Here is a 61,665-nt window from a genome sequence, read left to right on the forward strand (position 1 = left end):
GCTTGACATTCCTTAGAAAGCGGAAAAGAGAGAATTTGCAAGAAAAAGTCGAGAGACTGGCGAGAGTGGCGAGCGAGAAACCTAGGGAGAGAGGCGAATGACAACAATTTGCTACGGGTTACAATTAAATCAAACTGTGGTTATAACATTTAATTTGAATTAATAATTTGCTATTATATACAATTTTCCCATATTAATATTAATATTAATATTGCATGTGCTATAATTTTGTTACAATAATAGTATTCTAACCTATCAGAAAATTCCACGTTTGTCAGTTGTGATCTTGGCAAATATTATCAGGTGTTATTATTGAATTTATTAAAAGTAGATAGTCATGGGGCATAACATGGACAAATATTCAGTGATACTATAAAATACTCTGTTTATTTCAAAACAATTAATTTTAGTCAATCATTGATGAAAATATAATGCTTAGATCTAAATAAACAAGAGGGACAGTAACCCATTCCCTATTCTTTAATAGTTGAAGTAATTGTGAGTTGGTAAGATCTTAAAAATAAACTTTGCATTCAATCAAATTCCCACTAATCATTCATTATATTTTAGTATTTTCTTAATTATTTTAAAGGGTAGGCAGGAAATAGTATAATTTTATGGGCAGCATATTTTGACATCATCATTTATTATGTATTTTTTTTAAAAAAAAAAAAAAAACATTTGTCTATTTTAGATATGTGGTGTCTGAAGTTAGGGTTGATAAATTAAAATTTTGTTTAAAGTTATATATGAGTAAAGTTCATGCATTTCTGTCTGAATGTTAGATGAAATGGTTGAACTTCAATCGTATGAGATACTGTATATATGTGTAGTGACGAGCATATATATACGAAAAATACCAGTGTTATACATGGTATAGGGGTGTTGTATACATACATGATTTATGTATTCCTTTGTGTCATGACTATTTTGAGCACCCTACCATATATATTATAGTATAATACAAGCCACAAAATGGCTACTAAGTCAATCAACATTAGTCTTAAAGGAAATAACTGGAGAAAGAATGACATATCTGAATTGAACATAAGCTTTTGGACCAGTACAAGTATAACATTTTCCAGAAGTAAGATATGAGGTTGAAATTTTATGGTTCACAAAACTGAATGGATTTTCATTAATACGCCTTTCTGGATTTGGCGTCTATTTAGCTAAAACCAACTAAATATGAGAAGTACAAAAGGGCATGTATATGGCGAGCTAAATTTCTCTACTCAGTAATGCCGAGGGAAACCTTGAATTTACCAACCAGATGTGGTAATGTCTTGATGTTATCTTGAACTGACTGGTCTACGCAAGATTCCATATCCTTTATGGCGTCACTTTTGTTCTTCTGGAGTTTAGCGGCCTCAAACTTGTCCTGGCAGACCATTAGAGACCTGTTCATCTTTTCCTGCAGTTGATAAATTACATTAAGAAACAATAATGAAATGCTAGATCAAATGATGAATTAATAAACCCATTATTCGTTTGATCAAATGGCTGCAGAATATCACACCAATAAATCTGCTGAATCTTTTCAGCAAAAGATTTTAGATAATAGACACCAATGTCAATTAAACACAAGATGGCATCCTCCTCCCGTGGAAATAAGTGGAGGATACATGCGGGGGGGAGTAATATCTAGGCCAAGGAAGGGTTAATTTGAACAAGCCAAAAGAAGGATGGGATCAACCAGCCACTTTTACAAGGCTAGCCACCCCACATTTTGCAATGTTGACTTCGGGAACGAGTCGTAAGTTCAACCAGAACAATCATGCTAATGCAAGTGGATATTACCCTAAATATCCCAAAGGACATGAAAATCATCAAAATGAGAAATGAGTTGATGTTTTTTTTTTCAGAGGCAATATGCTATTGCGATCTGGTTTATATTTCATTTTATTGCAGCAACTTTCTCTTACAAAAATCAATTAAGATAAAGCAAAATTTCTTGTGAAGGTAGAGAGGTTGTTTCCGATAGATCCTTAGCGAATAGAAAGCCCCAACTAGAGATGGAATTTCAGAACCTAAACAACTCAGTTGAGAGCTCCGTGACTGGTTCAAGAGAAGGTCAACCAATCATAAGTGAAGCATAAAGAAAATAATGGAGAAAAGAACAATAGTGACGACAAATAGTACGATAAACATATTCTAATCTATACTGATTGAAAATGAAAGTCAAAGCTATTAAATGACTCCAAAAGTTTAATAAGAAATTGATGGGTAAATACGAGTATATAAAAATTATTATGGCAGTAGAGGACAAGGAAACCTTCACTTTGTGCTCCAAAAGATATTACTTCTAAGCAACCCAATTCTTTTCAAATGACAAGAGCGGATGGAGGAATCCAATCTTACTAAAAGAAGTAATAAAGGACCGTATGTGTGCATTGTAGAACAAGCACACCTCAAAAAGTTTCAGTTATAAGAAGGAATAAAAACAACCCTCAAATTGATGACTACATTCTTACACGGTAATGCAGAACCCTGAATCAACGAGCTACATCCCTAAATACTAAATTCACCCAAATTATTCAAGCTTCTCTGACAACGGCTCCCAGCCTCCCACCCTCTTCTTGAAAAAAATTCAAAAGCTTTCAACTAGCTATTTTTTTTCTTCCATCTTTTGTTTTCTTTTCCTCCTTTTTTTTCCCGATCAACTGTTTTCTTTTGCTTTGGAATAAGCAGAGAGAGGACAAACTTATATCGGACACAACCTAATATGACTTGATCACTCCTCACATACATTAAAGGAATACGGGCTTAAACACAAATTACTATCCACCCCCAAAAGAAAAAGGGAACAATCAAACACATAGTACCACATTCTGAACTTACTCCAATCTATCTGGTACAATGGAAAATATTGCCCAACAAGATGAACAAAAAGAGAAGTCGTTTTCCCAACTCTTACTTGATATCACATTGACATTGTTGTTAACCTTGATTACTCAAAAATGTCAGTAAAGTAATATTCCTATACCCTATCATTCACTTTGTTGATTTATCATATGAAACTACTTTTACAACTAGTTGACCAAGAGAAAGTGATCCACAAAAGATATTTACCCCATGGAAAACGCTCCTGAATCCATCTCTTTCCCATCATATAAATGGATCTTTATTTCATAAACCATGTTCATTACCCATTTTTCCAAACTTCTTCTACAACAAGTACGTACTTTCCCTAACTTCTTCTACGTTCATCCAAACACTTTCTCCATATTGTTGTCGACCTTGAATACTAAAAAGTATCTCCAAAACACTATCCTTATAGCCTAAACTACTACATCAATCATGTTCACCTATTTTTACACCTAACTATACACAGGAAAACAATAAACAGACTGATTTTCCCCTGTAAACATTTTTTTTCTCAAATTTATCACAAACATTTTTCATGATAAATATATATTTTCATTCATTCCAAATCTTTAATATATTTAAAATCATGGAATATAAGCATGATCCAATGAAGCTTGACCTCAACTGGCAAGTAAGCACAATAACTTTGACACTGCACATCTAGACACCTCAAACTTAGTCTCAACAGGCAACTAAACACTCCAACTCATGGTGTGGCACAAATTTTAAAATTTAAAAAAAAAATCAATTTTTTACCTGAAAATCGGCCATTTCACTCTCAATAAAATTCTGAGCTTTAAGAACAGGAACACTGCAATACTCAACACAATTGTCTATATCCTCTTGTTTTTTCCTTCTATCAAAGCACTCATAGGCACATTTGAAATAGGCTTGCTGCAAATTTCCCCATGAAACAAAAAATAAGCATAAAACCCAGTTGTGGTTAGTCATAATTTAGAAGAAATTGTTGAAAAACCTGAAGAGTAAAATGGACATGATCTTGAACACCGGAGAGTTGTGTTTGTGCGGCTGTATTTACTTCGTTGATTTTCTGCCTTATTCTTTCTGTAACAATTCTCTCTTCAGCTGCAGCTATGTCATCCATATTTTAATCGGAATGATTTTGAAGCTGATTTTCTCTGTGTGAATTTTTAGGGTTTATGATAACTATTATTGGGGTTTATCAAGGATTGTTTGGGGAAAGGGAAACAAAATTGTTTAAAGGCATAATACATCACATGAGCCTTGATTTCGCTTTAGCGGACAATTATGTCCTCTAATTTTGAGTGTGTAGACACTTAAACTCATGGGCGGAGCTAGCATTCTGTTAGGGGTTCATCCGAACCTCTTCGGCGAAAAATATTATTATTTATACATGATTAAAATTATTATTTATGTATATATAGTGAATGTTGAACCCCCTTTGGTTAGTTCGTGTGTTTAGATCTTCAGATTTTAAATCCTCTTATTAAAAATCCTAGCTCTGCCACTGCTTAAACTTGTATAAAATTAAACAAATAGACACATATGTTCTACATGACATAATATATGTAGGACGTCATGTAGGACATAAAATTATCATGTAGGAAGAATGTGTCAATTTGCTCAAGTTTATACAAGTTTAACACACTCAAAATTAAAGGTCATAGTTATCAGTTGACGCTAAGTTAAATGTCATGTTTATGTATTATGCCTTGATAAAAATAATATGTGTACTTCTAATTAATTATAAAAATAAAAAAAAATTGGGAGAAAAAAATTATGGAAACAAATTAACTTTAAGATCCATTATGTTTTTATCCTCAAAATTATTCAACAACAATAACATATTAGTGTATTACTACTTCTGCAAAATGACATCCGGAAAGGATAAAGTAGGTCATGATTCAACACAAAAACAATTTAAACATAAGAATATAATGAAAGTATAAGAGACAATAGATAATAGCAAAAAGTAGTAGACAATATTAGAACAACACTGTTATAAAATAATTACTACAGTATAACTATACGAAACAATAAATGATAATAGAAATTAAAAAATAAAAAAGCTATAAAAAAAATAGTCTCACGATGAGGATTAGTGGTAAGAACGACAAGATAAAACACCTCTACCTACTAAAATGAACACACTCCAACCTGTTAGTATCCTCAAATTATTCAAATGCCTCAATTGCTATGATATTAGAAAAAAAAACGAATTAATTTTATCTTTGAATTATCTAAATAGCACAATTTTATCCCATTTAAAGTTTAAAACAAATGCTTTTAATTGTATAAACTTGAACAATAGCCATTAGTTTGATTTGAATAATAAAAATCATTAGAAAAAAAAAACATATTTTTTTCAAGAACATCAAAATTAAACAATTGTAATTTGTCAAAATGACCAAAAATAATTTTTACATGATGGATTTTCATTTTATTTTATTTTTGGGAAAAAGAGAAGTGCAAACCTCAAATAGGAAAGAAAAAACTTAGTACCCATTTGAATAGACTTTTAAGTTGGTCAAATTGACTTAAAAGTCAATTTTTTATTTGTGAGAGTGTTTGACAATTATAAAAACAACTTAAAATAAATCAAAAGTTAAAAGTATGGTGATTCCTATTTATTTTTTTCAACTTAAAAGTCATTCTACTTTGACCAAGTATATTACTTTTTTACCCTTAATTCTTTTAAACAATTCCCAAATTCTTTCATATGATCTATTCAAATTATATATTTTTGAAATTTAAAATAAGTTGCACATTTAAAATTAACTTAAATATTAAATTATTGAAACTGAATTAAAATATAGATTAATTTTGTTTAATTTTTTTTAGAAATAAAAACCTTAGATTAATCAACTTTTTATTATGTTAACAGTTTTAAGGGTATTTCAGACATTTTGATAAAAAAAAAGTGTTGTTATTTGTCAATCACATCAACAACTTTTTTTCAACTGCAACACTGTTATTCAAACACATAACTACTATTTTTTAAGATAACTTTCAGCACTTTAAAAAGTTATTTTTTTTAAATCAATCCAAACGGGCTTTTAATCTATTCATTTCTACTTCTATGTTATTTCAAAATAAATTTTTACTTTTATTTATCACTTTTAATATATTCAGGCGGCTTACTTCTTTACTGTTCCTCCTTAAGGTTGAAGATTGCAACCTTCTTTTAAGACTATTTATGGAGTTTCAAGAAAAGAGGTATAGAAACCAAACTTTATTTCATATGATTATTTTTACAAGCAAACCATAATATTTCTATTATATAGAAGCATGAAGAGGGTGACGACCAATGGCAAAGTTGTAAATATGCACATTTTCAAGGGTAATGTATAATCGTCATACTTAGTTTTTTTACCAAACCACACACTCTATCTTTCTTTTTCCCTCTAGAGCTTTCTCTCTCTTTCAACTCACTTCTATATTAAAATATATTAAATAAATATAAAAGTAGAATAAGATGAGTCAAGCAAAGAAATAGGCACATTGCTCTTCTTCTCCAATCTCCATGAAGCTCGAGTTGGGTAATTACTGGTATTTACTATCAAGATGAGCTCGGAAACCTATGAACCAACTAGATTAGGATAAATCTTTTGCTGAGGTGTTTGACAAAAATTCAAAGAGAAAATATAGATTCCATCACCAGCAATCTTCATGTTTGGTAAGCTTTTAATCATCTTTCACTATATTTATTTATTTATTTCAATTTTATCATTTACATTCCCTTTTGTATGAACTGAAATTCAGTCTCTGAAATATGTGTATCTATCTTCTTCCATTTCAATACTCTAAAATAATATTTCAATCCTTTTGGGTATATGTATGTGTTCGTTAATAAAAGTTAGTACTTCCTTTCATTTTTCTCCAAAATCGAAAAAATACCTTTTTGAAGGTTCAAATTCCAGTGGAGTTACAAAAAACACTATAGGTAAAAAAAATTATTTGCTTAAGGTTGGTGGGTAGAATTATCAGATACTTGTGTTGGTGCATTGTCGAGGGTAGTGCAAGGTGGGCTCGAACACTGGAAATTGGAGAACACTCTGGAGAGTTTTGTCATATCTTAACTAGTGGCAGAGCTATGATTTTTAATAAGGTAGTTCAAAATCTAAAGAACTAAACACACAAACTAATCGAAGGGGTTCAATATCTACTATATATACATAAAAAAAAAATTAACCATGTATAAATAGTAATATTTTTCGCCAAAGGGGGTTTGGATGAACCCCTAAAAGAAGGCTAGCTCCGCCCCTGCTTCTAACTTCGCAAGCATTTATATTTCTCATAAGAATAATATTATGTGAGGTATTGCTTGTGTTCTAAGCTGCATTCATATCCCTACCTATTAAAGAATGAGAAAATGATCCGACCAATAAAGTGTCTAACAACTGGATATGTAGGATAACGCTCTGGATCCTCCCTACTTGCAGAATGAATGGATCAGAAATGGGATTAAATCTCTAATTACGGGCAGGGGTGAAAGCCATAAGAGAAGATTACTCTATCGGTAAGAAAGAGGGGGAGAAAAGTGTTGTCATCTATCTTTATCAATTATTCTAGCTATTCAGCCCATTGTTCTGTTTACAAAGATCATCTTTGACAATTTTCCATTCCTTCCCTGTCGAGCCGCCTCTCTTCGCCGTACAATTTTTCCGCCTTTTGAACAAGTGATTGCGCCCGGAGTGTATTTTCTTTTTTGTAACAACTTCATTGACCTATCGCACTAGGAGACTATGCGTGCAATCACTTGTTCGAACATATTCAGTTGCTATACATTTAAGTGGTTTGTTCATTCTTCTCCTCTTCATTTTTTATTTGTAGTGAGATGTAATAAAGTATGCATATGTGGTTTTTCTATTGAAGGATATTTGATGTTCACCACTTGTTTGAAAAATTGTCTTAGCTAGAAAAAGTATATTTTGTTTACAATGTCACATTGCCTCATTGATGAATGGTAGCACTTCTCATGTTAACATGTATTGAGCTTTTTGCTACTCCTCGTGTATTTTTTTTTATTTTTTCGTGTTTTAGTTTCGCTTATGATTTTAAAGATCTCATTTTTCCCAACTTTTGCATAAATAACTAACTCCATTGTCTTAATGTCAAACTCTCTTTGTTTTACACCTCTAGCTTTTAACCGCAAGTGACAGAAAGGGATATCGACCAGTTTAGACTCAATGAGCACAGAGGCTGATCAAGGTAAGGTATCTCAAATTTTCCTCCTCCTAACGGTCCTTATTGGAAAAAAAAACTAATCATGACTACTTACTGCTAAAATAGAACTTGCGAATTTTGTTCAAAATTTGTGTATACTCTCTGATTGCTGAACTTCTTTTGACAATCTCCTTAATTTTTCGCCATCTGTGTATCTCCAGTGAGTGTTGCATGCATTCTTTTATACTAACTCATTTTTTATCAGTTAAGCATGATAATTGAAACATTTAGCTTTAGCCGATAATAGTTTGTTGGTTTTAATTTGAAAATTCCTAGAGAAGTAGGTACTGCCAGAATAATAGAGAAATTGATAGTTAGAAGCAGCTAGGTTCTATTGTTTATTTGTTATAACACATGAAATTGAAAAAAGATTTGAATGTTGGTTAATATATGAAGTGTCAGAGGACCCGTCGTTTGCAATAGCAAGAAGCCAATGACGTCTACAATGGGTTAGAGTCTGGCAATTTTGTGATGATATTTTTTCTTGTGAAAATCTTCTCTGATTTTTTATTTTATTTTATTTTGAAAAAATTCAACTTAATGAAATAGTTTAGGAATAGTTATATTGGCTGTATTTTTTTAGAAGATAACTATATTGTTTTCTTTGTCTTATATTGCATTTGGTATCATGTCTTTATGAGTCACTTTCAAGTTCAGGAACTTACATAATTGTTCAAGACTTATAAAAAGTGTTAACTTGCTTATTACCATGTCAAATCACAATCAACAACTAGGATCAACCTTAAAACAGACATATTTTGGCTTGGGTTGTTGTAGTGTTTGTAAATTTTAAACAATTCAAAGTTTGTTTTTTATGAGGCTTAAGTTTCAAGTTTTTTTTTTCTTTTTCAGTACAAGGAATGACAACTCCATTTTGGGCATCATATAATTACGAGATTCCTTTATGATCAAGTGAATCGATAACTTACAATCCGCATATGTGTCTAGCATTTCATGGTTACTTTAAGTTTATCCTTTACTTTTGACTTCTTATTTTTATTTTCTGAATAAACATTTCATCTTTGCATAATTTTAAAAGATCTTCCTCTTATTATCAGTATTTTAATTTTGATGATTTAGCATCGACAAAATGAGTTCTAAATATGAATTTTGTCATACTATGGATATTCTCCTTCCTCATAGAATTCATCACTTTTTCCCTACCCTTGTAGAAAACTGTTAGGGTTGTGTTGGAAGTCATTAATTTAAGTATTTAATTATATTTTTAGTTGCTTTATTTATTATTCTAGAATAGGGTTTAGTTTTAGAGTTTCATAAGGATTAGGTTAAGTTATAGTTATTAGTTTGGAATAGGATTTAGGTCTCCTACTTTCATAAGAATTAGACTTCATATTGATGTAATAAGACTCCTATTTAAAGGGGCTTTTGATGAATAAATTAGTAAGTCATAATTAAGCAAAAAACAAGAGATCGGAGTTCTATTTTCCATTGAACTCTAAGGTTTCTATCTCCCTTTAAAGAGCTGAAGAGATCAGAGTTCTCTTTTTTAATGAACTCTAAGGTTTCAACCTCCCTTTAACGAGCTGATTTATATATCGCCCTGTAACTTGATCCTTCCCTAAAGATTCATAACAATTTGGTATCAGAGCCTAACACAATGGGCAATGAAATCAATTCCAGATTTCGAAAAGAACATGCCGTTACAGAAACCCTAATAGACTCTAAAATTGCAGCAATGGAACAACGCCTCAGTAAAAAAATTATTCAAGTCATCCAAGAACAATTGTCTAGATTAGGAGTTGGCTCCACAAAACCAGCAACCCATAGACCTGAGTCATATAACGCCCAGACAACTGGTAGATCAACAATTCCTGCTACTAAAGGCAATATACCACATATTCAACTAGCCGATAAGAATCATCCAACAAGTGGTAATTCACCTTTGATAAGTTATGCAAAGATGAATTTTCCTACTTCTAACAACATCAACAACCCACTAATTTGGGTATATCATTGTGAGCTATATTTTGAGCGATTTAGACCTCATGAAAATAGCAACCTGATGGGCAAATTAGTCATGCTTCAGCAAACTAATAGAGTCGATCCAAATTAGGGATGCATTGGAAGTCATTAATTTAAGTATTTAATTATATTTTTAATTGCTTTATTTATTATTCTAGAATAGGGTTTAGTTTTAGAGTTTCATAAGGATTAGGTTAAGTTATAATTATAAGTTTGGAATAGGATTTAGGTCTCCTACTTTCATAAGAATTAGACTTCCTATTGATGTAATAAGACTCCTATTTAAAGGGACTTTTGATGAATAAATCAGTAAGTCATAATTAAGCAAAAATCAAGAGATCGGAGTTCTCTCTTCCATTGAACTCTAAGGTTTCTGTCACCCTTTAAAGAGCTGAAGAGATCGGAGTTCTCTCTTTTAATGAACTCTAAGGTTTCAGCCTCCCTTTAACGAGCTGATTTATATACCGCCCTATGACTCGATCCTTCCCTAAAGATTCATAACAAAAACACTTTTAAGAATTGGAACAGTAACACTTAAAAAAATAGAATTCTCCCACATAGCATAGGCTTTTGTCTTGATGCTTTAGGATTTATTTCAATTTTGAAGTCTAATTTTCCATTCAAGTAACTTACGTGCACACCTTTTTTAAATCGTTGATGTGAGGTCAAAATACATATTTTTAATCATTATTTGCCTCACATTTAGTATTTATATTTATCCTTTATGAGCATAAATTTTATGAATTGTGCTAAATTGTGTATTTTATTTGTAGGATTAAATTGATGAAAAAAAATGAAGAAGTTTGGAGCTAAAACGAATTAAAGATGAAAAGTTGAAGAAGGAAATCAAGCAGACAGCTTAATGGATTAAAGTGAATAAAATAATATATTTTTATATATGGAAAAAGACGGCTGCAATTGAGGAAATTCAAATTTGCTGCTTGCTGCTGCCACGTGGCAGTAAGTGAATGGTACAAAAATATATTGAGGCGGCAACACTGTTCACGCGGCGAAAAAAAAGGGAATCCAATTCCTTTTGGTTTTGGATTCCTAATTTAATTTGGACTCAATTATTTTATTTAGGGTTTCCTATATCTATAAATAGGGGATGAAAAGTTATTTTTGAAAGGAAGCCAAGAACCAAGATACAAGACATAATATAAATTTTCTTCTAGCTTAGGAACTTTGGAAGAGTCGCCGTGGAGGCCGGAGAATTGTGGTTTATTCTTTCTTCTCCTTTATTATTTGTATTCGTGATTAATAAAAGATAGTTTAGCTATTGTTCTTAACTTTTTATGATTAACACAAGCATATTTATTTTAATAAATTTTGATTGTGTTTTTTGAGATAATGAGTAGCTAACTTTCATAACTAGGGTTGTGGGAACCATGAGCGATTAACAAAGTATGAATAGTAAATAAGCAATTCTTGACTAGTATTTTGCATGCATTGATAATTCTTTCGTTTAGAAGTCTTTTTAACGGTGGCCAACGTTAGAACTCGCCTTGTTACTACTTGCCGGACCAAGGAGGTAACTAACAAGAAAAGAATTATCAACATAGATTTAGTGTGATACTATCTAATAGGCTAGTGTCGATTGGTGCGAAGTAATAACTAAGCCAAACATCGATTATGATGTCTAATATGAGGTAAAGGTAAGGGTTAGTAAATTATACACACGTAGCCGGACCAAGGTGCGGGGTGAAATTCTCTAGATGCCGGACCAAGGATTTAGAGATACCTAACTTATCACTTTGCATGTAATACACTAGAAAATGATTACTATTATTAGAATTACTGCGTTATGAGCTTATGGGGAACACATTCCTAGTTACTTTTCATAATCTGAATATAAATAAATACTTAGTTCAAAGCTATCTTTTTATTATTTTTATTTTATTTTATTTCAATTTAAATCCCCCATTTTTATAACGACTATCGAGTTAAATATTTACTATTGACAATATTCTTCCATATTCTCTGTGGGATCGACCCCGACTCATAGTTGGGTAAATATATTGCATACGATCGTTTATATTTCTTTTCAAGAAGTATATTTGAACGTTATCAATCATAGAGCCATACTTTTATTTATTTTTAAAAAGCTAAGCTTATGTATGTATAGACAAGAAACTTTAGAAACATGAGGAGTTGAAAATGTAACTAAAATTTTGTAACCATTTTCTCCTCGCGTGAAGAAGTAAACAAACCTCTGGTGTTTGTATGTTTTAATCTCTTGGTTCTAACACATGGTTGGTGACTCATTTTATCCACTTTTTTTTAATTCATTTTTCATGATTTTCACTCTTAATTTTTCATTTTCAGATATAAAGTTTCTCATGTTATCGTACTCTCTTGATTAAATAAGGAATAGCAGGTGTAGAAGGATGAAGAGAATTGATTATGATACAATGTGGTTGATAAGAAAGATTGATGCGCTAGCTTTCTGGAGAAAGAAGTGACAGTTGATTCAACCAAGATGCGTAAGTGGAGACGAAAGATCTCTAGAGATTCTTATCTCATTATATTTCATTGGCTCAATCAGTAACCAACAGTGAAAACTTTATGTGCATAGCTTAAATATTGACGTAGTCCGAAAATTACAAAACATGCAACATGTATCCTTAATAGCTGTTGATTTTTTATTTCTTAATTATTATTTTTTTGATAAAACTGAAACTTGTGTAAAGACCAAATAATTGTACTTTATGTAAGTGATATTCGATTATTATACTTATATGTGATCTTTGATAACTTTGTGTTAAGCTTTTTTTGGAAAGTTTTGTCTCTCATGGGGCTAAGTTACCAATTTTACTTACTCGTGTTGGTCCATTCAATGTGATCCATTTCTATGTAATAAATTAGTGCGAAAAGGGGCAATATTTTATGCTATGCATTCCCAAGTGTAAAAGTGATGAGGTTATAAATTTAGTTTTGTCAAAATAGACAAATAAAACATACAAGAATGAATAGGAGTTGGAAAGAGGGCTAAGGTATACTATGATTCTCTTTTGTAATATTGAGAAGAATAAGGAACAGAGCGTTAAATAACTGCAGTATGAAGTATTTTTGTTTCTCATAACTTTTAAATTTTTAATTAATTGAGATGTAATTATGAAGCCAACAGAAATGTCTTCCATATTGCGCTCATGTTGTGCACAGGCAATTTCGAGCAATCAATTCTTTTTGTGTTTTGATAATTTGTCAAATACCATCAAAACAGAAAATTAGAGAAACTAAAGCCAAAGTGATGAATGAAAAAACTTTAAAGTTCAAAATATAAGTGTTGGGCCTGTGCTCATACCTATCTAGTATATATATAAATATGACAAATAAAATTTCACTAAAGAGAGTATTTAGGTCAACCAAAAGTCAAGTGACCTTACAAAACCTCTATTTCTCAACAAAACAAAAAAACCTTCACTTTGTTCACATCAAATGCAAAAATGGAGTCACAAGCGAATCTAACATGCCAAAATCTCCCTACAATCTTCTCCTCTTTCGTTGACACATTTGTCGATTTCTCTGTCAGTGGTGGCCTTTTCTTACCGCCGCCAATAACCCCAAAACCCCAAAATCCATTACAAACAATCTTCCCTTCTCCTACTCGTTTAATTGCTATAGGTGATATCCATGGTGATTTTCAAAAATCCAAAGAATCCTTCAAACTTGCTGGCTTAATTGATGATCATGATAAATGGTGTGGTGGGTCAACAACAGTTGTACAAATAGGTGATGTGCTAGACCGTGGTGGAGAAGAGTTGAAAATTCTTTATTTTCTTGAAAAACTGAAAAGGGAAGCTGCAAAGGTAAATGGTAATTTAATTACTATGAATGGTAATCATGAAATTATGAATGTTGATGGTGATTTTAGGTATGTTACTAAAGAGGGTCTTAAAGAATTTCAAGATTGGGCTATGTGGTATTCTGTAGGGATTGATATGAAAAAAATTTGTACTGAGTTGGGTGAAAAAGGGTGTGTTAAGGATCTTTTTGAAGGGATTCCTTTAGAATTTCGCGGTGTTAGACCGGAGTATTTTGAGGGGATTAGAATCCGTATTGCAGCATTAAGGCCAAAGGGGCCTATTTCAGAAAGGTTTTTATCGAAAAATCAAACAGTTGTTGTGGTTGGTGATTCCGTGTTTGTACATGGTGGGCTTTTGCCTAAACATGTGGATTATGGATTTGAGAATGTGAATGAGGAAGTGAGGGATTGGATTTGTGGATTGAAGGGAAGAGTTTCAAGGGATTTGGTGAGGGGGAAAGATTCTATTGTTTGGTTGAGGAGGTTTTCAAATGAGTTAGCAAAGGATTGTGATTGTTCTACTCTTGAACATGTGCTTGCTACTATTCCTGGAGCGAAGAGGATGATAATGGGACATACAATTCAAGAAAGTGGGATAAATGGAGTTTGTGGTAACCAAGCCATAAGGATTGATGTAGGTATGTCAAAGGGATGTGCTAATGGATTGCCGGAGGTTTTAGAGATTGATAGGTATAAAGGGTTGAGAATTTTGACATCGAATCCGTTGTATCAAAATGGAAAGGAAGCTTCTTTGGATGCTAAACCTAAGGATGGTCTTGGTTTCCTGCTCCCTGAACTTGGACCAAAGCAAGTCGAGGTGAAGGCATAATTGGATGATTGAACTCACGAGGATCTAATCTTTCTTTTGGAATTCTTGGGGATCGTATTTCTCCGTTGTTGGTATGATTCTTCTATCACTCATATACTAGACCATTGTGGAGTGATAAGAAAAGCATTGTTTTAAACTCATGTATGGTTCGATTATTGTGAATTAGATATAAGCTCAATTGAAGAATTGGTTATGAAATATTAGTGATTACTCAATTTGCTCTTTTTTTTTCTTTGTTCTGTGTTTTAGTATTATCACCGTTTCATTTCTATTAGATATGGTCATTTGCTGCATAGGGTCCCATGTGCGCCTATGAAGTCCTTCTAACCACTCATAAGGCTCAAATGCATTGTTGTTGTTACAATCCTTGAGGGCCCAAAATGCCAAATGACAATTTTCATTCTTTTGCTGAGTTGTTGAATCCAAAGTAGAGGACTGGTACCTTTAATGATACTCTTTTTTACTAAAAGGTGGAAGAGTTAACGGATTACTGGCAGGAGTTTTGATATACACACAGAAAAGCCTGCTTCATCTATCTTGAAAGTCGAGATGATGCATTGGCTCCCACTTTGTAGCAATTGACGTCATTTTGGAGTTGATCAGAATTGGGATTGAACACTCTTTTAAAAGAAGATGAATACAACATTATAACTTTTGTACACCAGAACGATATCTGCATGTGCAAAGTATATAATCTTCACTGTGACTTTCTAAGTCTGAACTTTATTTTTTAGCAGGCTCTCAATTGTTCACTGTTTGTACTTGATTGAGAATGACAAAGTAATCCATTTATGTTGAAAACTAGCTGAAAGCATTTACCTAATTTCTCCACCGTTAGAAAGATGAGAAATTTTTATGTCGATCAAACATTAATTGGTTCTGCTCTTTAAGGAAATAAAAGTACATGAAGTCCACATGACAATGGAAGGGAAAGTCAACAGAGGGATGATTTTGGTTAGGTTTGGGAAACTTAAAGGATGTTGCCAGTTAAGCGGGATAGATAGTATAAGGATGTAATGAAATTAGGGTAAACAATAGGGATGATTTTGGTTAGAAACTCCAAAGAAGTCTTAAATAACTTAAGATCTCTTCTTTTTTTCTCAAACACTTTTCTATTTCTCTCGAACCAAATGGATCAAGAAGTTAAGAGATGGACTTCCTCCATCTTTCTCCTTCCCCGCCATTTTGAAGTTAGCTGGAGCTGATCCTGACTGATCAAGATATGATGGAGAAAGCTCTCCTTTTTAACAGGCCTTAAACAAGTCACTCTTTTACCTTTGCCACGGAAATTAGGAAATTAGGGGAACGTATAAAGTGTAAGAATGATGTTACCTTTATTAAAAAAAATGAGTGTAAGAATGAATTCCTAGTGACATTCTTGAACCCACCTTCTGAAGGTAGTTTTGCCAAGCCAGATTTTGTTGGATTACCGGACATGAAGCTTGTCTAACACAGTCAGAATTGCAGAGAAGGGGGATGCTGTGCAGCAGGCGTTTCATGCGTGAAGGAAGTGAAAAGGTGGTCAGTTATATGTTTCTACGCTCAGACAGCAAGGAAGCTGTGACCTGTGGAGTATGTTTCTTACCTTATATAATAACTTCCTCATGGACCGAAGGATAATCAGAAGAGGACAGAAAGGGATTTTTGCAAATTGACTGGAGAGGTGTTTGGAGGGGACGACAAGTTTTATGCACAAACTTAGATATACATGTTTGTAGCTTCTCTCATTACTATAGTTCCGTAGCTCTTTTGAGTCTACTTCTTTCTTGACAAACTGAAGAAGCTGTTTCTGTCAGTGTTGTTCTGTTCAAACTCGGCACTCTGCAGTTGCAAAGGTGATGGTCTGAGGTTGAGGTGTTCATTGGCATCATATTAAAAGACACAACAGCAGAGTAATGAGGAACTCAAAACATCAAGTCCTACAGTGGATATGACAAAGGTAAGTTTTCTCTGTAAAATTATGCATCTTCACTCTTCATCGGTACAGTCTTAAAGTAGAGAACTGAGGAGAGGGAAGGGATGTTGGTGACACATATTTGGCTACTGGGAACTTCTTTTGAATCAACACTGCCCCGGGGTATACCTTGGATGATGCTTGCAAGATAGCACACAATCTTTAACGATGCTGAGAGTGAGGAATCGTGTATGGTTAGATGAACTTGGGAGAGCACATTTTATGTCAAATTTGTTTTAGGAATGTATAGACAGATATACATTAGAAAACCCTTTGATTCACCCTTCGGGGTGGTCCAGTGGTTTGGGCTTGAGACTTCTATGTTGAAGGTCTCAAGTTCGAAATCCCTTGTCATCGTTGGCAAGGGGTTTGCCTTCTGGGTCGAGCTCGTCGCACCGGGCTTGCCTAGTGCTGATTACTTCTCTTATGTGGTTTGCGAGTTATTGCATAGGAGCGGGAGTTTTACCTTGTGCGCACCCAAATGATAACGGCTGGGGTTTCCCTTGTCATAAAAAAAAAACCTTTGATTCTTTGTTGGTATGTATGGACTTGTTCGAATGCATTGTGTGCTATCTTGCAAGTAGCCAAGGGATGCCACCATGAAAGCTGTTGTTCCAAAGATTTAGCTCTCTGAGTGTCGAGTGAATTGAGAAATATGTTTGATTCTGAATAATTCAAAACGAAGCAATTAGATGTCTAACTCGTGCTATATCATATTCATGAACTATAGCTGCATTGGGCCTCTAAAATTTCTGCACAAACTTTATACACTGTACATTTTAGTTGGGGAAAAATTTACAGTATTATAAAAGTTTAAAAATTAAGGTAAAATTTACCTCTACAAACTATATTTCAATATTCATCAGTGGAAATGTGATTTTCACGTAAAACTTAATATCTAAAAATTAGCAGAAAATAATTTAAAAAACCACTCGCCAATGAAAACCTCATGCATGCATAACCTATATTTTTTATAGGTATAATACATAAATTGGATCCTTAACTTGACTTCAAATTATAATTTTGATATTTAATTTTGTCACTGCACAAGTAGGCATTTTAACTATCCAATATTTAAACAAAAAAACACTCAAATCCTATTTGGCAAAATGCGTGAAAGACACCCAAGGCCCAACATTGAAAAGACTATTAAATCATTAATCAATCCTTTTATATATATTTTTTAATTTTTTTTTATTAAATTTCACTTTATTCTCTTTTTTATTTTTTCAACATCCCCCCCGCCCCTTTTTTTTTTGCATTATTTGTTGTTAGTTGCAAAATGCACAAATTGCAAGTGACATTTAATTATTTTTTGTTATTGTGAAAAAAAAGCTATAATGAAGTTATTTTAGTTTTTCCTACATCTATTGTAAGCAAGATGGGGTGAGTATACACTTGTAAAAATCGAACGCAATCTAAGTCCAAAGACTCTCAATCAACGACTTTGATCTACACTTAAGGGACTCCTTACATTTTGATTAGGTATCAGATTGTTACCCAAACTTGATAAAAATCTTTGAAAAGTTCATTTAGACATTTTATCAAATAGCTTAAGTGCACCATTTTACTTAATAATTTTTAGCATTCTATGTTTATTTCTTAGCCTCCGAAAATTCGTAATTGTAATTTGCTAATCACTATGACAATCATAATACACAAAGCATCCTTTTTTTTCATCAAGTATTTGACAACTTAAAGCACAAAGACACTTCAAACTAAAGAAAAGAAGAAAAAGTTAATTGATTTTCATGTCTTCCTATATTTATGGGCTGCTCTGAAATAATTTTGCAATAAAAACATTAGTTTCCTCTAGTGATTCCCATATTGGCTTGAACATCTGACCAACAATATGCAATTCTTGTTTGTAAAGTGTTGAACTTTGATACATTGACTAAATTAAGGAAGAAGAATAGGTAATCGTTCAAGTATATGAAATTTCTCCACATATCTTGAACAATTTTTTCTTTGATTTGAATATAAGGGGCATGAATTTTAGAAATTTAGATTAGGACTTTTTTTAGAAGAAAGAGGAGAAGAGCGTAGTAATTTTTTTCCCAAAAATGAATTTGTTTTCACTTTCACCGTATTCTATATTATAATTTATTTTTATTATTTTTAAAATCTAGGTGTATTTATTTTAGTTAGTTGGCTGCAACTGAGTGGTTCACTTATTCACGTCAGAGCATTTGTATATCACGCGTTTTGTTTGAATTATTCGAGTATTTTTTTAAAAAAAAATTGGATAGTTAAAGTGTCTCTTTGTGCATTATCAAAGTTAAAGGTCAAAGTTATAATTTGAAACCAAATTAATAGTCATATTTATGTATTATGCCTTTTTTATATATAAAAAACTAAAATTGTACATGATACATAAAATAGACTTTATAACTGTTATAATTTAAACAAGTTTTTGGTTGAGTAATCATATTAGAAAAGAGACTAATTTCCACGAAGCAAATGTGACACGTTTGAAATGAACGTTTTGTAAGGTGAAAAGGTAAAGTCGTCGGCCTTCACGTATGTTATGAATGGGCCTAGACAAATATTCACAAAGCAGCCCAAAACAGGATTAAGTGGCTATGTGTGGGATGTGGGTTGATAAATAGAGACTTGAGAGAGCAAAATAGTATATGCAAATTGTTGAGAAAATATCCAAGTCCTCTCATCCCCTTTCTATGAGTTCTTCTTCCCATCCCTTTCTTGTACTTGTGTTTTTCCAATTCTATTTAGTTCTTAAATTCCTTTGTAATTTCAATTACGATTTAGTAAAATAGACTTGTTGGTTATTTGAATTTGAATTGAGTGGTCTTGTTATTGGGTTTGTTACAACGTAGTTGTTGTGCCTTTGCTTTTTGTTTTCGAGTCGGTGCTTGCTGGATAGTGAAGGTTAAATAATTAGTCAGTGGGTCGTTTGATTGGGAATAAGTTATCCCAAAAATAGTTATCCTGGGGTTAGCTATTCCGGGATAACATATCCTACCATGCATATGGTATAACTTATTCCATCACTATGATATAAATGGTGGATAAGTTATCCCAAACATGACAACCAAACAAGATACAAAATTTTTATCTCATCACTATTTATTTTTATTCCTCTCACCAAACGACTCCTGAAGGTTAAATAATTAGACAGTGAAGGTTAAACAATAAGACTAAGCAAGCATATGTCAATTATCCCACTTGTTTTTTTTGTTATTCTTTTTCTCTTGTAGACTTTATATTGTTTTTGTAATCCCACCTTGAGTCCACGGGCTTTCAGAAACAACCTTTCTACTTCCACGAGGTCGTGGTAAGATTTGCGTACACTCTATCCTCATCAAACTCCATTTAGTGGAATTTCACCAAGTATCTTGTCGTTATTGTTATTGTAAGATATATATGAATTTTGACATTTGACCATCAACGTTTATCATATATCAAAAGTTGAAGATAATTTATTTCTAAGGTCGTTAGGTAGGGCTACGTATCAGTTGGTTTGGTTTTGGAGTTCATCAGTTTGACTTATTGGTTATCGGTTTGTAGAGATGCTAAACCGTTATCGATCCACTAAAATATCGGCTTATGGTTATTGGTTTATCGATTTTTTATCGTTATTGGTTCGGTTATCAATTTAACCGTTAAGATTTGACATACAAAAAAAAGCATTGAAAATCACTTAGAAACAAGATGACAAGTCAAATGAACTATGCACATGAGTTCACAAATTATATTTTGCTCAAAAGCAAACATTTTTACATTGTAGAATAACCAAGTGTTTGAGACAACCAGAAGTAAAAGTAGGAAAACAAACTTTAAGTCAAGAACTTTATATACAAAATGGTATAAATATAATTATTTAATTTACTATCGGGTTATCGGTTAACCCGTTAAGAAAAATCCTCAAACTGTTAAGAACCGATAAAATCAAAATCGTTGTCAAAACCACTAAACCAATAGTTTTTTTTCGATTCGGGTTATCGATTTTGAACAGCCCTGTAATTTCCGAAAAGAGATTGATTAGTTTTAGAATGGGCCATATTGATCCATATTCCGGTGGGCTGTACTACACACACTTGGGCTTTTTAACTTGAGAAGTGTAGGCCCATTTCGAACTAGGGTTACGTTTTCAGTTCTTCCTGCCTATAAAATCGAACACTTCATCATCTTCTTCACTTATCAAATACTCGTATTTTGTTGTAATTTCTCTTCCTTCATATTAATTTTTTTTAAAATTGTTTGGGTTATATACGCAAAAAAGCCAATTAGCAGAGCAAGTGCGTCAATGAAACGATGACGAACACTTGCATTGAAGGTTGGCAATATCAATAAGCGATTCTCCGTGCCTTTCAAACATTACTCATTTTGTTTACGGCCTCGAACAAATCGCTAAATTTTCCCTTTCTTTTTTTTTTCTACATAATTCAATTTTTTTTATTTTATGAATTTTTTATTCCAACATCAATCACTTTTCTAGAAACAAATTAAAATTTTGTGATTTTTTCCATATCTAGATAAGAATTTATATAAATACTTGCTATATAATTGCACATTATTTGTTTACTAAATTTAATAGACTCAGTTAATTGAGTTAGATGTTAATTCACACTTTCACCTAGTGACTTATGAAGTGGATTGAACAAATACGTATTTAGGATTTTAAGATGATGAGCGTATTATGATTATATAAATTTGATACATTTAGGTTTTAAGTATTTAATATTGAAAATTCTTGAAATTTTAATATTATAGGTCTAAAATTGATTGAATTAATTAAAATGCCTAAAGTGTTACTTGCTCTGTCCAATTTATATGATTTATTTTTCTTTTTAATCGGTTTAAAAAAGAATGACGTATTTTTATATAAAGTAATAATTTAACTATAAAATATTCATTTTACCCTTAATGAAATAATTTTTAGCTACATAAATTTTTATCATTCATTTTAGATCACAAGTTTTAAAAATTTTGCTTTCTTTTTTAAATTTCGTGTCGAGCCAAAATACCTCACATAAAATGGAACAGAGGAAGTACTAATTACACTTAAAGAGAAGTGTTATCTAATTTTAGAAAGAAAAATAAAACAAGATAAATATAAAATTTAATTTTTTAACCGAGAAATTGTATATAATCTCGAGAGGGGAGGGAAGTATGGATTCATGTGAACCCGGTGATCTTCCGCCTATGGAATTGAGGGATCAAATAAAATATGATGTGAATTTTTATACTTGTGATTGATAATAGGTGAGAAATATGAATTCGATTTCGCAAGGAGGAAGCTATATGGACAACATTTAAATAAAGGAAGAAGAAAAACTGTGGAAGAACTTAAAAGATGAATAAATTAATGCACTTGGGCACTTTTCAACCAAAGTGCACCAAATAGTTACCTTTCAAGTGAAGAAATATTGCATAAGATGTAAATACTTTTGAATTAAAAAATGAATTATGGATTTGAATTGAGGCTATTATTATAAAGCAAAAGCTTGATCCTCTAGAAATTTGATATTGAAGTTTTCTTGAGAGTTTTTGGTCAAAATCATCCCTCAACTATGACTCAAATTTAATATACATCCTTATATTATCTAAGTGAGCAAAAAATATCCTTATACTATTTAAAAAATAACAAGAATCATTCTTCAGTCTATTTTTGTCAGAAACTGATTGAACCAATAAATTTTATTTTATTTTTAATTTGGTCATGTTTTAGCCACGACGAGAAGATCAAAGTTACCTAAATAAAACAAGGATATGGATAGGAAATTAATCTTTCATTCTCATAATTTAAATTTTGCGTGTTCTTAGTTTATATGTTTTTTTTGCATCATCAAGTAAATTGACTTGCAACAATACATAAGTCTTGAAATGTTTATATGGTATGTTCCAATGGTTAGAAAGATTATGTAAAAAAAATATTTTATAAAATATTACGCCCAATTATTTAGAGATTTTCTTTAAGAAAATATTGAGTACGTATGTACGTTATATACAATGCAATTCACATTTTATACAATGTACAAAAATATTGGAAAATTAGTGAAATTACGTGGGGTTTTAGTTATGAAAATTAAAAAAAGATTACTTTATTTGAAAATTTTGAAGTTGGAGTTGTATTTGGCCATATTTTTTACAAAGAATATTTAGAATTTGAATATATTTTGTCTGAATATTATTTTAAGCTCTCAATTTCTAAAAAACAGAAAAACAACTTGACTAGCTTAACCGTGTGTACATATATTCATTCGACTTGACACATTTTTTTGTTGGTGGCGTGAGTTTCTTAAAAAAAAAATAGACAGAAGGATGAATCTTGCAACATTTTGGATAGTGTAAGGATATTTTTTGTTCACTTATATAACACAATGATGTACTTTAAGTTTAAGTTATAGTTCAGGGATGATTTTAGCCAAGAACTCTTTTCTTGAAATAATGACCAAATTTGAAAGTTGATAGCCTATGTTTGAGGATTAAGTATGACTTTTTATAGTTTAGTTGTGTATTTAATAAAGTGTTAAAGTTCAAGAGAGGTTTTTAACTACTAATTTGAAAAAGTGGTTAGTGAGACACTTTTCCAAAATCAGCCAGTTGTTATTTATAGGTTATTTTGTTATTTATATGTACCCAAATTGGAAAAGGATAAAGAATGCACTTAAATTAGGTAAAACTGAACAAAAATGTTTTTAATTAATATTTTGGTCTAAAAATTCTCTATTGTCAATAATTTTGTTTAAAATGTTCCTATTGTTACTTTAAGGGACTAAAAGGTTATTAGAGTGACCTCTTCAAATACAACTTTTCTTAAAACAAGATTCGAACAAGAAGTAATGGATCAGATTGAACATACAAAATAGAATTCAAATCTCTTGTCTACTTATAAAGGGAATTTATCGGTAAAAATTTAAATAATTGACCCTCAAGTAAAAAGAAAATATATGTATACATATTTAAGACTTGATATTACGAACTCATTCTTTTCAAGATATTAAGACAAGATGCCACTTTTATAAAAATGATACTTTTAAAACTAATTTGTGTGTGAACTATAAAAACCAATTCTTTGATATCTCACTCACAAATTTCAATTTCTTCCATTTTCTCAAACCAAATAGTTGGGACCTAAGTATTGAATCATAGTAAAATGTTCTTATGGTTTCTTCATTATTATACATCAATTCTATGTAACACAATACAACACTTCATGCACTCATATAACAACAAATAGAATAACATAAAAAAAACAAACAAAATGAACTCCACAAGTTAATAGGGTAACATACAAAGAACAATCACACAAATCTGTTAAATGGTCTCCTCCCACCAACAACCGCGGGCATCGAAACAGTTGAATCCACACTTATATGATCAGCCATGGACTCGTGTTTATCGACTTCTTTACGAGAAGTTGAATCCTTTCCAGAGCCTTTACTCCATTTGGATGACCATATATTTGGAGTTAAAGGAAATGAAAATCTTTTCTTTGTGTCATTGGATTGTTTTTCTGGATTTCTCTCCTTAGGATTGCTATTTGCTCTGGCTTTAGCTGATGCTGTTTGTGACATGTAATGTGGTACTGAAAATGGAGGACAACTTGTGAGGCTATCATCGTCTTTTAATGGAAGATCAAAAGGGTAGTTAGAAGCACTAGCTCGAGCTCTCGAGTGCTTCTTTAGACTTGAGTTGTTCATTGGTGGTGTTCTAATTGGAGTATGCATCTGTTTTCCCCTCGTTGGAATTGCTGACTTGGTTGACATTGGTGTGACTGATGATTCATTGTTATCGTAATCAGAGAGTATACGTCTGAAAGTAACGTTGTTTAGAGGCGTTGGACTTGGTTTGTGCTCTGAAATTGCCCTTGGTGGTGTTAGTTTGATATCTTTCACAGCAGATGGAGTTTTGTTAGCGTTTCTTGAAGGTAGTTGACGTTCTAACCAATTCCACCACCATGGAAAACCATTAGCTCCCATGTCCAAACCCGATTTTGGATCATTTTTCCATAGCTGATAAAAGAGGTAATTTAACAAGATTAGCCTTGAAAAGGTTGTAAGAGAGCTACTTAACTGTCAAAATGTAGCGAGTCGATGGACCATACGTTGGATGAACTTATCATTTTTTCAACATGGAGCATAGATATATATAGTAAAAACTTTAAATGTTGAATCCGCCAAAGATAGAGGTGTTATTGTACCCGGTGAGAATATGCATATGCCATTGCTCTCTCCCTCTTGATGACTGCCTCCACTTTTTTCCGCAGCCTTCCTTCTACTTCTTCTTTAGTCAGCAAACTATCATCCCAATTATCATTGTTACCTGCCTCACACTATACCAACATTGTTCATCAAACATCAACAACTATTGTTTTGGAAATGACGACTTTTTATAAACCACTAAATAGGAATGTAACTTCATGAAGATGGTTCAAACATACCAGTTGAGTCCATTTACTGATGGTGCTCTCGACTTCCTTGTCGTTTCTATATGCTTGGTGTTGAAGTGCTTGGTTTTCCAACATTTGGATCCTCCTCGACTGAATTTGAGTTTGGACTCTAACAAGAAGTTGCATCTGTTTCATGGCATTTGCTGTTTGCTTTTTTACATTACTACTTCTCACAACTCCTTGAAGCCTTACTAAACCCCTCAAAGCTCTGAAACTTCTCCTTGCCTGTCAAAAACAGAAAACACTCAGATTAGAACGTAACGTCTATTAACAATTGATAAACGTCTAGTGTAATTCTGGGGTCTGAGGAGGGTGGGGTCAAGCCTTACTCCTGCCTCATGAGAGTTAGAAATGTTGTTTCTGATAAACCCTCGGCTCAAGAGAAGTGTTTTCGAAAACAGGTTTGACAAATACAAGAGTAATAGCTACAATGAAAAATACTGAATAAAGGGAAGTATCGACAACAAAATTAGTACAAATAACCCAAGTAAAATAAACGATAGTCATAATATAATGAAGAAATAGATAATAATAGAACAATATCGATGATACTGATCAGTAGAACCATGTTCTCCCTCACGAAAAGGAGGAATCACTCGACTATCTACTAATCCTCTATCTCCATGCTTTCTTATCTAGAATCATGTTCTCGTTGAGCTGTAGATGTGACAGTCACAAAACGTTACATGTCTCCGCTTTGACATAAGATGTCATTCCTAGTAGGCAATTAGAACAAACTTAGCAATATGATAGAATTCCTCAATGGATGAATGCACACTCCATACTTCCCATTGACTAAGGAGCATAATATGAAGCAGTTGTTGAAATTCCGTATAATATGCAACTAATGCAAGTTCTTGTTGATGGTAGAAACGGGGGGTTGAACGTGGGGTCAGTGCTTAGTTGGGAGAAAAATCTGCCCTGAATCGGATTTTTGAGGAACATATTGATCGAGAGAGAATTGGATTTGATTTGATTAGACAATGTGTGCTGCAGTCCACTCTATCGAATGGGTTGCTTTACTCTTTCACAGTACAACATACTAGTATAGTACCACAAGTGGGGGGGTCTGAGGAGGAAGGAGCGTGCGCAGACCTAACCCCTACCTTCGTGAGGTAGATAGGTCGTTTCCATAGACCCTCGGCTCAACAATTAACAATCATTTTCCTCTACTTGCTGCATCAAAAACTAAATCACAAGCTTCTGACAAAATAGAGTTAACCGAACATTTGCAAGGCGAAATAATATTGAAACTTACCATGTAACCTCTGTAGGCTGCTTGTATCTTTGTTGCTGAAAGATTGAGAGTTCTCAAAGTTGGTTCTGGTCTATAAGCATAGCTGATTTCTTTGCGGTTACGACTAACATTAGGAGAAGGTACCCTTGGAGGATGAGCCTTAGGAGATATAGCTCTTGGAGAAGTAACCCTTTGAGAAGGAGCCTTAGGTGAAGTAATCCGGCGAGAGGAGGCCTTAGGAGAGGCAACTCTTGGAGACGTAGCGCTAGGAGTGGCAAACCTATAAGAAGAGATCCGAGGAGAGACAACTTCCGCGGGTAAAGTGAATCTTGGAGAAAGTAGCATTTGTTCATCTACTTCTCCAAGTATTTTCTCAATACTACTTGGCTCTCTAAAGAGAGGGATAAATGATTTAGTCTCTCCATGCTTCAGTTTTCCGCGACTCTTCTTTTCCTTAGCGCCTTTCTTCTCTGATTCCTGCAACAATCGTCCGATTCAGATAAGTACTACATGATCCTTCCAGAAACATTTGAGGCATATAGATGTTGCACCACATATAACACTGAATTACTAACTAAGATGAGCTTAAATGTAGCGACATGGACAGTGAGACTTCATATAGCCAACGCCAACTTGCACATACTACAGAGCAAAACATATTATGTGAATAATGCTCCGCTTTCGAACAACTCGATTTCAAATAGTTTTGAGGATTTGAAGTTAACTTCAATAGCTACATGCACATATTTTTTCAGTCAAGAGGAAGTAAGACACTACTTGTTGAAATTGGTTCATAGATTAGTTTTGTAGATCTCTATTATCATCTGAATTCTTATTTATGTAAACTATAATAAACATCAATTACATTTTTCTGTCATTAATTTGTGGCCAAATACATAAACTACCTCTCTAACTTGCCATCAATTTTCATTTCGACACTCCATCTTAACCTTGTTCCATTTTAACCCTTCAACTCTATTTTTTAGGAGAAAGCTAATTTCGAAATAAGCAAGTGTTGGTCTATGCATACTACTAAAAAATGGCTGGAAAAACGATAGCCAAATGCTACGGACTGCGTCGTTTTCTAGTAAAAAAACAAATATAAAACGACGAACAACATCTATTTGTCGTCGCTTTTTTGGAGCAACGCACTCCGTAACTTTTTTGTCAGTCGTTTTTTTTTTGCCTTTTTTAGTAATGGTAAGCCCAAAATACTGTTAACAAGGAGTGATATTGTATGTTTTGGGCCAAACCTGCACGGTTTTCTCCAAAAGACCTCATACCATTAAGAGATTCTACGCTTTATATGTAGCCTCCCTATCAATATGAAACTTTGTTCGCATGTACGAGAAAAAATAAAGGAAGAGAGTAGCAAATAGACCTTGTGAGAGTGTAAAATAAACTTACATTAGGTAATTTCTCCTTTGAGCTAGGTGTAAACACCCTTTTGATGGCAGAAAACCAACTGCCTTTTTTCCCCATAGTTCTAGCATTACTTTTTCACCCTGAAAAAAAGAAGAAGCAGATTAATGATACTAAGGGTGTGTTTGGTAGGGAAGAAAACATTTTCTCTAATTTTCTCATATTCGATCATTAAAATAAGTAAAAAATCCACTTATTTTCCAAATAAAACATTTTTCATTCATACTGAATACAACCTAAAAGGATGAATTTTCTCCTGTGCAAAACATAGATCTCAAACCTAAATCATAATACCAAAAAGTATTTGTCAAACTTAATTATTTCGTTATTGAAAAGTATTTATGTAACATGGTACTAAAATTATTTATGGGAAAAAAAAATGAAGAGAGAGATATTGTCTTAATTGCTACTAAATGGATTCAACTTATATACATCAACATCAACGAAAACAAGACAAAATTTATAAAACCTTTTGCGGACTCATAATATTAACATGCAAACAAACCGGGGAGGCTCAAAGTAATTAGAGGCCTAAAGCGATATATATTTATTTAATTATTTTTTCAATCTTTAGATTTCAATTAGAAGCCTAAAAGCTAAATAAACTTCATATGTATTTATTTAAAAATTAATTTCCTAACTTTTTAGATGTAAATTTTTGCTTAAATTTTTTTTATAGATGATTTCTTCAAATATCTTTTTTATTATTATTAGTTTTAGGTAAGATTTTATCAATTCAACATTAGAAAACACTTTTTATTGGGGCCATTACTATATGAATCGCTAAGATAATTCTTAGTAATAAGTTGACAAGCTTTAAATAAAAACAAGAGTTAAAATCATAGAATTTGATTCAAGAAGTTGATAAGTTGGTATATCCTACTTTAATATGTTTGTTGTATTGCTTGAAAATTTAAGAAGAAATAAAAAAAGAATTTGCAATTTGCTTTTTCAACACTTTTCGACTTTTGATTCATATTTTTGACAGACTATTACTCTACCTTATCAAAGATTTGAAAAAATAGAGTTCAAACAGGTAAATAATATGAGTGTTAAGCGAAAAATAATTATTTTTTTCTATTTGAATGGAATTAAGGAGAACAAAATAATATAATTTTATGTAAAAAAAATTAACAAAAAAATTATGCTTGGTAAGAATTTGAGGCCCCCAATAAGGCATGTCTCAAATTTTGTATGCAAGAGCCGCCCCTGCACACAAAGATAAAGTGAGAAATACAAGCCACCGGATGGGAATTCAATAATCGAAATCACCAAAGGTTACGTTGAAATGTGTCGGATCTTTTCATCCTTAACGAGAATTTAATCATGGGATATGAAAAAAATTGTGATAAGAAGCGTTTTTTTCTTTAGTGGACCTTATGTGGTGCCAAATCTGAATCAAGCATGCCACTACAGACATAAGACACCGAGTGACGAACTAAAAAAATCAAACTAACAAAAAAAAAACCATAAAAATCAATTTGTGGTTCAAAAAACAACAAACAGAGGAAGAAAAAACAGTTGAATTTCCCACCAAAAATAATTTTAAAAAAGAAGAAGAAGGATCCAATTATTGTGAAAAACATACCGAACACCAGATGAGAAACCAAGAAAGGAAATCACCAAAGGTGTGGTAAAATTCATAGGATCTTTCCATCCTTAACAAGAAATCGAACCTTGAATATGTTAAAAAACATTCTAGAGAAGAGAGTATTTCTTCGTAAATCTAAGTTAATCGAGCCCAATAAAGACTCGAACACCAAATGGGAAACCAAAAAGACGAAAACAGAGACAAAACACACGAAAACAGAGGATGAATTTCCCACCAAAAATCATTTCAAATAAAGAAGAAAGATGGAATTATGTACCTCAACAGTTGTTGTGAATCTTCCATATCATAAAGCTGCTAATAAAAACCAAAAGCAAATCACAAATCAAGAACAAATAAGAACTTAGCCCTTTTTGCCTCTCTACAATTCTCTCTCTCTCTCTCTCTCTCTCTCTTACTTCACTTTCAGTTTTTTTTTTTTGCTATACCATAATATTGGTGTCCTTTTTTAGGATTTTGATTCACCAACTACTTTGAATCTTGTTTCTAGTTGCCAATTTTTTTTAAAAAAAATATTGTTATATTTTGTTTTCTCCTTTTTTACTTTTCACCTTTTTTGAATTTTTATACTTTTTCTTTTGATATTAATGATCTTTCATGATGAAAGTGAACGACCAAATTTTTATTCAAATTGTCCTTTTTTTATTTTTTTTTATTTTGGTATAAGGATAATTTTTTTCCATCTTCTTTTAGGTGGGGAAGGAAGTTGGCCACTTTATCACTCAATGCCCCTTTTTTGGCGGGCCTCAACTAACTTTACTTGAATTGGAAGACTATTTTAACCAAGAAAGGAAATCTCACTCACTCGCTCGATATTCGATATTCATATTTAGGTTGAAATTAATTTGAATTTGCGTATTGTAGGGCATGTTCAGTTCTAAAACCAAATAAGATTTAGCAACTGACAAACTTTATAGTTAAATCGCAAAATTCGTCGCTGATTCCATTTAGCAATGATTATCGACAGATTTTCGTTAGCTACGAGCAAAATATCAACAAACCAACGACGAACTTTGTAGCTAATTCTAATAGTTTTTAGTAGTGGTTTTGAGGGCAATTTTCAAATAAGATGCTTTTTTAAAGAAAAATATTTAAAATTTGAATTTGAAATTTCTGAATAAGATAGGAGAATCTTAATCATTTTATCACGACTCAGGTCGGTAACAAAGGTAATTCAACCACCTATTTACTTGTTTTAAACTAATAATGATGAGTTTGGTTTTATATCCCTATTTAAAGCCATTCAATTACTATTTTGCTTGTGGGAAAATGACACTTATTTAGATTATTAAGTAATCTAATGGCATAAACCAAATCATTCTATCTTTAATCAAATCAAATTTTGGATTTGAATTATGAAAATAGAGAAATTTCTTATAGCCAACGTCTTCTCTTTAATTAATGAACCTACACCACCCACATGAATTTGAACTAATTAGGGTAATAGCAATCATATATATATCAAATTAAATTAAACCTTAAAAACACTATTTTTTGAATATAAGAAGAGAAGTACCATCCATTAGCCTTAACTACTTAGTTATGTCTTTTAACTTGTACTTATTTCATAAAATGATGATGATATTTACAACAATTTTTGGCTAATTTTCTAATTTAATAATTACTCCCGCTTCAATTTATTTAAATTTTCTTTGATTGTTACGGATTTTGTTTTTTTAAATAATTAAATTTGTAATTTTACATATGAATTGTTTCTAAATATAGAAAAGTATTAATATTGTTTTTAAAACAAACTATAAAGAAATGATATGTCTCATTTAAATTAAAAACAAGGCTAATTTTTTATAAATTAATTTTGAAAAAAACTATACCAAAAAGAAAAAAATGACTTATTTCTTGAAGACATATATAAATAAAATGTGTCCCTTCTCTAACTGTTTAAGGTGCAAAAAAAAAAGTCATATCCCTCACGGTGGCCGGTGGGGAATGTGTTGCAGACAAATATGTCCGCTCTATAAATATTCTTATTTCTTGGCTCGCTTCATTTCAAATAAAATATACTTTTTAGTGATACTTTAATTATTATCTAAAATCATAAATTTTATAAAAAATATGTACCAAAATGTCACCATCTCCTACAACGTGCACTTGCCTAAGCAAATCATACATCACTATCTAACTTCTAAATTCTTCACATTTAAGTTTACACAAATAACTTATTTCATCAAAAAATATTAATTAATGAAAAGAAGTAACATTAGGTTCATCCACCATAAAAGTTGGTCAACATCCATCATTGTAGTGATAATCTTGGCTTTAATTCTGCTTTTTGCACTAATTTGTTTTTAATCCCAATCATTCAACTAGACCTAAATCTTCAAATCCACAATCAATTTAATAAAATCTTTCTGGTATAAAAACTGATGAAATCTTGCGTGAATTGTGTTGATTTGCTTATTTTAATTTCGGGTACTGAACATTATTTTTTTTCCGTCTATTTTTATAAATCCATTATGAGAAAAAAATTATTTATTTATTTATTTATTATTTTAAATCTATTTTACTCTTATTATTAAGTATTCATTTCTCTACGTATTTTTCAAATATTAAATTAATTTTATTTAAAGAGTGATATAGAATATAATTTGTTACATCTTTGTTAGAACAGCGCCACCACATAAAAAATGAATTTTAGTGGAAATTAATTAACGATAATAATTTAATTTGTCGCTAAATATGTTTTTAGAGGTAATTACTTGTGAATTAAATTTTAGCACTTTTTGTAAATGACACTAAAAGCCCATAATTTGATGTAATGGAAATTAACTATAGCCTATGCATATTTATTACTGTTAAAGCTATTTTAATGTTGTTGCAGCGAACTTAGACAATGATAAATTAGAGCCGGCTAAATATGTTAAAATTAGACATTTTCCATTTAACAATATGAAAAGATTACAAAATTAAATAAATGATCATATTTTTATTTTTAATTCGAGGTCTTAAGTTTGAGCGCTACTATTGAAACCGTCGCCCTAAAAAATAAACGCTTGAAATATACAAATTCAAATTTAATCACGTTTTACTCTTCATTGTCGACAATACTTGTAAGTAAGAGGTACACATGAAAAGGCATTCAAAATTATTAAATGAATTATAAGGGACTAAAATGAAAATATTCAAGAATCATATTTGATAGTAAAACTTTGAAACTATTTTGGGGGGATACTGTCTTATGTTGGGTAAACATAGTGGTCCAATTTTCTAAAAAAGCAAACTTGAAAGGACCACTGAAAAAAAGATTTCTATGTCTTGTCCCTTGAAGATTTATATATCAACATAAAAAAGATGTGCTTTTTTTTTTTAGTGGTTACATATAAATAATTGATTCTTAAGGTGAAATAATTAATTTTTAGGTATGTATTTGAGTGCAATAATCCATTTCAATTAAAGATCTCTTATTGCTTGAAAGACATGTGTAATACTGTAATTATCATATATTGGTAGTTCATCATTTCTTTGACATGTTTACTCTCCCATACTTTTTGTTGCTTTTAACTCATTTTACTCTTGTTAAGTTTGTGTTTGAATATAAGTAATAAAATTATGATTTCAAATCAGCGTGAACATGTTATGAAGCTCCAGTCTTCGATGATATGTAATTTGAAATTATTATATGTATATATATTCATTTTAAATTTTGTAAAAAAAAAAAGACTTATGCTTGGTGGAAAGATTGTTCGTGTCAACTATCACGTGAAAAGATTATGTTAAAGAATAATTAGTTATTACTATTGTTGACTAGTGAGTCTTTATAAGATTACGTATATTTGAAAGTTTGTAATCGTAAATATTTATTTATAAAATAATCATGGCAATATGTGATTTATCAACGCGGCGCGCTTTAGGATATTCTGATATCTTATTTATGAATTATGATTTGTTTATTTGGTAAGATACGCAAGAATTGATTTATTGAGCAACTTTCACATATAGCAAACACAAAAATCATATTTGTATGTTATAGCTATAGTTTGCATAATTGCGCTCCATAGCAAATTTTATGTTTGCTATGGAGCTTTTGATTTGTACAATTCGCTACAAACATCTAATTTTATACAAATTATTCAGTTTTGTATAAATTCATTTATACATTGTAATTTGTATAGTAAAATCTGTATTATTATAATTATAAGTATATAGGATGAAAATATATGTATTTGTACTTGTATATACACTTTCCTCTCGCTTTATACAAACACAAACATATTTTATACATTTTATACCGAAATGTATAAAATGGCTAATTGTATACCGAAAATGACTAATTGTATACCGAATCAAATGGCAAAAAAAAGGGTATGTTTGCTGCGAATTACAATTAAAATAAACTATGGCTATAACATTTAATTTGAATTAATAGTTTGTTATTTCATACAATTTTCCCTTGATTTATTTATATAGTTTTTACAGCTTGTGGAGGTTTTATATTTATGAAATAATATAACTTTTCAAAATTCAAATTGCATGTCTAAACAAAACTTCAACTTTATATCAGTTTGATTTCATATCATGATCCCATATCGCATATCTAAACGGACACAGAAAAATAATAAATACGAACATATATTCCCTTCATTCACTTTTACTTGTCACATTTTGCTTCAAGAGAAAATCAATTAGACTAATCATTAGAGCTAAATTGAATTATATTAGTTCAGTAGTTTAAGCTTAAAATTTAGATGTTAAAAAACTATACAAAAATATAGTATAAGTTACAACCATTCTGATACTAATATGATGAAAAATTACATCTTAAAATGTTGGTCAAAGTTCATGCAATTTGGCTCTCAAAAAAGTAATTTATGACAAATAAAAATGGACGAATTAAATAATTACTAAATCTTCCTCATTTATTATATGCTTTTTGTGAATTGCATTATATTTTTAAAAAAAACCATCTTATTTCCTTGCTGCAAAATGAGATCAGGAACCTTCTATAGGTTCTCTTTTATGTAAAAAAAAAAAAAAAACTTTTCCATTTATAATTTATTATAAGTGTAAATATTAGTATGTTACAGTGTAACCAATTAGCTTAATTAGGATTTAGGACAACTGGATAGTTTGTTAGGATTAATTATTCTAATTTCTATAAATTCGTACATTGTGTTTGTTAGAATTAATTACTTTGTGTATTTCTATAAATATGTACACTGTATAGAGATGAAATACACATAAAATATCAGTTCAATCTTTCTTATTTTTGCAATATTTTCTCAAGAGTAGAATTCAAAATAATTGTCCACTTTGATTGAATTTTCTGAAGTAGAGTACTTATTTTGGGACAATATTTTGTAATTAAAGTGACAATTAAAATGAGACGAAGTGAATATTAATTTCTTAGTTTAACACTACTTGTCGTGTGGTTATTAATTGTTAAAAAGTTTTGTCCTACGAATTAACTTGACATTCTTCCACTTCTTTGTGATATATACACTTTCTTTTATTTTAATTTATTTGTCTGATTTGATTTGATATGGAGTTTTTTTTTATTTTTAAAATCTTTAAATTTGTGAAATTAAACTAAAGATATGTTGAATGTACCAAAATACCCTTTAATCTTGTGATTTTAAATTTGTCTATGTAAAACTATTTAGAATTAATGGATTGTAAAAAAAGAAAAGCAACATGCTTTTTGAAAGGATGTTAGCAGTTTTTACTAGGACTCTATTTAACCAAGTTTATTTTACCTAGAGTAGGCAGCTTCTTAACTTGTAGGAGAGAATAAGTGGTAGTAGTTTTTAGGAATAGATACCATTATTTCTGATGTACTTTATGTGGATGCTTGAAGACTAATCTGCTTAGCATTGGACAATTACATGAAGAGGAAGTTTATAAGTTAAATATAAAGAATTGAAAGTGTAGAATTCAAGATTAACTGTTAATATATATATATATATTGAGCAATCATGTTTAACTGTTCAATTGAATGAGGCAGCTTGGCTATGACAATTTTTTATATGACCACTTGAATTAATTTAAAATCCTTCAACTAAAGAACATGCATGGTTACTGGCCTTCCAAAGTTGCTGAAATCTTCCAGCTTTTGTGAAGATTAATTATGTCATCGTAAAGCAGCATAAAGAATCTTTTTTTACAGGTAGAAATCAAAGAGGTACTAGAAATTATTCATTCTAATATTTCTGGATCGATTAGTCCAATAATTTCAAATGTGTTGCTTGAGGGATCCAGTTCACTACAAGCAAGCTTACACTACTGCGACAATAGTTCAACTATATCTATATCAAATTGAAAAAATTCTATGGTTCTCTGCATAAATAATTAAGCACATATATAGATGCAAGGTATCATTTCTCATGAGATCGACTAGCATTAATTTCTTTTATGACCAAAGTCTTGAAACACTCACGTTTGCAATTTGTTGGAAAAAGTAAAGACATTCATTTGATAAAGACACAAGTAAATGATTTTGTTTTTTTTTTTAGTTTGTCATTAAATACTTCCGTACGTACTTTTTATTTGTAGTATACAAATTTGCCAAAAAATCATTCATTTCAAATTTGCAGAGTATTTAGGAAATAGAGTATCTATATTCTATTTACAATTGCTTTAAAACTAATTTTGGGGAAAAAAGAAGAATAAATGCATGGTCTTCATTCTTTGCCTTTGCTTGTACGTAAGACTATGGTGAATAACATAGGCAAACTTAAGATTTAAAGACTTTGGGTATATTAATATTATCTTAACTTAAATATGAGCAGATAAATTTAAAATAAAAATATTAATGGAATAAAACTCTAGCTAGTTTCAAACCCAGATCTCGCACGTGGATCTTTCAGCTTGTACCAGCAACACAATGACACTCCTATGCTTTTCATAGGTGCACTTATCATAATTTCTGTCAGTTTCTCAAGATATATATATATATATATATATATATATATATGATTTTTTTCGAAGTTAACAAATGCACGTGGGTGGGTCCGTCTCTGGTGAAGAATATGATTAATTGCATGAGAAGGTTACAAGTTAAACACATCTTACTCGAATATACGTAAAATGAAATCTATTGGGCTAATTAAAGACCTCTCAATTGACATCAAAATTATTATTTTTAAAAAATATTAATTTTTTTTAAAAAAACTAAAAATTTAATGAAAGAAATAGATGCCGGAAGACTATAAGGCTTTAGCTATCGAAAATTATTCCCTTGAAAGTTACTTATTGAGAACAAAATCAATTTTCTCTAGAACTCAAATTCAAATAATTTTGCTATTATTGTTAGTGTCTTTTTTTAAGTGAAGTAAAATAATAACAAAATAATTTTTATCTACTCTAAAAAGTATTCCTGAAATTCTGTTTTTATTGGCACCCAGCCACCGATAACTTATTAAGAGCCTTTTTTTTACCATACTTTTAAAAATTGCTTATTTTTAGAAATGTAATAGCTTTTTAGAAAAGTGTTTTTGAAAATAATTATAATTTGTGTTTGACTAATTTATTTGAAAAGTGTTTTTGATAAGCATATTGTGTTGATTAATCTTTTTTTAAAAGTGTTTTTGAGAATCAAATTACGAAAAGGACAAGTATTAAATGCATTTTCAATATTAATATTATTTTATAAAAATAAATTATTTTAAATATCTATTATAAAAATTTTAATTAAATTTTTTATTTTTGATTAAATTAAAATATACATATTCAAATTTTCAATCAATATTATACACGGATAAATAAAAAATTAAATTAAATATTGATATAATATTAACATAATAATTTAAATATAATTAAAAATATCAAGCAAAATAAATTTAAAATTATTCCACAAATTAAATCACCAATATATATATATATATATATATATATATATATATATATATGGAAATGATAGTCTGATCTTGAAAAAAATATTTTTTTTGCTTCTGTTTCTACATTTTTTAAAAATAGAAATTTTTAGTTTCTTCCTAACAACAAAAAAGCTGCTTCTGCTTGTAACTAAAAGCAGTTTTACTGATTAGCCAAACACCTTAATTTTATTTTATTTTTTAAAAAACTTTTGTCTCAAAATAAATGTTTTGGCCTCCCAACAGCAAATGTCAAACAGGCTTAGAGTCTGTTTAGATCGACTTACTTTAAGTGTTTTAAGCCAAAATAGCTTTTAAGTAATTTTGTAATGTTTGAGTAAATTTTTAAAAATGCTAATAAAATATCAAAAAAAATAATAAAAAAATCAAAAGCTATAAATTTGAATTTCTAACTTATATCTTCTGACTTATAAGTCAAAAGGAGTATGAAATTTGCAAAACAGTGAGGCCGGGGGGGGGGGATGATTTCAGCCTATTCACTTGTTTTATTTTATGTATATTGTCAGTTGAAACTCTTTGAAAAATCTTTTGAACCATGTCATATCCCCCCACCCCCAAACTCACTGTTCTGCAAATTTTATTTTCAAATTATTGAGTGAACCTGTCTGGGCTGCTTAGGAGTTATGGCTTATAATTTATAAGTCAAAAGTCACAAGTTAGAAATTTTAGCTTATGACTTATTTTTAGTATTTTGACTTACAAATAAGAGCTTATAAGCACATTTTTATTTTATTCAAATACTGCAAAATTATTTAAAGCTATTTTAACTTAAAACACTTAAAATAAGTCAATTCAAACGGACACTAAATCCTCTTGAAGCACGTTGAATTCATTGTGCCAAGTGGATTCATATTTAAGAATATTTTTTTAATGTCTAATGCGACTTTCAGCAAATTACCATGTATTCAATCGAAGGAATTTTAATCTAAGGAAAATTATAATCTAGGGAGATAATTGAAACACCAAATAATTTAAATATAAAGATCTCAGAATGATAAGTAATAATTTAGGAAAATTTTAAAACTATTCACTAAAAAAAAAAAAAAGAACAAAGAGTTGGTTAGAATGGGTCATTAAATATAAAAATGGAAACTTGAAACTCCAGCCATTTATTCAGAAGAATGATTCTCTGAAAAGTTAGCACTAGATGTGAATGAAGCATAAATGTTACTAATATATATATATATAACACTTTGTCCGTTTCAATTTATTTGTTCTATTTTTTTTAATCTGTTTGAAAAAAAATAATCTTTTTTTTAATGACAATTCTTAATTTCAACTTCCCACATGACATATTGAAAGAAAAGAAAATTAAATGACATTTTGATATATTCTGCATATCTTCAAATTTAAAACTACAATTAAATTTTTTATTTACTTTCTTAAAGTTTGTTTCAAATTAAAACGGAGGAAATAATAAATAAAATAAAAAAATCATTTACATTTTTTGGCCACCTTGAATACTCAAATATTGTATAGATATATTCATTGCTTGCTAGGTTGTACCATCATCTTCACACTGTTTTTCAGCACATGAGGCATGTTTAATATTTGGTTACCTTTCCCTTTCCCTTTTTGCTCTTAATATAATATTGGTGAACATGAGATGGAAAGAAGTCCTTTTCAATTATCATGACATTTAAAATCCTTTTTTGGTGAAAAAAAAATATTAGTCTTTTTTTTTTTTTTTTATAAATTCATGATAGATTTTATGGCATCTTAAGGTTCTCTTGATCTCTAGATATTGAAGCAACAAGTCATAATAATTTGGAGGGAATATATAATTTTTTTTATTTAATATGAAAGAGTGGGGAAAAAAAGTTGGAAATATTAAAGAGGTGGGGCATGATTGCCTTGAAAGCTTGTACTTGTTAGAATGCTAGCTTATTGATTAATTAATTAAATTGTACTCAAATTAGCTTAGACACCACCAATATTTTGTTGAAAATAACCTGTTAACTTTAACTTGTCAATTATTTTAAAAATAAATTTTTATTTATTACTTTAAAAATATCAAGAAAAAATAATATTTTTTTACCATTTGTTTACCCTTAGTATTAATTACTTATTCTCCAATTTTTTTTCAAAACCTAATAATAAACATCAATTAATAGAGATAGTGTGATAATAACCATGTCAATTATCATTTTCTTCACACATTCATAATTGTCTAACTGCATTGATTGAGGTCGATTTCCAGCCTCTATATTTTAGCATGAATCAAAAGTTAAGAAAAACAAAATATATAAATTCGATGCAAGTATCAACTTATCAAGAATTTGATTAGGTGTCCAAGATTGTATGCCTTGTTGATTAAATCTAAATCTGCTCTATAGCTATCTAATCTCTTTTTCTCTTGTCTCCCTTACGATTACGAAGGAAAGTATGTGTTCCTAAATAAAAAGTGAAAATTGCAAAGCACAATAACTAAAACATTTTTAATTCTTAGACATTGATTTTTCAATTAATTGGAAAGCGCAATGACTAAAAAGAACATTATTATTTAGAGAATCTAATAGTTCTTTTTATTATTATAATTTTTTCATACTTAAAAAAACAAATCAATGGCTATGTTTAGTTATGATAATTTTCGTGTAATTTTTAAATATATAATTTTTAAAAAAATTATTCAAAGGATAAAATGAGGTGTTTAACTCTTATACTTCGAATTTTCACATAAATCATGGGATATAGAATATATGTTGTTTTTAGTTATTGCGCTGTGCAATTAATTGGAACACATGTACTTTCCTTCATAAGAGAAAAAAGAGATTAAATAATTATAGAGTAAATTCATACCTAACCAACAAGGCATACAATCTTGACACTTGATCAAATTTTTGATAAGTTGATATGTGCATTGACCTTTATATATATATATAGGAAAAACTTGGAAGTAATGTTTGATCATACAACTTGACAAATATCCCAAGTTCCCAAATACTAGAAAAACTAGTATTAGGGCCAAGTTCTAGTATTTGAGAGTTTTTAAAAATTTAAAAGTTACCCCAAACTTTTATATTTTATAAAAAACACTCATCATTTATTAATTCCAACTAATATTTATCTACTTTCTCCGGAAAAAATTGAGTTATAATTTGAGTGACAAGATTGAGAAAACAAAACAATTTGTTTTTAATGAGTTATAATTCCAACTAAATCAGTGACAAATTTGAGTATGCGATTAATGTATTGCTCTTGCCTATACTATTATTTGTTGTTGTTGATTGTTATCAATTATGTTATAAAGTCATGTTTAATAGATTATGTTCATTATAAAATGATAATACAAACTTATGAGTATTTTAAATAATTTTTAGAACTTATCAGTATAAATCATATTTTTTGAAAGAGTAAAATATTCTTGAAAAAAATTGTGGTAAAATGCATGGTGAACCTTCACCAAAACTTAACCCAAAAATAACTTGCCAAGAATATTTGTGAATTTGTGGCCAAATATTGGCTAAGAGTCTGTTTGGATTGACCGAAAAAGTAGCTTTTAATAAGTAACTTTTGAAGTGCTGAAACTTATTTTAAAAATAAGTAATTATGTATTTGAATAAAAGTTTTACAGTTGAAAAAAGTGTTTGATGTATTCGGTACATAACTGTCGTTAAACACTTATTATAATCAAAATGTCTGAAGTATCCTTGAAACTGTTAACATTATAAAAAGTTGATTACTTTAAATATTTTATTTTAAAAAATTAAAATAAAATTAATTTATATTTTAGTTAAATTTCAATATAAACTTATTATTTAAGTTAATGTTATATGCACAACTTATTTTAAAATATATAATTTGAATAGATCATATCACATGAAGGATTTAAGATGTATTTCTTGTAATAATATTTGAATGGTAGATCACATGAAGGATTTAAGATGCATCTCTTGTAATAATATTTGCCTATCATTCACATACACATGGAGGTAGCACTAGTTAAAGAGGGAGACTCTGTTCAAAGCGGTATGGTTCTAGTTTTTTGAAAAAACTATAGCTTATCGTGAATCACTTATATCCGTTCGTCCTCCATGGCTACTATGAACCTGAGCCCAAAGAAGGAAAAAAACAGACTAAAGCGAGGAATTCATTAGCCATACATAGTTAAGGAAGATGAGAGATCAGTCTCTCTCACGCACACATAAGATCTTAGGACACACACATATTTGAGGGAAAGAGAAGATCTTAGAATTTTTTATTTCAGAAGGGTAAATTTGAAATTATCTAAAAGAATTGAGGGTACAAAAGTAATATCTTTGGTCAAACTTAAATGACTTTTAAGTAAAAAAATAAAAAGTAGTAGCGTTCTACTTTTGAGTTTTAACTTTTTAAAGTCATTTTAAACTTTACCAAACACTTTCGAAAGCTAAAAATGACTTAGAAATAGGTTTGACCAACTTTTAAACCAATCTAAACATGTTCTAAATCAAGAAACATTAATTAGAATTCTCCTATGTTACCCTCACAATTAACTCTTTTTGAAAGTATTCACATTTGTTTGTAAAATTTCCAAAATGATTTTAAGTGTGAACTAATAAAATTGTCTTCTTATTTATGATTTCTTAATATGTGTGTAAATAGAAAAGTGATCAACTAATATGAGATGAAGGGAGTAACATTTTGTCTGTCTCAATCTATATGACATTCTATTTTTTAATCATGAGTCCTATAAAGTTTTACACCTTCTATATCTATAATTTATTTTAAGTCATAATTTTCAAAAATTGTCCTTCCTTTCTTAAATTCTATACTAGCCAAACACCTTTATAAATAACACAAAAAAGTGCTGTTCTCCTCCCAAAATACAACACTATTCAGGAATGTCTAAGGTGCACCTAACTAGATGAAACTCTTCAATCTCTCAACTGCTTTTGTCGGAATTAGAATGAATAAAGAATAGAGTTAAAAAGGTCAAAAACACATTTAAATTATTTATTTTATTGAGTTTTATAACTAAACAATTGAGAGTATGAGTCTTCTACCTGAACTATCACTCAATGGTTAGCGAAACATACCCTAGAAGTTGACCATGGTGATAGTTCAAGTAAGAAACTCATACCCTCAATAGTTTAATTATAAAACTCAATAAAATAAATTAATTTAAATATGTTTTTGACTTTTTTAACTCTTTTCTTTATTCATTCTAATTCTGACAAAAGCAATCAACTTCTAGGTGTGTTTGTCCATAAAATCTTTATCCACTATGTACAATGACTTTATTTGCTAGATCTCTGGCTCAATCTGCAGGAAAGGGTAAAAATCTTGGTAATGGAGCTCAAAGATCGGATGGAAAGCATGAGGCAACGAGACATGGAGGGAATCGACTCGAGGACACTCACCAGCAGATCCGATTTCAACAGTCACCATGGCAGAGGATCTGGAGATTGAAGTTGGAGTTGGGTTTTAGGATGCTTTCTCATTTTGATTTCTGATTTTTTATTTTGTCTTTACATTTTCTTGTCTTGGCAAATTGGGAACTATTGGGCTGTCTTCACGAGGCATAGGTATCTTTCTTTTTTAAGTCAATAAAGGGCACTGATGCCCAATTTCGATAAAAAAAAAAACAATGACTTTATTTGCTGACAAATTTTTATATATATAATTTCTTTAAAATCCTAAACTCTCCCCTTTCAAGTTGGAGATATGGATGCCACGACAAAGATGAGACCACGACTAAGAAGGTGGAGAAGTAGATAGTGGATGTTTATACGGTTATAGTTGTAACCTTTAACTTAGTAATAATTTATCTAGATTTGCTACGGTGAAATCATTTTTTCACATGGACTGCCACATGACATAATTTTTAAACAAAAGAGAGAGTGTACACACATCATTAGAAATTAGTGGAGGTGTGTTTCGTTAATTATTGAGTGATAGTTCAGATAGAAAACTCACACTCTCAATAGTTTAGATAAAAAACTCACACTCTCAATAGTGCAGATATAAAACTAAAAAAACTAAGATAGTTTAGATGTTATTTTGACCCTTTACTCCAAAGAAAATGAACTATTGAAAAGCGTGACAAGTATAAGAAGAATGAAATGATAGAGACATGAAAACACGAGAATTGAATTATTTGTTTGGCAGAATGGTCTGGTGGATCCTTGTACTTGTATCTGTTTGTATTGTGAACCCTTATACTTACCCTTTTGTCATCTGGACCCCTGAACCCATCCAAACCCAATATTTTAAACATTTTTTTTGATGTGGCATCCTATGTGGAAAGACTCCACATGGAGCGTGTGATATACACAAGGTAAGAGCGTGAGAAGCCTTAAAAAGGCACTAACGGTCAAATTTTGACCTTTAAAGGCCATCTTTCTTCTTTATTTTCACTCAAACACCATTGTTGGACAAATTTGAGCTTTTTTCTCCTCTTTTTCTCGATTTTGTCTCTTCAAATTTTTTTCTCTTTTATTTTTGATGCCTTTATTTTTTCCTTCGATCTACTCATCTTTTTTTGTGTGTGATTCTATTGTATTTTTTTTTTTTTTTTTTTTTTTTGTGTGTGGTTCTATTGTATTTTTGTTGGTTTGATTTTGTTGGTCTTCACAATGACGGTTCGATGTTGCTACTGTGGAATATATGCTGAACTAAAGACATCAAGAACACCAACTAATCCTGAAAGAATGTTTTGGGGTTGCCAAAAATATTCATCCGGTAATGGGTGTAGATTCTTCCGATGGGCTGATGCAAATGATTCAACATGCCAAGAACAATACAACATTGAATCCATCAACGAGTTCAGGGCAAGGAAGACAAGGAAGACAAGGAAGACATAGAAGACAAGGAAGACAAGGATCAAACACTAGTATTGATATCACTGTTATTGTGATTGTTGTTATTTGGTTTGTAGCCGTTATTTTTAAGATATATTAATTTGTACTAGGTGTTATTTGATAATGAAATGGACTGCATTTGCTTCAGAAATCTAAATAGCAACTTCATTCAAACACAAATTCATACAGAAAAACAAAGTCTTCCTAATAGCAACATAACACAAATTCACGTAGGCGCCATTCATATACAAAAACAAAGTCTTCCTAATAGCATAACCAAAAAAATTGGATCAAGTCATTAATCAAAATAAAGTTAGTTGGGATCAAGTCATTAAGCTAAACCAAGTGAAATCTAATGTGTGCCTTGAGTGCTTGGTGTGCCTTGAGTGCTTCTGTAACTCTCCTCCCGTAGCTGCCTTTGAGTAATTGCAGCTCTTCCCTTCCACCTTAGTCCATTGAGTTTGTAACCAAGATAAATATTAGTAGGAGTTGAACTTGACAATGTAGCACTATGTAATACCCTATAAGTATTTTCAGACTGAGAGAACAACAAAAATCTTAACTTAAAGATGAACTAATATCAATTAAAGCAATTTAATGTGTTTAAATGATAAAATACATACCCTCGCATTTACACTGCCGCCTGATCCAAATAAGAGACCATAACCAGCTGTCTTTGCTTTTTTGGTTTTGGTTTCTTATATGCAAGAGTTGCACCACCTCTCAAAGCTGTGCTAGTCTTCCTTTTTTGGCCACATGCACTAGAAGTTGATTGTTGAGCACTAGTTAGACCTGCACTTGGACCTGCACTTGGACATGCACTTGGACCTGCACTTGGACCTGCACTTGGACCTGCATTTACACTTGACTGGCTTCCAGCAGTTGCAACACTTGCAACACTTGTTCCAGCAGTAACATTTGAAGTTGCAGTTGTTCCAGCAGCAACATTTTTCTACAAACATATTTTAAAGTCAAAGGTATAACAAGAGTAAAATTCAGTAACAAAGAGACATCAAAGCACAACTTACCAGAGTTGGACATCCTTTCTTGTTATGTCCAAAAGTCTTACACACAGAACATTTCATTTTTCTTCCCTTCCTTGTAGCCTTTCCAAACTTCTTCTTAAGTGGCTCATCACTATCTTTTCTCCTATTTTTTCCTGGTCTTCCTGGCATAGCTGTAATTTCAGGTGGTTCAATGACTGGTCTATCACTTTTTGGCCACATCTTCATGTTTGTCATAGGTTGAAAAAACCTATTATATGCTTTCAGGTATGTTTCCTTCTTATACCAGTGATCAACAAATGTATCAACAACCCAATCCTTATAATGAATTGTTGTAAGTGCATGGCCACAAGGAATTCCCTTTAATTGCCATGACCTACAACTACACACCTTTTTTCTTAGGTCAACAACATGTTTATACGGTGGATCATGAATCTCAAAGCCAAGATCACCATTAAACTTTACCTCACAATTATCTGCAATTTCAACATTTTTTCTAAGAATATCCATAGCCATTGGTGCTACATCAGTAATCCATTTTTCTGAAAATTCTCTCATGTGATTCATTCTTTCCATAACTGTGACTCTTATTTCCTCTAGCATAGTGATTATTGATTTGAACCTAGCACCTAAAATTCAACTGTTGAAAGTCTCACACATGTTGTTCTCAACCACATCACACTTGCTATGTTCTTTAAAATATGCCATACACCATGCTTCTTTGTTATACTTTAACAAAGCTTCTACAATGCCTACTCCTAACTCACTCAAGTCATCAAGTTTGGACTATAAAAGTACCTCAAATGATGCCCTAGCAACCTGCCAGAATTTTCTTCTCCTTTCTTCACCCCTCCAGTCTTTCTTCCAGTTTGCCCATATATGCCTAGCACACCATCTAATTTCAGCATTTGACAATACATCAATAAGTGCAAGATGAAGACCCTGTCAAACAAAGAACATTTTACATACAACAATATTAAATATTAATTACTCCAAAAATGAAGAAATAAATTTAACAAATAATATAGTAATACCTTTTGCATATCAGACATCACTGTTAGTCCTTCACCTTCTGTAAGCTCCAAATCATGTTTGATGCACTTGAGAAACCAAGACCATGTGTCCTTGGTTTCTTTATTAACTACTGCCCATGCTATAGGGTACATCTGATTATTTCCATCTTTGGATATGCAAGATAACAATTTACCTTTACATACACTTTTAAGAAATGCACCATCTAAACCAATAATCCTTCTACACCCTTCTTTCCATCCAATTTTTAAGGAACCAAGACAAATATATATGCTCATAAACACCTCTTTTCTTGGAATTGTGTTCTTGGATGTTCTAATAGATACAGTAGTTCCAGGATTTGTGGTCTTTAATTGCTCAGTATAATCATACAACCTAGCAAACTCCTCTCTGAAATCTCCCATATGTTCATTCATAACTCTCAGTTTTGCCTTTCTACAACTTGTCTTACTAACATACAAACCATATTGCTTTTGTATCAAAGACTGAATCTGATGTAGTTTGATGGTAGGCTCACTCATAATCCTCTCCTTGTAATGTTTACTAATCCAAATGGAGGCACAATTTGTTTCTTGTTCTTTTAAAACACTTATGAGCAGGAAAATATGTTTTAACACTGAAATTTCCAGTGTTACCATCAATACTTCCAAGAATATGCCAAGGACAACCTTTTTTATTACACTTTGCCCTTATCCTTTCCTTCTCATTAGGTTTCAACTTAATATTAACACCCTTCTGAATAGAGTAAGTTTGTAGTGCCTCCCTGAACTCTATGTGATTCAAAAATACCATATACAGTTGAAATAAAACCTTTTTAGCAGTTGGATCAAAGTAGATCTTTGTACTTTCCTTCCTAGGTGCTGGATCTACCACTTCATCATTCTCAACAGGATCTCCTTCATCTTCACTAATGTCACTACTAGGATCTGAGCTATCAAAATAAGGGTCATCACCACCCAAATTGCCTCCAAATCTCCCCCTCTTCTCCTTATAAATGTCTTCAAAACCAGCATCTATACCTATAGGACCAGATGGTATCTCATCTAGATTTACTCTAGCAGTCTTTTCTTTAACTTGTTCTTGAATATTAGACTGCCTAGCTTGAAGCAACTCCTCATCCAAATCACTCAAATCATCAATATTTTCATCAATATCATAGAGTGAATCAGAATCAGAATGTTCTTCAACTCTAGGGGCAGGGGCTTGTTCTTCAACTAAAGGGGGCTGATTTTGGTTTAAATTCCTATTTTCATTTTCATCAAATGGTTGAGATGAAGACACATCAGCCCTATCTATTTGTGGGGAGGAGGACACATCAACATTATCTTGTTGTGGAGATGAGGACACATCAGCATTTGTGCTAGGCAATACAAGTATCTCCTCTACAACTAAATGTATACTAATGGGATGTACAACATATATATCAACAAAATCAGCACCATTCAAACCATTCAGAAAGTTTAAAACATCAGAATCAGTATTTAACATGTAAAAAGTACCCTTTTTGTTGACTCTACATCCAAATGTCTCAACATTTTCAACACCCAATTCCATTGCTATTTTATGAAACAACATAATATGCAACTCATCTACATCTATATTAATCTTTTCAACACTACCGATTCCATTGACATACCTTAAAGTAGGATTAGATACAAAACAGCCCCCATAGTGAAATTGAAGTGTCACTATAGTAAAAACCATTACCTTACGATGCCTGTAAAGTAAAAAAAAAATAACTACAGTTAAACCATAAACTTACCATGACTGTAACACAAAAATCCCTAATTTTTTTTAAGGAAATAATGAATTGTTGTAACAGTTAAAGCCATTAACTTACCATGACTGTAATTGCTGTAATAATGTTCCACTAACACTATCAATACCCAAGACAATTGACCAGAAATAAAATATTAATTTTAGTCAAATTTAAGATTTTACGAATAAACCCTAGAATCTACTCGAATTCACGAAATATGCCATTGAAGTCACTCATACATCAACTAAGAAAACATATTACAATAATATTACATCCAAACCAAAGTAAAATCCCCAAAAAATTTCAGAAAATCGAATGACAATCGACCCTAAAATCAAACAGATACGCGCGAGGAAATGAAAAAGATTAGAACTAACGCAAAAGGCAAGAACTTACAACGAAAATCAGAGTGGAACTGAGCTTCAACTGAGCGAAGGTTTGAAAAATCACAGACGAACGTCGCGGAGAGGAGAAGAGAAGAGGAGAAGAGGAGAAGAGTAAAAGTCGCGAAGGTTTGAAAACTTTCGCCGGAGTGAGGACTATTCTTAGTTTAAGGTGAGTCATTTGCCACATGGAATATAATATCATACGTGGATTTTTTTTTCTTTTTGGCCAACGTGTACGTGTTTGTGCAACATGCTCCATACCACATCAAAAAAAGTGTTTAAAATGTTGGGTTTGGATGGGTTCAGGGGTCCAGATGACAAAAGGGTAAGTATAAGGGTTCACAATACAAACAGATACAAGTACAAGGGTCCACCATACCATTCTGCCTATTTTTTTCCGTGATAAGAATGGGCTAACTATTTATAGCAAGTGAAAAAATAACTAACTTATATTTTAAAGCTGGAAGATGCAAGCTTCTATCTTCTCTCTTTCCAAACCTATTGCAGGCACCTTCTCTGTAAAAGAATGTTTACTTTCAATTGCGACGACATCCGATTAGATCAAGAAACTATTAATAAGACTTAGCCTAGTTGTTCACGTGTGAATGTACTGGTGAATTTATAAGGGACTTTTTCCAAGGTGGTGAGGACTAATATTGAAGATGAAAAAACTAGAGAAGTGACAACTACTATGGTAGATATCATATATGACTATGCCCTAAGCATTGTGGTGAATGCATAATGTAAGGACATGATACTGATAATTGTCAACTAGCTCAAGTGGCAAAAGGTGGAGGATTTGTGGCTTAGGTCGCAGGTTCAAGCCCCACACCATGCAAAGAAATGCCTGATATTTAAGTGGAGAAGGGTAGAGGGGCGAACCCATTATCCACCGAGTTTAGAAGGCTGTGATTGGTCCAAAGGGCGGGTCACATACGGATTTCTCGGTTATAAAATAAAAATAAGAATACTGATAATTGTCAAACAATCAAGAAGTAAGGAAAAACATAGGTTACAACAAGTTAATTATCACATGATTCAAGACTCATCATGTAGGATACTCCACCAAAGTAGATTCCAAGACTACAAACATAAAAAGTCAAAGTGCTTTCAAGTTGTAGATTAGTTAGGAATCTGGGAAATTGGAATGTGGTTAGGGAAAAAAGGAGATTTGTCAATAGTGACAATCAATCTCTTCCCATTATGGAGAACAAAATTTCAAGCTTTGGTTGGTAAAGATATTATGGAATCAAAATATAGGAGTAAAGGCAACAATAAAACTATAACAACAAATTAACTAAGAAGATAATGATAAGGGAAATAAAGAATCAACAAAAGATTGGGTCACCAAGGCTTTTGGTCTTACCTTACGAAAGGAAAATGTTTATTCAACGCCGGGTAGTCCTAGCAGACAGAGGAAATAAATCTGCAATAATGAATAATACACATGATCAATAACAAATCAACACGTTAGAGTAATTCAAAGGAAAAACAAATGTTAACATACATGATTCCAGAAGGAAAAAAAGAAGAAGATGCATATTATAGAAGAAAATTTTAAAGACGTTACTAAACAGGTTAGTGATATTTGCAACAATAATTGCAATAATCAGGCAACATAGTCAATCAGATGAAGGGCCGGGGCAGTCAAAGAAAATCAGAGCAACCCTCAGAATGTATTAATGAGAGCTTTTATATGAAATATAAGATCAGTGAAATCTCTACAAGCTTTTCAGAGAGTGAAAGTGATACATAAGTTCCATAATTTCTTATTCATTGGCTTAATTGAACTTTTTCAAAATTCTAGACACATCTAAAAATATACAAGGAGATTGAAGATGGCAAATGCTACAACAAATTTTAATGGAAAATTTGATTTTTTAACAAATCATGATGTAGATTCTACAGTTATTAGTGGCACAAATAAAAAACTAATCATGAAGTTAAAGCATCACAGTCATACAAACAACGTTTTTGCTACACTAGTGTATGTTAAGTGCAATTCTGATTAAAGATTGATCTTTTAGGAGGATATATATCAACTGATACAAGAAATGAACATCCCTTAATTGATTGAGATTATTTTAATGTGGTACTAAACTCAGAAGAGAAGATTGGTAGTTTACCAGTTAATATGTTGATTGTGACGATTTTGAGAATTACATATCATCTTGTAACCTGATGTAAGTACATTTTAGGAGGAGTCCTTTTATTTGATGGACTAATAGGGCTAGTAATGAGTGTATATTAATTTGAAGGATTAGTTAAAAATTTAATCAATAGACAGATGCAAGACTGACTTAATCATACTGAGGTGGAACACTTACCATAAATAGATTCTGATCAAGCTCCCATGTTGTTACATTGTTAAGTTATTGTGAACAGACATAGAAAATCATTTAAATTTCTCAAATTCTAGACTGAGAATGATTCTTTTGAAGACATTGTTAGAATAAATTGGATCTCTAGTGCCTCTCAATTTTTTTTTTCTACATTTCAAAGATAATATCACGAAATTAAAAGCAAATGGAGTAGAGATATATACTTATGGTGATCCTTTTAAGAAGCATATAATTAGAGAAATATATTGTCAAGATTAAAGAAAAGTTGTTTGATGAGGTGCCCACAACTGAAAATAGAGAAATATTGCAAAGAGCTTAAGTTGAGTATAAAAGATATATTCATTTTGAAGAGATTTTCTTGCAATAAAAGGCAGGATATGACTAGTTTGGGATTGGTGACATGAAATACTAGGTTCTTCCACAATATTGTGTAAGGGAGAAGGAACAAACCTCAGTTACAAAAGATTAAGAGCAATCAGAGGAATTGGTTGGAGGATAAGCAAATCTTTCTCACTAATTATGTCCGTTTTCAATCTATTTTCACTAAGTCCAATAGATTTAAAACTTATTTTTTTTTTCTAAATTAATTACAAAATATTTTTCTAAAATGCCCAATATCTGTTTTATCTCTTCGTTACGAAAAATGTTCAATTTTCATAAGATCTTCTTGGTTGTTATTCAAAAGGTCCAATAATGCATATATATATATTGGACATTTTGTGGCAATTATAGATCTTGGAAGACAATTCTGATTGGTCAATAAAAATCAATTTTAATGCTATTTATTTTTTATTAGTTTAGCATCAAATATGCAGTATTTACAAACAAACGTATTCGGTTATTGGGGAAAAATCAATATACTTCTAATGTCGAATCAAGATCAACTAGGACAGAAATAAAGAATTGAATCAAACTCTTCTTTGGTGTCAAGGTAATAACTATGAATAGTCATCGACTTCCAAGAAAAAATAGAAGAATGAGACATATTATAGGACATACAATGCATTGCAGATGTATGATCATTACACTTTAACCGGGTTATTCTATTCCACCTCTTAGAAAGAAAAGAACTTAAATAAAATAACTTATTAGTACGACAATACATTAATATAAAACTTATACCCCGAGCACATTCAATGCAACCGTAGACAGTCAAGTCATATTTGAAATCTATCAGAAAGGAAGAACATTTTGAGCTTTGTAAACAAAAAGATCTAAATGAAGTGAGAAGGGTTGTTTTCAATTAAATGAAGATAGTTCTAGTGACCTGATGGTCTATAAAATTCTATCAAAGCTATTGAACGATTGTGGGGAATGATATCCTTAGATTGGTGCATGATTTTTTTAGGGATAATATTCTTTCTATATCTATTACTCATACAAATTTGATTCTTGTACCAAAAAGAATCATGTGCAATTTTTTTTACATATTTGAGATCAATTAGTTTGAGCAATTTCATGAACAAAGTAATTGTATCCAGAATTCTTCATGATAGAATAGAAGCTCTTCTACCTAGATTGATTTCCTCCAATCAAACAAGTTTTATTAAGGGTAGAAGTATCATTGAGAATGTGTTGCTGACTCAGAAGATTGTTACTGATATTAGGAAGAAGGGTAAACCTATCAATGTTGTCATGAAACTTGATATGGCTAAAACTTATGACAGAGTATCTTGTTTTTTTTAATGAAATTTCTAAGAAAAAAAAAGTTTTTTTAGAAGTATTTTTTTATTTGATTTGGAGGTTCATATCAAATAACCGATACTCAATTTTGGTTAATGGTCAATCACATGACTTTTTTTTTCACTCCACTAGGAGAGTAAAGTAAGGAGATCATTTGTCCCCTGCTTTATTCATTCTATCAGCAGAAGTGTTAAGCAAAGCTTTAAATTCCTTGTTTTGAAGATAGTCAATCTGTAGGATATGATTTACCTAAGTGGAGTGCTAAGTTAAATCTTTTTGTATATGCAGATGACAATATTATATTTGCTTCTTCTAAAAGTATATACTTTAGAGAAATAGTATCAATTTTGTAGGAGTATGAGGTCCTATCAGGTCAGAAGGTCAATAAGGATAAGAGTTTTTATTATCAACCTCAAAATACAAGAGCTGAGGTGATACAACTGGTGGAGAAATGCATAACTTTCCTTTGAAATATTTAGAGTGTCCCATAACTCATGCCAAAAATATGAAAGTTTATTATGTTGATCTTATTAAGAGAGTCAAGACAAAGCTCTAAGATTGACAAAGAAATATGTTATCTTATGGGGGGCAAAGAGGTTTTGACTACTAGAGTTCTACAAAGTGTTTCTATACATTTCTTTAAACTATAGTTCCTCCTATGTGTGTTGTTAAGGAACTACATATAACTTTTTCTAAATTCTTTTGGAGTAATAAGGTCACTGATAGGAGTAAATATTGGGTTGCTTGAAATAAAGTTCGTTTACCTAATCAGGAAGGAGGTGTAAGTTTTAAATCTATGTTTGATGTCCACAAACAATATATGCTAAATTATGGTGGGGATTTAAAACTCAGAACTCTTTATAGGCAAATTTTATGAGGAACAAGTTCTATTATAAGAAACAAACACCTTCCCTGGTGCAATGGAGAGGATGTTTCAACAGTGAAAACATATGTTACAAAATAGGTATTGCATTGAACAACACCTATGGTGGAAATCTAAAGGAGGATTAGTTTCTGTTTGATACGATAATTGAACAACGCTGAGTCCTTTTTACAATCAGCAATCAGAGGTCCTTTCTTGTTATCCAATAACAAGTATTGAAGTGTCTATGAAAAAGACATGATGAGATTATGAGGAAATGCAGAATAAGTTACCTGAACACATTATGAATCATGTTTGATATCACATGGATCATATTAGGCAATCTGAAATGGGGAATAAATCATTGCCGGACTAAGCTAAGTTATGATAACTTTTGAGTAAACAAGGTATGGAAAATTGTGAGAAAAAAAGAAGTTACAAATTATTTTAAGAAAATATGTATGCAAGGACTTGTTTTTTAAAAATATTTTTGACTGGAGAGTATGGACTAACAGGGTCCCTGTTTCAACAATGAAATCATAACATTTCTCAACTTTGTTCTTGTTGTACAATACCAATTAGAGAGACTACAGGACACATTTTTCTAAAGGTGAAATAGCTACCAATGTTTGAAATTATGTTTCAAATGCATCTGGTATCATTGACATTTTGATGTGGGTGAAACAAATCATGAAAAATTGTTGAAATGTTCATGGAAATTCTAGATAAAAAGAGATATTTCAAGCTATTTCTAATATTGTTTTATGATTTTTAAGGAAGAGGAGAAAGATATTATCACATGGTGAAGTTTAATCAGTAGAAAAGGTTTTGTGAGACATTAATAGTACTTTAGAAGCTTATTAGAGTAAAGATTCAATATACTGAGATCCCTAAAACTTGGCCCTATATGGTAGCTCTACTGGATGGTTATAGGTATAGTTTTCCGTGCAAACTGGTTAAATGGTTTCCACCTCCAATTGGTTGGTAGAAATATAACACAGGTGGGGCTTCAAGAGGTAAACTAGGTCCTAATATTGCAACCTTTTGTGTAAGAAATAGTGATGGTGATCTAGTGGGTGCTAAAGGTTTGAAGCTTGATGATTTAACTAATTTGGTAGTTGAGGCTGTTGCAGTAAGAGAAGGAATGCAATATTGATGATGGGAGAATAAATTTTTAAATCATTATTGAATTTGATTCATTGGCTTTGGTGAACATCACTAATGTAGTTTCAGAAGTCCCTTGGAGTGTGACTATGAAGGTTAATTTCATTAAAAGGCATATGGAGATTATGTCAGTAAGAGTACAACGCTCTTTGAGGGAGGGGAATACTCTTGCTGACTATTTTGCTAACTTAGTTTTTTATTTTGCAGGTACAATGGAATACAAGAATTTTCAAGAAGGTCCTGTTAAAAGCTAAGAAATTTATCAATCTTGATAAGCTAAGTTTAGCAAACACGAGAATCAGACACTCTACTTCTACCATGTTCACATCTTAGACAGTCATATCCTTTGGTTTATATTGTTATTATGATACTAATTTTGAGTTAAAATATCTAACCTATTAATGTACTTTGTGAAGTCTGAATTAATTTTTATTGATTATATATCATGCATCTAGTGATAACTTTGAGGTGTTACATCATGGTATGAAATCAAAACTCACACGTCAGTAGTAGGAAGTTTTATTTAATTTTGTTTAGTATGTATACACTCAATCACAAATATTACTAATTCTTTCTGGTTTTGAGATTCTTCTCGATGTCAGCATGATACATATTTGACAAGCATGAGCAGATGAAGCATCTCGATTCCAACCTAAAAACGTTTAAAATTAGAGATCATTTCGAGGATTACAATGTCAATGGTAGTATCGATCTCCAACCAGTTGGAATTTAGATCTAAGAAATGATTCTAGTTTCAAATATTTACAAGTTCGAGATGCAGCTGTGGTAACGAGGTGGAAGAGGTTTGATGAACAACCCAAATCATTTTGATTTTTTCAGAATGGAACGCATGGATGAAGAAGAACACCTTGTAGCTATTGAAAGTTCACTGTTTTGATACATCATTTCTCTATGCGATTTTGAGCTTGGAAACCCTCCTCCGATGATGGACTTCTCTCTAGAAACGTCACTTGTCTGTTGAGTTTCATTCCAGGACTTTTACTTTCCTACTAACGTTGTGTATATTTGTTTTCTTATTTTTCTTGGGCTTTGGCACTTTGGGCCACCTGATTGTACATAGTTTCATTTAATAAAGTGGCCCATATGGTCTTTGATTTTAAAAAAACTAACTTACTTATATTTTCAAGAAATTAGTTGAAGATTGAATCTATAAAAATGTTATGTAACCTAACTCATTAATAATTGAGCTATGTGATACAATTAAGTTAAGCATAGGTTCAATAGTATTATGAATTCATGACATTAATAATGACTTTATAGTTCACCAGTCTTCCAGATCAAGTGACTCCTCGCTTTGCTTTATGATTGTTGCATCAACAAAATCAAATGTCATTCTTTCTCTTAAGTCCATCATGGATATACCCTATTTTTATACATTTCTCTGTTCAATAAGACTTGTGTTATCACAATTACTCAGATTGTCATTCGTAATGAGATCATATGGTGTAATAGTCTTCCTTTGATTCTGTAACATCTCAGATTTGGAAAAGAAGGAAAATACAGTTTTTGGGTTGGTGTCAGTGTCAGTGTCTACAAATTCCATCTACGAACCTTAGATGCTTCTACGGGCCATATATGACAACAGTAGGAAGTGAGAAAATATTTTTTTCAAAAATCAAGTCCCAGTATCCTTTTTACGATTCACCAGGACGGTCTGTCAACCTATGTACGAGTCGTAGGTAGGTCTCATAGGTGAGTCCCAGACTTAGTGAAATCTTGAGGGTCAATGTTGGGTTCTACGGTTGGTATATACGGTCTGTAAGAAGACCTACGAGACGTACATAGGTTCTGTCAAAAGTGATTAAAATTTGAAGTCCAGTAACCTATCTACGGTCGAGTCTGACAGTTATTTTAAAGGGACTTTTGGGTCTTTTCTTAATTGTCTTAACCCAATTCTATGTCGTTTTACCTTCTACACTAAGCCCTATATAAAGGTTTTAAACCACCAAATTGCCCATTATAAATCATTCTCCAAAATTCCATAATTCCCTCCAAGTTCCTCCCTCAAATTTCTCTCTCTAAAGCTAAAAAAGAAGAATCTAGGGTTTCAAGATCAAGTCTCCAATAAATCATTTTTCTTGGGCTCAAAGAATCAAGATATGTTAGTATTCACCTATGGAGCCCTTTCCTCCATAGGGTTCTTAAATTCTCTAATTTTACAAAGCTAGACTACCCAATCAAAGTTAGGATTTTATAAAATGTTCATGGGTTCTTTTCAATCTTGATCAAATTGATTGTTTTCTCTCTATTTATGCATGAATTGAAGCAGTGTTTTAAAAGGCGGGAGTGCGAGGCGGGGAGTTTTACTTAGTATAAGGTGAGATGTAAGCCTCGAGACGTGGGGCGTAGACCCAATGGATCTTTAAATTTTTAATTTACAATATAGTATAGTAATATAATAATATAAAATTATAAAAATTACATCAAAGTTTGAAATAATTACAAACATGATTAATGAAACTCATAGAAAATAAAATTTCTAACATGATTATACAAGTATAAATAATCTAATATCTTAACTTTTTAATAATAAAAGAATAATTATTTCTAAAAATATATATTTTTTATCATACTATACAATTCACCCTAAAAGAAAATAATCAATAAAACTTACTAGTATTATAATAAAAACATCACTCCATCATGAATAAAAATAAAATTACTTTCAAATATCTAAATAAGATATGATAACTTTGAGACCAACGATAAGTGAAAAAGTAAAATTTCGTTACGTATTTTTTAAAAGAAATGTTACGTAATGTATTATCACCTTCACAATGTTATCAAATAGTAAAGATGTGATACTACAACTTGTTAGTTGAGTTACTCTCAATCTTCTTATCTCTATAGATTAAAAAATTATGAAGTATCATTAATTTATTCAAGAATTATGAGGGTCAACAATGTTAACTAAAGATTTTAACGCATAATTTGTCTAAGATCTGTTAGGCGAGCTCAGAGCCTTAGGCGTGCTTAGGGCGTACAGCCGGACGCTTAGGGAGTACAGCCGGACGCTTAGAGCGTAAGTCTTATAGAACTAAGCCCCACACTTGAGTCTCGGGGCGTTTTGCTAGAGTCCCGCCTGAGGTCTAGTCCCAATAGAGTCTTTTAAAACACTGAATTGAAGTGACTACATGTTTTGGAGTTAAATTCAGATGAACCCATGCATGACCCATGAATTTTAGACTATGAGCATATGATAAAGTTTATGAACTATGAATTATAAATTTATGAAGGTATGCATGTCCTTTCTATGGAATTTATATAAATGATTGAGGTTGCTTTGAGAGTAAAGCATCAATTTTGTTAGTGTGAAAGGTTATTCTTACATGAAGGATTCATAGGTTGAAAGGTTTTCTCAACTAAGTTTGAAATAAGATTTAGCAGCTATTCTAAATGAACTTTGGCTTGGATTGGTCACCTAACTGTACCTTTCCATGGATAATAAGATGAACATGATTAATGACTATTCCGTGGGATTTATGCTTAGCACCAAGTGGACTAGCGGCGATTACCCATGTCCCATAACTATGTGCACCATAGGTTTGTCTTAGAAATACATTACCTAGTGGATCCACGATAACTCAAGTTTATGGCTCTTACCTTGGCAAGTAAGGACATCTCTTTTCGGTGTGGGATAGACACCGGATTTCATGTTATAGCTCACATGTTCTATGTCGGTTAATGACAAACTTCCCACAATAACGAACTAAGGTTACTTTCTAAAAGTGTCTCACATGAGTTTTAAAGATGTTTAGCTTACATTGACCATATATGATTACGACTAGTGTTTTCTAACATGTTATTTTATGATTTAGCTTGGTCATTACATGTCATGTAAAGTCACTTTTAGCATGATTTCATAACTCTTATACATTGCTATCATACATAGTATATTCCATGTACTAACACATACTTGTGCCTACATTGTTTCACTAATGTAGGGTCCGACGCTCCTATTCCGCACACTCGTGGCTAGTTGATCCTTTTGAGCTTTTGAAGATTTGTGACTCCTCATGTTCTGATGACCGAAAATCTTTTATTGCTTTATGTCATTTTTGTTTCAGACTTGTATGTGATGTATGTGTTACGTCCCAATCACTTTCCTGATGATGTACTAGATGGCTTTGAGACTTATGTTAGACTTCCACTTTTGTCAACTCTTTATGATATAAGGCTGCTCTTTTGCATTCTTTAAATTCTATTATCTTGTATTATATATGCTAAGTGGCTTGTGTAGGGCTTCTTGGGGTCCTATACGCTATGTTACATTCAGAGTACTCTTTGGATCGTGACATATTCTTTTCTTCTTCGACAAAAATCCTCTTTCCATTATCTTTGGTTGTCTTGCTGCCATTTCCTTCCATTGTCTCTCGAATTTTATATTGACATGAAATTAAAGAAGGCACGATTGTATTTTAACAATATAATACATACATTTTGTGCAAGGTTGGTTATACGGAAGCTTGCTGCATAAGAGAAAATACAGATATTAATAATGTTGCAGTTGCAAGGTTGTTGAAGTTGGATTCTGAAATGAGTCAACCAAATCATGTTGCCTTTCATTATCTGGGAAAAGAAAGTAAAAGTATTTAGTTGTCATCTTTGTGTTAGCATGAAGAGAAAAATGAAAAATGAGAAGGGTGATTATACAAAGAAGTCTTGGTAATAAAGTTTGTTTACCTTTGTGTCAATACATATCAAATATTACTTATCAGTTGTAGAGCTGCAGAAATAAAAAAGCCTTGACACTCTACTATAAATAGATGAAGTTGCATTTGCATCCGTACTAAAAATGCAACTATCCAAAGCAGAACGAACCAGAAAATGGAACTCGCAGTCACACAAAATAAGCAAAAGCCAGCCTGCAGTTTATATCCAAGCTCAATACCCAATTAATTCAGCAAATAACAGTGATCAAAAGATAACAAATAACATAGCCCAGATGCAAGTGTTAGTCTCTAGATTTTCAGAACACTCTACCTTCAGACTCAATATGTTTCATCGTGTTCTCATAAACCATTGATTTTATACTCCTTGAAGCATAAGTAGACTCATATATATATAATTCAATGCAACATAGACATTAGACAAATAGTGTTAAGTGCAATGACTACTTACTGATTGCAGCTTTACGGAGTAAACTCATATTTACCTTTCTTTTTTATGTTTTTTAAGAATCGGAAGAAGAGCAACACTGCTACCTATCTATAGAAAAAACAATTGTTAAGACAACAACTAGCAACTGCATGTATCACAGTAATATAATTTCGGCCCTCCCCACTAAAAAGATGTTCACTTGGCCTTATATTTGTGCATGATTAATCAGCAGCAGTGTGTAACTTTTAAGTTTAGATATTTATTAATTGTTCCAAGATCGACGTGATGTTGATTCTTAACCAAAAAAAAAAAAAAAAACATATTACAATAACTGGAATTAATTTGAAATGATAGAAAAGTCAACGGTGTGCAGAGGGATTTTTCAAGAATGCCTCTGCTATGTTATATTACCAACTAATCCCCTAAGAAAATCAGAAACTTATTATAAATATTAATAAAGATTGAAATTATATAATATTTGAATCAAATTAGAAGGAGATGCCTTTTAGTTTGAGGTGCCAATAGTAGCGTAGTTGCTTAGTCGTCCTGCCTCTTAGGCTCTTATGTATTACAATATAGGTGTCTTTCATGTTGTCTTCATCGAAAAATGAGGTCTTATAAACTCTCACTATCCCGATGGTACTATGGATGTACAACTACAATATCCTATATATAAAGAGATTTTCAACTCTTTGTTTTGTAGAGTAGGGGGTTGTGAGTTACGGTGCTCTATCTAGAATCAACCATGTTAGAAGTCTTAAGGTAGAGTAGGGGGTTGTGAGTTACGGTGCTCTATCTAGAATCAACCATGTTAGAAGTCTTAAGGTAGAGATGTTGATTGTGCTCTATCTAGAATCAACAAAGAGAAGCTAAGGGTCAATTACGACCTAATCATCATTCTAAGGCAAAAATCTAACTCAACTAAGCGAAATCCATTACTAAATGCACTCGATCAGTGATGGCTATTACTTCTTCGTTCTTTACAGAGAGCATACATGAGATGTTTCAGGTGGGTTTATTTATTTGTTTACAAAATTGAGAACGTGTGGAGCGGAATTCATTTTCCTCCACACAATGTCCAGAATCCAGATTCAGAAAATTTCCACACAATGCCCCCAATATATACAAAATTAGAATAACAAACACATGTGGAAAGGAAGAGGACAAATATATAGCAGGGGAAACACTCACCAGCAACACGTAGATTCCACCGCAACAGATAAAACATAAACAAATTTCATAATATTTCTATAGGTGTTTTTCATGGAGTATAAAGGTTAACACTTTAGAATAGCAGATAGCAAGATTTGAGATGCACAGGGTGCACCCTTTTCCATGGACGTTGAAACACACGGCCACCCAAGAAGGACTTGAAGGAGGAAAATTGTAACAGAGAAGATACACATGTGTTGAAAATTAAAGATGGATATTGCAGCCCAGGTGGCTCTCTAATTAGAAGATAGGTACAAATTTTAGGAGTGAAACTACGTAACTACCCTTGGTAGTCTGAAGGAACTCACTTATTTAGAACTAAGACGATCAACGTAAAAATTACATAATGTGTTCTTTTCATACACTATAGGGTAATAAAAGAGAGGACCAGATAAAATAGTATTCTAAAACAAATTCAGACGTCTATGACATAATATCCTATGAAAATTTCAGAAATGTATCACAGAGTTGGAGAAAAGGAACAATTGAAGCATTGTGCCTTCTCTAGTTTATGTTCCCACAATTTTGTGTCTTCCTGATTAGGCATTCACTATTGAGTATTGTCGATAAAATAGAGAGATCCAAAGCAGCAAAGCTGTATTTTTCTTTCAAGTTTCTTGACAGCAAAATACTCGTCGCAGTACCTCTGTTTGTTTTTCTAGAACATGAATTTCCTGGGAATATTAATTAGTGTAGTGATACTGGTGTTCACTCCCAGTTGTTGTGTTTGTCCTCATTTTCACTCTTTTGAAAGCTGGCCACTGGGCACTGAACCCCTTTTCTACTCTAACTGAGACATTCATTTCAGTTGTACAGTTACTCTTTCTTCCCTTTACTCATTCTATACATACTCATTTGCATTTTCGTTTATGAAATTTTTTGGTACCTTTTCAGCTCTCAAGAAATGCTTTTGAACGGTTTTTATGTGTTATTCGCGTATACTCCTACCTAATACCTGGATATACCAAGAAAGATGTGCGATCTAATGAACAAACTACGAAATATTCACTCACGGGTGAGGCAGGCTTTTCCATCTATCGATGGTAATATAGACCTTCGGTGGATTGATAGGTAAGCACTGTAACATTTTAGTGGGACAAAGTCTACTCATACCTCTTCAAAGTGCATGAGAGATCATCC

The 61,665-nt window shown here is 31.5% G+C and overlaps 4 protein-coding genes and 1 non-coding gene across 5 annotated transcripts; 2 read left to right on the top strand and 3 right to left on the bottom strand.

Moving 5' to 3' along the window:
• Positions 1 to 953: 953 nt before the first annotated feature.
• On the bottom strand, positions 954 to 3,992 carry LOC125836008 (uncharacterized). Its single transcript, XM_049515102.1, has 3 exons — positions 3,845 to 3,992; positions 3,625 to 3,762; positions 954 to 1,414 (listed from the first exon to the last, which is right to left on the bottom strand). The coding sequence occupies exons 1-3, from the start codon at positions 3,971 to 3,973 to the stop codon at positions 1,232 to 1,234; spliced, it is 450 nt and encodes a 149-aa protein (XP_049371059.1). The 5' UTR covers positions 3,974 to 3,992; the 3' UTR covers positions 954 to 1,231.
• A 9,418-nt stretch (positions 3,993 to 13,410) lies between these two features.
• Positions 13,411 to 14,918, top strand: LOC125835997 (shewanella-like protein phosphatase 2). Its single transcript, XM_049515092.1, has one exon. It carries the CDS (start codon positions 13,506 to 13,508, stop codon positions 14,691 to 14,693), a length of 1,188 nt encoding a protein of 395 aa, XP_049371049.1. The 5' UTR covers positions 13,411 to 13,505; the 3' UTR covers positions 14,694 to 14,918.
• A 5,982-nt stretch (positions 14,919 to 20,900) lies between these two features.
• Positions 20,901 to 21,025, top strand: LOC125836103 (small nucleolar RNA snoR86). The gene has a single exon (XR_007443445.1). It is a non-coding gene; the product is annotated as a small nucleolar RNA snoR86 (small nucleolar RNA).
• A 2,716-nt stretch (positions 21,026 to 23,741) lies between these two features.
• On the bottom strand, positions 23,742 to 29,719 carry LOC125835988 (protein IQ-DOMAIN 13-like). The gene is made up of 6 exons (XM_049515081.1): positions 29,591 to 29,719; positions 27,708 to 27,805; positions 26,322 to 26,777; positions 25,055 to 25,288; positions 24,815 to 24,946; positions 23,742 to 24,626 (listed from the first exon to the last, which is right to left on the bottom strand). Exons 2-6 carry the CDS (start codon positions 27,780 to 27,782, stop codon positions 23,916 to 23,918), a joined length of 1,608 nt encoding a protein of 535 aa, XP_049371038.1. The 5' UTR covers positions 27,783 to 27,805; positions 29,591 to 29,719; the 3' UTR covers positions 23,742 to 23,915.
• Positions 29,720 to 45,750: 16,031 nt separating this feature from the next.
• Positions 45,751 to 46,517, bottom strand: LOC125836099 (uncharacterized). The gene is made up of 2 exons (XM_049515178.1): positions 45,999 to 46,517; positions 45,751 to 45,906 (listed from the first exon to the last, which is right to left on the bottom strand). Exons 1-2 carry the CDS (start codon positions 46,515 to 46,517, stop codon positions 45,751 to 45,753), a joined length of 675 nt encoding a protein of 224 aa, XP_049371135.1.
• Positions 46,518 to 61,665: the final 15,148 nt, after the last annotated feature.

The sequence above is a fragment of the Solanum verrucosum genome, unplaced genomic scaffold (genome assembly GCF_900185275.1).
Source record: "Solanum verrucosum unplaced genomic scaffold, falcon-dt-bn FXZP01000208.1, whole genome shotgun sequence".
Taxonomy (NCBI): Eukaryota; Viridiplantae; Streptophyta; class Magnoliopsida; order Solanales; family Solanaceae; genus Solanum; species Solanum verrucosum.

Excerpts from the sequence above, each read along its gene's own strand:
- LOC125835997 (XM_049515092.1), top strand. The coding sequence starts at position 13,506 with ATGGAGTCACAAGCGAATCTAACATGCCAAAATCTCCCTACAATCTTC.
- LOC125836008 (XM_049515102.1), bottom strand. The coding sequence starts at position 3,973 with ATGGATGACATAGCTGCAGCTGAAGAGAGAATTGTTACAGAAAGAATA. Across the intron at positions 3,763-3,844 it reads ATGTCCATTTTACTCTTCAG|CAAGCCTATTTCAAATGTGC; the intron begins GTTTTTCAACAA and ends GGAAATTTGCAG. Across the intron at positions 1,415-3,624 it reads GTGAAATGGCCGATTTTCAG|GAAAAGATGAACAGGTCTCT; the intron begins GTAAAAAATTGA and ends TATCAACTGCAG.
- LOC125835988 (XM_049515081.1), bottom strand. The coding sequence starts at position 27,782 with ATGGGGAAAAAAGGCAGTTGGTTTTCTGCCATCAAAAGGGTGTTTACA. Across the intron at positions 26,778-27,707 it reads CAAAGGAGAAATTACCTAAT|GAATCAGAGAAGAAAGGCGC; the intron begins GTAAGTTTATTT and ends CGATTGTTGCAG. Across the intron at positions 24,947-25,054 it reads TCAGTAAATGGACTCAACTG|TGTGAGGCAGGTAACAATGA; the intron begins GTATGTTTGAAC and ends ATGTTGGTATAG.
- LOC125836099 (XM_049515178.1), bottom strand. The coding sequence starts at position 46,517 with ATGAGTGAGCCTACCATCAAACTACATCAGATTCAGTCTTTGATACAA. Across the intron at positions 45,907-45,998 it reads TGATGTCTGATATGCAAAAG|GGTCTTCATCTTGCACTTAT; the intron begins GTATTACTATAT and ends TTTGTTTGACAG.